The sequence below is a fragment of the Populus euphratica genome, unplaced genomic scaffold (assembly GCF_000495115.2).
Source record: "Populus euphratica unplaced genomic scaffold, PopEup_1.0 scaffold235.1, whole genome shotgun sequence".
In the NCBI taxonomy this organism is placed as follows: domain Eukaryota; kingdom Viridiplantae; phylum Streptophyta; class Magnoliopsida; order Malpighiales; family Salicaceae; genus Populus; species Populus euphratica.
Genome location: NW_011500117.1, coordinates 108,666 through 179,085, shown reverse-complemented (window position 1 = coordinate 179,085; position 70,420 = coordinate 108,666). Strand labels below are relative to the sequence as shown.

The window sequence follows — 70,420 nt, the reverse complement described above, 5'->3', positions numbered from 1 at the left end:
ATTACATGTAGCTATGTTTGTCTACCTTTATTTGAGTAAATTTCGAGTCCATAAAGATTTTGTGAATAAATCAATATCTGATTTGATGTTGTTTGAGTGTTTATGAATCTTGTTCAAAGAGTGTAAATCCTAAACCTATGCATATTAATAACAAAATTTTGTTTGTTTTAAGGAGTGTTTTGGTATTGTTGTTGGATGATGTTTTTAAAAACTTTTAATTTTTTTAATTTTCAATTATATTTTTATTGTTTAGATTTATTAATATATAAAATAAATTTTAATAAATAAAAAATATATTATTTTATTCCGTTTATAAATAAAAAATACTTTAGAAAGTAATCTTTTACTATATTTTTAAATAAATATTTAACTGTGAACTCATTTTACTACATGAACTTCACCAAAGCTTTTTTTTTTGTTTCCTTTATAAAATATCATTTCTTCCTTATTATAATTTTTTAAAAACACTTTTTTGGGTTATTCAAATAATACGTGTACTGTAGAAGTTAATTTTATGACATAGACATTTAATAATAAAAATTTTGAATGCTGGCTCTCATTATTAAATCTAAAGAAGCAAGAAATAAAATATACTTTTTGACCATTAGATCAGCCATTTAAGGTTATTACAACTATTTCTAAATTGTAATTGTCCGATGGAAAAAAAGAAAAAAACTATTCATAATTTTGTAGTCCATGATTTATTTGACCTTGTATTAAATAAATAAAAAAGTTGGTAATTAAAAATATGAGAATGGTTGTCTCCAAATTATGACAAAGTTAAAAGGAATTAAAATAATAATAAAAAATTGAGATGGCAACCTGCATTATTTGTCCAAGTTTTAATATAAAAGAGCAAATAAAGAAAAATTAATCAATATTTATGGTTATAATAAATAAAAATAATAATAAGTTATGGGAATTAACAAGGGTAACACCTTCCATTCTAAAAATAGTTGTGATTTTGCAAAGTTGTAATTATAAGGTATGTTTTTTTTATAGTTTAATTATATTTTTGATATTTTATATTTATTTTTTATTTAAAATTAATTTTTTAATTTTTTATACACTAATAATTAAAAATAAAAAATATTTTTTAAATAAAAATATTTTTAAAAACAATTATTATTACGTGCTGTAACTCCCTGAAAAAAAAAGGGGGGAAAAGCCAAAATCTACGTCCCTGCAAATAACAAATAGCTCTATGGACAAAACCGCACTTTCACGCCCTCAAACCCAAAAAACCCTAGTATCGGTACCATCCTCCTCAAATACCCCTCCCTCGTACGCGCCACCGGGCGAAACAATCTCTACCCGTTCTGCTTTGCATCTACAAGCGAAGATGCAGATCTTCGTGAAAACCTTGACGGGTAAGACAATAACCCTCGAGGTTGAGTCCTCAGACACGATCGACAATGTCAAAGCCAAGATTCAAGACAAGGAAGGTATCCCACCAGACCAACAGCGTCTCATTTTCGCTGGAAAACAGCTCGAGGATGGCCGCACGCTCGCTGACTACAACATCCAGAAGGAGTCCACTCTCCACTTGGTGCTTCGGTTGAGGGGTGGTGCCAAGAAGAGAAAGAAGAAGACCTACACCAAGCCCAAGAAGATCAAGCACAAGAAGAAGAAGGTCAAGCTTGCTGTCCTTCAGTTCTACAAGGTTGATGATAGCGGCAAAGTCCAGAGATTGAGGAAGGAGTGCCCTAATGCTGAGTGCGGTGCTGGAACTTTCATGGCTAATCATTTTGATAGGCACTACTGTGGTAAGTGTGGGCTTACCTATGTTTACCAGAAGGCTGGTGGTGATTAAGCTTACTCGAGTGGTTCTCTAGCATCTTTTTTCGTTTTAAAGCATCGAAGAAGGATTTTGGCCAATTTCTCTATTTAGAACATGTTTGATGTTGAACATAATAGTTATGTTTTCTTGGTATTGGTAACTTGGAGTTGAATTAATGGTTAACTATCAGTTTGTGTTTTTTGCTCTGTGGGTTTTGTCAGCTATGTTTTTGGTTGTGTTTGATCTGCTTATTTATGTGATTAGTTTGAAAGGAGGCAGAATCTCATGGGGGGTGCCGATTTGTTAGGTTAAATCGAATGGAAGTGCATGTTTTTGAGTTTTTCAAGAATTTAAGGTTTTTGAATGGTTATGCTGAGCCCTGTTTCACTCTGATAAGGTAGCCAAAATAAAAGGCGAAAGTATTTTGGACTTGATGACGAATCACCGAGCTTGCTTGGTGTTTCTGTTTTCTGATGGGTTAGTTCTATTATTTACACTTTGATTCATCTTCTTTTTCCCTGCTGTTCACGGGATGTGTTAGGTTAATAGAAGAAATAGAACAAGGAATAGTTGCCTAGTAGCAATGGCCTCCAGCTATGTGCCGAAAGCATAAATGTCAAAAGCTCTCTGAAGTATGCTTATTCCATGTAAGCATTTCAAGTTCCTGTAATGAAATCGAGTTGTATTTTTCTACCAACATTTTACACATTATACATGCAAAAATATGTGTTGCTTTATCTTAAAAACCCTCTTTGTGTTGGGTGATGTTTATTGCAAACAAGAGAGTGGTGTGTGTAAAGGTTCAGGACTGGTCATTACTGTTGTGAGAGTTGTGGGTTGAATAATAGAGATTATATGCACAGCAACCTATGTACCTGCATATCTGCAAATGGGTTTATGAACTTCTAGCAGATTTCCATATGGCTGTGATGTTAGTTTTCTCTACGAAATGAAGCTAATGCTATGGGAAGGGTATTGCAATGCTATATGATTGAGGATAATCAGTCTAGTTACTCCAGGGAGGGAATGAGGTTGAAGGCTAGGGATTAAAACCCAAGATAGAGATAGGTGGAGTGAGATTTAGGCAGCGTTTGGTTAGTTAATGTCTCGTGATAAAAGAAGAGATCGAGGCAATGAAGATAAGATAGAAAATGAGAGAAACTTAATTGTGTTTGAAATAATATTCAAGATAAAATGGATGTTTTTATATTTTGTTTGATTATTGTCTATTGGTAAAATATATAAAAAATATTTTATTTTTAATATGTATTGTTGTTAATTTATATATTTAAAAAATAATTAGTTTTTTTTTTTTAATTTTAGTTTATATACCTTATATATATAAGAATAAGATTGATTTGACAGATTGAAACAGGATTTAGATATAAGACTAAGATTGATTTGACAGGATTTGAATGGATGTTAGTTTAAGAAAAAATAAAAAAAATATTAAATTGATCTGAGTAGTCAAAAACTCAGGATTAATCACTTGTGAAAAATTTGTTGATTTTTCAAGAAAAGAATTGGTCAAAATAAAATTATTTTAATTATTTAAAAAAAAAGTTAGTTAAGTTGATGTTTTTAACTTGAGATTTAAACTTTATTTCATGTTAATTCTTGTTTATAAAATTATAATAATTTTTATTTTTATTTTATATTGAGCTGAGTTAGCATGAGCTAGGACTCAGACTTTAATTTTAGTCTATTTTTAAGTTAATTTTTAAAATTTTTAATTAAAATATATTTTAAATTTATATTAATAATTATTTTTATTTTTATATTGATTTAGGTTAATATTAGTTAACTCAAAGAATTGGTTTATAAATCCATATTAAATTCATTAAAAATTTATATCAAAAATAATTTTTTTTATTTTGTTATTTTAATAATTTTGACCATGTATTTTTATTATTATTACATGACAAAAAGCAAACGTGGAACATTTTGACTGTGGAGGCACGAGGCTTGAAGAATCATTCGTCTTTTATAAGATAAGCTGATAGAGATGGGTGAGATGAGAGCAAATGTAGAGAGGCATCTAAGATTTCGATTTCACGAGCCTTGATTTTGTCAATGTCGTACCATACCCACATGAAACCGCATTATCCTTGCTCTTCATATCTTTTTCAAGTCAAAGATAAGCAGTTGGTATTAATTTTTTATTTTTATTTTTTATTTTTTAATATTACTGATATTATAAATGACATTACTTTTTAAATATATACTTCAAAAAACCACTGCCCTTGGAATCACTTCTTTCTTGAATAAATCCTCCTGCTCGGAAGGTCAAGAATTTGAGCGTACGGCTCTCACGTGCGATGACGTCGTTTTTTATTAAAATGATTGTATTTTATTCTTTTAATAGAATAATAACCTGTCTAGGTTCAATGTCCACATCTAGAATTGTAGAAAAAGGAAACCAGTACGTTTGAGTAGTCGTCTAATGTCCTTTCAAAGACCCACACAAGTAACTTGCCCGTGCTATGCGGTGCGTGGGGCTCCATTTTCTTTGTATTTTTTTTTATAAATGCTAAAAACAATTTGGAGGTATTCGCAAAATGTTTTTAACTATTTATATATATATATATATGTTCATTAATAAATGTTAAGATTGTTTATAATACTAACCAAATATTAAGTTGTTAAATAAGACAAGGATGTATAATGGAGCTCTACAAATACTTTGTATTTAATTATGTAGTAATTAGATTATTTATTGTAAGAAAATCTTTTGAAAACAAATTTGAAAAAAAAAAGGGAACAATCTCATCCAAAAGTGATTGATATTTAATGAACCAATATCTCAAATATAATTTCATTTATTTAATTATAATTAACTTTAATTAATTTAAAAAAACAATCATGAAAAGTTGTTCAAAAAACATCTCCTAATATATATATATATAAAATAAAAATTTTATTATCTTATTTGAAAAAAATATATAGAAATGAAAGGTATCTAATGGAATAATATCTTGAAAAATAATTTTATTTATTTTACTGAAATGAATTTTCATAATTGTATTAAAAAAAAAAATTAAAAAGAAGCTTCGAAGCTAGGGCACGGTGGAGCCGTTTCTAACATGAAAAACGAGGATTGTCTTTGACAGTTCTAGAAAGTCATTCTCGGATTCAAATTGAATTATTATTTGCTTTGTATAATTTATAACATGATTATATTAATTTTATGTCAATATTGTTGATTTGCATGTGTGAATGATCATGTGCTCTATCATATTATAATGTATGGATGCGTTTAAATGTGGATTTTTTTTGGAACACTAAGGATTTTCAGTGAATTTTTTAAAGAAAGTGGTAGGAATATTTTACACACACACATATATATATAAAAGTTTATTTTTTGGTCAAATGGTTGACTAAATTGGTATTGTCAATTAGATGTCAACATTTTTTTTATTTTCTCATAATAAAATAAAAGGATGTTTTCAATTTTTTATGACCACAATACGGGTCCTATTCTTCAAATCTTGAAAAAAAAAAGATAAAAGGATGTTTTCAATTTTTTATGACCACTATACGGGTCCTATTCTTCATATCTTGAAAAAAAAAGATGTGTTTTAAAAGCTATATATATATATATATATATATATATATGAATATTGTTTTTTTCAAAATGTAAATTTAGTTGAAGTGCACTCCACACCCTTTTAATTCACTTTTTTATTATAACCAATATCATATCGTTAAAGTCACCTTCTAAATGACAACACTACTTTTCTTTTCTTTTCTTTTTTCTTTTTAAATGTAACATATGAATTTTTGTTTTGGCCTATGTTTGAAATTATTTTTTCCTAGTGCAAATATTTTTTTATCATTTTCCAAGTGTTAAGATATATTAAGTGACCCCACAAAATCCCATTGAAGTGTAAATGAAGGCGTTGTGACCCATTTTGAACATAATTTTAAAAAATGGGCTTATAGTCTAATTTATTATTCATCACTCTCTTGGATCTAATGCTCATGTTCCAGCAATGAGGATTGAGTTTTACTATCATACCCGGGTCCCAAATCAATGTTATGGGGTTTTGGTAGTTCTTCTTTTTAATTCAGACATGGATGACAAATTTTCACAAGAGCACATTAAAGCATTTTTATCATAAAAAATAAACACAATATAGCTTATCTCATGATGCTTTAAGATGATACTCACTTCTAATTACCATAAAATTAGGCAGCAATTTGTTGTCTATTTTTACCCTTAGTTCAATGAGATGTCATCTAAGACAGTTGATATTTTTCAAAGTATAGATTAAAAAATCCATGCAACCAAAATCAAGATATTTCGTAATATAAAATGATGCATGCATCTAATTGTATTTACTAAATTTATTTATTTAAATAAATAAAAGATAAATTCACACCCTAAAAAACTCATGACTTAAAAAATAAACATAAGTGAAATTGACTAAATAAACCCATGTCATAAAAAAATTATGCAATGCCAAACACATCAACAACATAATTTAAAGACTAATATTTTTTTATTTTAAAAAATAAACTTCATTTTTATAAAAGAATTATAGATAAATTATAATAATACCTTGAAAAATTAAATAGAAACCAAAAAACTAAAAAAACTTATATTAAAAAAAAAATGCAAAAAGCATGACCTATATTATGAAACTTGGATAAACTCATAAAAAAAAAACTTAAAGATAATCACAAAACTAATATATATAAACCAATGCAAAACAACAAGATTATATGAAGCTAAATTCCCAACAAATTAAATGTCAAAAGATGAAACTAAAAAAAAATATATATATAATTAAATAAACAGAACTAAAAAAATAAGGGTAAGAAAAAAAAATTAATTAGAGAGATAAAAATTTTCAGTCAGATGATTTAATTGAATTAAAAACAGCTTTAATAAAATAAAAAAAATCAAAAGAATGAGTGTCAAACTAAAAAAGTAAAACAACTAAAAATTTGATTGAATGATGAATTAAAAGCAAAAAAACTTTATTATAAGTGCCGATGACAAAATTAGAAATTTTAATAAATAAGGACTAAAATGAAAAAACCAAACATATGAAAAATTACAATTGAAGGACTAAATTAAAAGGAATAAAAACTTCTATAGATAAAAACGGAACAAAATAAGAAATTAATAAAATGAGAATTGAAATTAAAAAGTAAAAAACAAAGAGGGCAGCGTTGTATATTACCTATCAAAAAAGAGAAAAGAAGGAAAACGATCATAGATAATAATCCGACTATCATAAGCTGTCATGTGCCACTCTAAATAAAAAATGACACGACAATATATCTAATGAAATGACAAATAATCAATTACATTCATCGGGTGGTGTCACACACTTTATCTAAATGCATGAAAGTCTTTGACTTACTAGGGTATATTGAGTAGCCTCTAATAATTTTAAGCTTTAAAATTTTTAAAAAAATATAAAAATATCAAAATAATTCCATGACCCCGATTAAATGTCAAAAGATGAAACTAAAAAAAATATATAATTAAATAAACGGATCCGAACTAAAAAAATAAGGGTAAGAAAAAAAAATTAATTAGAGAGATAAAAATTTTCAGTCAGATGATTTAATTGAATTAAAAACAGCTTTAATAAAATAAAAAAAAATCAAAAGAATGAGTGTCAAACTAAAAAAGTAAAACAACTAAAAATTTGATTGAATAATGAATTAAAAGCAAAAAAAAACTTTATTATAAGTGCCGATGACAAAATTAGAAATTTTAATAAATAAGGACTAAAATGAAAAAATCAAACATATGAAAAATTACAATTGAAAGACTAAATTAAAAGGAATAAAAACTTCTACAGATAAAAACGGAACAAAATAAAAAATTAATAAAATGAGAATTGAAATTAAAAAGTAAAAAACAAAGAGGACAGTGTTGTATATTACCTGTCAAAAAAGAGAAAAAAAGAAAAAAAAATAAAACGATCATAGATAATAATCCGACTATTATAAGTTGTCATGTGCCACTCTAAATAAAAAATGACACGACAATATATCTAATGAAATGACAAATAATCAATTACATTCATCGGGTGGTGTCACACACTTCATCTAAATGCATGAAAACTTTTGACTTACTGAGACATATTGAGTAGCCTCTAACAATTTTAAGCTTTAAAATTTCTAAAAAAATATTAAAATATCAAAATAATTCCATGACCAATTACATCAAATATCCATGTGAAAGTACAAAAATATTCTCAAATTCTAAATTTATGTTTTGTCTTTTTCATAGATAAAAATATATTTACACTGTACAATAAAATCCCAAAACTCCAAAACACCTTTATTCAGCTGCAGTACAATAATTTTTTTGACTCGAGAAAATTTGTTTTTTTATTGTTAAGAGAGCTTATTCAAAGTCAAAAAAAATTTTAGTCAATAATTATATATTTTTGTTGATTTTGAGGTAAAATAATATTTTTAATATAAAAAAATTAAAAAAAATCAACACCCCCACCTCAAAAGTTTTTTATAGAAGAATAATTTTAGTATAGCTAAAAATATATTTTACTGTAAAGTGAAATTTTGTAAAACACTCGTGATATTTAGTTTTCTAGTTAATAAATAAAAGGAAAGGCAAACCTCCATCTATGCTTTAAGAAGTTACAGCGAACAAGATAGCCAATTAACCAGCTGTCATTAGCCAATCCATCTTCATCGTGCTAAAAACAACAATGGACCCCACACCCATTAAATGCTTACGTGGATCCCCATCCCAAGTCTAATCTATTACCTAATAACCATTCCACGCAACACTTAATTCTCAAAATCTAGAAGCTTACGTGCTCTTTTTTCCTACCACTTCTTATGAGGACTGCAAGTGGAAGAGTTCTTTTCAGAGCATCCACACCTTTACCCTATATATTTTTGTTGAATTTTAGCTAAAATAGCTAGCTAGTTAAAAAAAATATTATTATATTTATTTTTTAAAATAAAAAGTCATGAACACTTTTTAATGTTTTATTTGATTAATTACTATTATTTTCAATATTCAAATACTAGAATAACAATATTTTAATTATCATTTTTTTAATGGTTATATTTTCAATATCATATTTTTAACGGTTATATTTTCACTTATAAAAAACCATTTAAATCCTTATTTTCATTTATCATTTCTCTCACTTTCGGCATCCCAATATATATATTTCATTTTATTTTTATGGCTTTAAATAATTTCTTACTTGAGATATTTTTCATGATGATGACTTTGAAAATAATTTTGAATTATTGAAGAAGAGCAGCAAGCTAATGAGAAATGATTTTTTCCATTCCACATTTATTTCGAATGATGTTGCAAATGATTTAATGATAACACATTTATTTCGAATGATGTTGCAAATGACTTAATGATAACATCATCATCATCATATATATATATAGCATTTTCAACCAAAACCCACGAACCCTAAAAACGCCTAAAAATGAACCCTTGAATTCACATTTCCATGCATGAAAAATACAGCCAAAATCACGACCAATCCTTCAAAATTGAATTAATTAGAGAGGGCAATTCAAGAACACTGCCAATTCGCACTAAATATTTTATGGCCTTTTTTCGGTCTAGTATTTCGCTTGCCTTTGAGAGGAAGGGAATTGCAATAGTAATCTGTAAATACTCCGAAATAAATATATAATTAAAACATGAAGATATCTACACTCATTGATCTCGATTAGAGCTTTATTCTACGAGGAGCAATCTGCAATTCTTTGGTTTTTAAATTGATATATTATTTCTTGTTTGATTGATAAAAAAAGAGTTTCCGGTTTTTTATAATTAAATAAAGATTTTATTTTTGATTTCTTTGTGCCTTCATTGGCGATCGTTGGTTTTTTTGGGTGGGGTAGAAATGGTGAAAAGGGGGACCCGCTGGTATCATTTTGATGATGCTTGATGTCGTGTGCATGTTGGGGGGTGGGGTGTTTGATGTTTTTGTGGTTTGTATGCTTATTGAAATGGAGAGTGAAATGATTGATTTTATTGCTCTTTAATGGTTGGGATTTTTTTTGTCGGGGGGTGAGTGCATAAAGTGGTAAATTCGGTTTAGAATAATGGGATATCTTGTTTTCGTTTTAGGATTTGTTCATTAACATTAAAAATATTTAAAAAAAAACTAAAAAACTAAAAAGTTTCTTCATAACTTTCCTTGGTAAACTTATAAGGTAATTTGTAAAATTATATAATTTTATAAGTTAATATATATTTAATATAAAAAATTAAATTAAAAATTTAAAAACTAATAAAATTAAACTTAATTCATTTAAAATCAGTAAAATCGATAAATTTAGTAAAGTCGATTTGATTTCATGAGCTTACTAAATTTATAATATGAACAAAGTGAAGTTCAAATTTGACCTTAAAATATCTGCTGACTAATTTTACGAGATTTGATATATCTTTCAAATCGTATATTAGATAAACCTAAAATTATACAAGAAACTATTAGACACATGAAAATATATTATATTAATTTTTCACATTAAATGGAGTTCGGGAACATGATATTTCAAAGTTAAAATTAGTAGACGAATCTTGTCAAATATATCAAACTAGACTTTCATGTACTATTTGAGATATATCTAGATGTAGCATTGAAATTTTGTTGTGATTAAAGTTGAGCTGGAAACTAAACATCTAAAATTTTTTAATTATATATCCAGACAAGAGAGAATGACATGTTTGAAATCATAATTTAAATCTGCCAAGAATATAAAAAAATTAAAGATTTGAGCTTTATGGAAGAATTTTAACATGAAGGTTTTTTATTATTCTTTTTTATTTAATTTTGAACAATTATTTTGAATTTGAATTTTTTAGCACATTAGACATTGTTTAGGAGTTTATTTTATTTTTGAATTTATATTAGTTAATTATTAGTTTATGCTTAATAGATTGAAACGCAAAATGGATCCATTAGGACTTATTGTGATGGAAACAACCAAGTTGTCACTAAGTTCATTTGTACTTTCTACCATTTAGTGATTCCCCTGTATTGAGAAGTTCTCTTCTAAAACTTTTTATTTCTCCATGTCATTAATTTATTAATTTATACTATTTATATCTCTTTTAATTTATTTAGATCACTCATTGATTATCATATTGTTGACTTATTTTATCAAATTTTAATGTAATTTAATTTCTTGGTTGAAATTGTAAATATATAATAGTTAAAAAAAATTACTTATGATTTTACAATCCGAGTTTATATTGTATTTTTCATGTCATGTAAAAATAGTGTTTTTGATAACCTTTGTGAAAAAATTTATATACACATGTATTGTTCATTCTCTCATATTTTACTATGGATTTACTATTTCTTTTCAATTTCATCCATAATTTTTTTTTTTTACAATTGTATTTTTTTAGCCAAATTAAAAGACAATTGAATTGAATTTATTGAGTAAAGACTTAATAGAAAGATAGAGAACCAAAATAAAAAAGACACCATATATGAGTAATGATTTCAAAGTTTATATAAAAAACTTAATTTAGTCCTCAAAGTTTACCAATTATATCTGCTTGATCTCACAATATTTTTTCAAATTAATTTTGATATAAAATTTTATTTCTGTTATTTTTTATTCCCTAATTTAAAAGACAAAAAAGAAGGGTTGTCGGATTCTAATGTTAGAGAGAGAAAAATATTATTGACACTTATTTCAGTCACAGAAATAGTTGATCTTTATGTCAAGTGGTTTTGTTTAATAATGAAAGTTTAGTTTAGGTGCTTTTACCTTGATAGTGTCTAAAAACATATATGAACTCCAGAAGAGTTTTAGTTTTTTGTTAATTTCAGGTTTTGTGATGATTTTTTTTTTAAGACCATGTATAAGTTATTAAGAAGTATATGGTGTTTTCTAGATATTTTATATTAAAAATCGTTTGGAAAATAGATTTTTGTGTAAGAAAAACTTATTTTTTAACACTGGTTTTTTAGCCACTTTAGTGACCAAAATCTGGGCAAAAGCAGATAATAAGTCATCTATTTTTTTAAAAAATAATTGGGGTAGACTACATATCTTCCACTTCATTTGCAATAAAAAATATTAAAGACCAAAGTGTGTAAACCTTTATGGAATAGGCTAGATGGGCTGACTTGACTTAAGAGGGTTAACAACACTTGATCTATTTTTTTCTTTTTAAATTAGTGATTTTTATGTGTATCTTTTCAATTTTATTATTTTTAAATTAATAATCATTCTCTCTTTCATTTTGTTTATATAATCTCTTTTAAATGATGATTATTTTTTAGTTATTTTGCATGCATTTAATTTTTGAAAAGATTATTATAATTCATCTAAATTTTTTATGTTTTATATAAATAAAAAATATTTTTTTATTCAATCAATTTAAAATTTATTTATTTTTATTATCATTTAATTAAATAAAAATATTAATTTTGATAGATAAAGTTATTCAACACAGCTGGGTCAAAAGCTTATATTGTAATGTCAAATATTTTGATCTATACATGTTTATTAATTTTTTCATTTCCATTTTCATCTTCATCTATTGTTAATGACTTATATATATATATATATATATATATATATATATAGTTCTTGATTTATTTGATTATATATGTGCACAAACATTTCAATTTACACTTACAATTTTTTATATACAAATACACATCAGAAAAGCCTGTATATATAATTTTCTTATAGAAAAAAAATATATGACCTGCAACATAACATGAGTTAAATAGCTAGTTTAAACTAAAAGAAAAGGGGAGTTCTCTACATCCCTTATCACAAAATACTATTCATTATAATAGTTTTTTTACTCTTTTTTTTTCTTTCTAATCTATGCTTTTTTATTTTTTAATTTCAATTCCATCCTTCAGTATTATTTTTGTTAGGGATTCAACTTTGTAATTTTTCAATTTAATTTTTATAAAAATTTTCTAATCTCATGATTTAAATCATAATTTTAACGAGTTAACTCAAGTTTTTTTTTCTTATTTTTTTAATTTTATCCTTCAATATTGGGTTAATTAGAAATTAAGTTTTTTTTAAAAAAAATTTATCCTTCAACATTGAGTTTATTGAAAACCAAGCTATATAATTTGTTTTGATTTACTTTATACGTTATAATGGTCTTATGACCTGACATGTGGATTGATAAGTTAACTTGGGTTAATCTAAATTGATCAAATATATTATTATATCAATAATTATATATATAAAAATATCATCTTCAAATATTTATTTTGAGTCAAATTATATTTTTATTGGTCATTCGAGTCATCTTTGGATTTGTCAAGTTAACTAAGTCATATTAAATTAATCTTTAAATGGTTTACAAAAAAGTCCTACTAGAAAAAAATATTAGTAATGCCTAGATAATTTTTATGTTAAAATAAAATTTAATCTAATCTAAATTTGGGCTTGAACAAATGATTTAATGGATGTTAAATGAGTTAGGAAAATGATAAAGACATCATTTAGTTTCATGTAAATGGTTTGTGAAGATGCTCTAGGTATGCCAAATAACTTGAGTTTTGACTGTCTAGATAATGGATGATCATAAGTTCATACTAATCTTTTATTCTTCATAACTAAGGGTGTAGATAGTTGGCAACAAAGGTCTAGATTTTTGCAAAATAGTTTTTTAGTAGGATTTAAGGATCTTATAATGATAAGTCAAAGACTTTTTTATTAAGAGTTGTAGTAAATAAGCATTAAAGTCTAAGAACAAGAATTTTTGTTTTTAATTCAAGTATGATAAATGTTGAGAATATGTTTTAAGAAAGTGAAGATTATGAACCTTTTACCCGAGCTGTTCAAAGATTATTTATCACCTTTATAACTTAAACTTTCTTCCTTTTATTCGAGAGCTCATAAATCTTTTTTTTCTTCATATCCAATTAAGAAGGGATACTTTTTCATCAACATTAACGATGATATAAATGTCTCCTTACACAATATTTATTGGTGAGAATACCACGTGTCTATAGAAAGCAACCCTATATCATTATACATATGATATTAATATCATTAGGATCAACCTTTATAATTAGTACTTTTATTGATTGATGTATAAATGAATTTTATAAGACTTTAATGCTAAGGTGTATGATGATACTTCCCATATTGAGTGCATGGATCCAAAATAATTCTAGGCCTAAAAATGTTTGACCTAACATCTTGTAAGACCCATAGGCGTTTGGGTATAGCATGTAGCTGATTAATACTTAAAAGTGCATTTTTATCATGGTTTTATATCATCATTTTGCACTTGAAGTATCAATAACTCCTTAACTAAAATATGTTTTATAAGAATGTATCTAATAATATAAGATACCTATAATTTATGGTAAATATCTATTTTTAATGCAGGTCTATCACATAAATGAAAGGATTGATTGATGACTTGAAGAACTTAAATTGCAAGGATAAAGAGATGGCCAAACTTAGAAAAGAGATGTCGGTGCAATCCAAACCGGAACACTGTTCGGTAAATGGGTCATATCTGGAGCTATATATCTCAGATTTAGGTCAAATTTATATGGATGGAAAGGTAAGACATAGGCCTACAACTTTCATATGGAGCCCAAGATCTAAAAAGGCCATTATCAAGTCCAAATTGTAGCAACAACAAAGAAGCCTGAATCTGTCTTCCAGCCCGAGCACTGTTCGGTATTTTGGCCATATCTGGAGTTCTAGAAGTCCAAATGAGCTGAATTTTTTACACAAGAAAGCTGAGACAATTGCCTACAACTTTCATGTTTGCAACTGGCTCCAGTTTTGATGTTATCAATGACGTTTTGGGCAGACAAGAGAAGATAAGGATTGTCACCAAGTCAAAAGTTGGCCACCCACTTATCAATTAGTCATCAAATCAATAGTTCCCAATTTTGGCCTATAAAAGGAGGCATTTGCCATGCATTTAGGCATCTTGGTTTCCAGATCAAGATCATTCTCTTCCTTTCTCTCTTTGTATTTTTTATGCTTTGTTTTCATTAATATTAAGTTTATGCCTTTCATTTCCTTTCCTTTACTTAGTTAACTTTTATGTTCTTATTTTGTTTATCTATTTTGCTTTCTTTCATTATGTCTAGCTAAGTTAGTTATGTCAAGGTGAAAAGGTTACACTAATGGTGTAAGAATAAGTATAGTGTAAACTTAATATGGACTTTAATGTTTGATACTAACATGTTTTATATTTGTTATCTTGTTCACTCTTTAATACTTTGCTTGTTAAATGACTAATCTTGATTTATGTTGTATAACATTTGGTACAACAAATGCTTGGCACTTTCATAGCCCATAATGTATGGTATAACCGACACCTGAGCTATGAAAGGAACTTGATTTGTTGTTAACATAAGTTATAATCATGAATGTTTGACGAGATTTACAAGTATTAGCATTAATTGAATAAGATGACTAATGTAATCATGTTAACAATATATAATCTGATTGGAACCTCCTTTGTGTGTGGTTTCCAATTCAATAATAAGAGTTTATACTATACTTGTTTGATATACCATTAGTGGAACCTCTAACCTTGACATTTGTTATTATTATTGTTTAATCCTTACATTAATTTTCCATCTCTAAGTTCTCATCATCTTCTTCTTCTTCTCTTTCTTTATTATTATTATTATTATTATTATTACTACTACTAATAATATTATTATAGTTATTACAGTTATTATTGTTATTGTCATTGTTGTTATTATTGTTATTACTATTATTATTGTTGTTGTACTATTGTCGTTTATAATTTGTACAATTAACCTCCCTGTGGTTCGACCCCGGTCTTGCCGGGTTATTTATTACTTCGACACTCTTGCACTTGGGAGAAGATATCAATCTTTTAGTCGTGTCAGTAGCCAAACTTAGAAAATTGGATCCGACATCTTATCATACCCACAGATGCTTGGGCCCAGTGCGTATATCTTATCAGACCTATAAGTGTGTGGGCCTGCTACGTAGCTGAATTTAAAGGAGTTGGGTCTTGCATCTTGCCAAACTTTTTTTTTCATGGGTTTTGACTTATGTTAAGCCTTCATGTTGGGTCTTTTTTTTTTTAGTTCTTTTAGCCATGAGCCTTAAGAGAAATTGAATTTTAATATAAAATGAACTGATTCATCAGTTTGGAGTTAAGAAATACATAGGTGGGATAACCAATAATGTTAGTAACTAAACATATGTATAGGTAACCTTTTGACTTTAGAGAGTTAGTGAAGAATCACTTTGTTGATTTTGTACTCGTATTCTTATGTTATAGATTTTCAATGAATTCTTAGGTTGATTTATACTTTTTTTGCCTTTCAAAATAACATAGTTAAAGAAATAATTAGAAAAATATCATACTTTTATTGATTGTGTTACTAGGAGTAGCATAACTACTTTCAATATGATAATAAAGTCTTGTTGTTGAAAGTACCATGGTTTAATTGGTTGTGTTACTCTTAGGTTCACAATTTATAAAAAATTTAAAAAACTAATATTTAAAGGGTTATATTGCTAAAAGTAAGGCAATCTTAAAAAAAACATTATAGATTATATAAAAGTATAATAGATATATTTTTGGACCAAATAAATAAGTTAAAGTTCGAGAAGATATCTAATCATCCCCAACAATTTGTCTAACAAAAATATTTATAATTTCAGATCTAATTGTTAGATCAAAATTAATATTTGCCAAAACAAAATCTACAATACTTGTTTTATAAGGGTCAATTATTATAACTAATTGACGTAAAAAATGCCTTCAAATGAGGCTATTTTTGTTGATTTATTATTTTTTTATTTAATTTAGTATTTATTTGAAAATTGTTTTTATTATTATTGTTTTTAAAGGTTTCTGCTCCTTCAATTACTACATCCTTTTAATTATTCTTTCAAAATCCATAAAGCACAACCAACAGAATATGTTCAGTAATGTAATTAATAAAAGAGTATTATTTTCCTAATTTGTTTCTCAAATAGTTTGGTTAACAATTTTTTTTATTATGTTATTTTAAAAGAAAAAAAAAACCTCAAGAAGTGCTGTGTGATTTTGTTCTAGTAATAAGAATAATAAAACTAAAGGCAAAATTAATGTAATGACCATTTTATCCTTTCTAAACAAAATTGATTGTCTTTAAATCAAGAATATTTTGGTATTTTCATTCAATAAATTGGTCATTGTTAATTTTTTTAGGGTTATTTTTTCCTATTCACTATTTTAATAAATAATAAAACAACAAAAATACGCCGAAGAGTAAAAAATATAAACTAAAGAGTATTATGTAAGGGTGTTTACGTATTTTTGTTTTTTACTCATAGTAGAGTTACACATGTACTATTGGATATAAGAAATTTAATTCATCTGAGTTAGGAGTATTAAGATCTTTTAGTCTTAATTTAATTTGTTAATTGTTAGTTTAGTTAAGGATAATATTATAACTTAAAATTAAAATAATAATTTTTTTTTGGAAAAGATGTTTATATATATTGTATACACGTCAACATGTTTAAGTTGACACATACTTTGGATAGAGTGTGCAACAACTCCTAATGGTAAAAATAGGTTTCTACAATATTATATTATTTCTTGTCAATTCCTCTTCTATTATAAGTGGCGCATGTCTATTATACATGACTGGATTATTATTGATAACTTTTTTTTCTTTTTATTTCTCTCTCCTACCTTGATAATACATCATGTTTCTCATTTTTATTGGTATTTCAAATTCTGATCTTTTAGCTTTTATTTCTATATTTTTTTCATTTTTTTTTTGTTAAAGTTCTATTTTGTTATTCAATTTAAACCTTGGTTTGTAATTTGTTTCTATAATTTTTTTATTTCGTCTTCTACTTTTAATTTTAATTTTTTTTCTTTGTTTTTTTGTCAAAAAAAATTATGACTTTTAGTTTTATCTTTCGAATCAGATTTTTGTTTTTTCAATGATAATAATGATTTCAATTTGCTATCTCTTCTTTTGCTTTCTTATTATTTTTCTTATATATTTTGTTAAATTTTTTATTTTATAGTTTTCAATTCTATTATTCAAATAAAATTCATAGTTTTTATTTTTTCAATAATAGTAATAATAATGATAATAACAACATTGATAATAATAATAATAATAATAATAATAGTGGTGGTAGTAATAGTAATACTATTATTAATGAAAATAACAATAACAATAATAATAATTATAGCAATAATGGTCAATCAATTTAACTTAAAATTCAAATTTAATACTTTTAAACTCGATAAATCTTGAACCAGCTAAATACATATTCATGTTATGATTAATATAAAATATGTAAATTTTATTTTAATTTATACTAAGCACTAAACATAACTACTTAAAAACTGAAATCTTCACATATTTTTATTACACATTTATGATAACATGTGTTTTTATATTTTTTAAATTTTATTTTAATAAAAAAAATATTTTTTAAAAGAAAAAATAGTTTGTGCTACTGTGAAGCAGCCAATTGGCGGGATAGTTTTGGTTGCTTTTCAAATAACTTTTTATGTCAAAATACATGTCAATAATTTTTTATTTTTTAAAAATTATTTTTGATATCCGCATAGTAAAATAATTCACTAAAAATATATTAATTTAAAATAAATAAAAAAATAAAAAATTTAAATCTTTTTAAAATATTTTTAAAATATAAAAACAAATCATTGTTAAACTCTGAAATAAATCGAGTTCACATCCGGTTATGTAAAAATCATTACCTGTGCACGTGTCTAGCACTTGTACATCAATAATATCCTTACCTCCTGGTAATTTGGAATGTAGCATATATTTCACATGCTACCCATCCAGCGAAGCGCTCTCCCTGCATGGATTACTGTATTTTAGAAAGTAACCGCTCCTCCACCTTTAACCTTACATGTTCTTGGAAAGAAACAAAGAACGAAAAAATATCCCCTTGCTACCTCGCTGTTTGTATTTTTCTACTTTTCTTGCTAGCCATCTTGTGTGCTTGCTCAGTAGGTCCCACATGGATGTTTGGTCGCTCATGTGCTGGGTTTTTCTCCCGGAAAAAATAAAATAAAAACAGCTATTTTCTTGCATATAATTTGTCGCAAGGATATTAAATTAAGAATATATGAACTGGCCTGTTAGAAACAATCTTTGACCAAGTAATTTAGAATCAAGGAATTAAAAAGTAAAATATATTATTACAGAACAATGAGATTGTAAAAATGCTTTCTAGTGTTTCTTTCCTTGCGTCAGCATCGGATCGAAGAAGGAAGAGGATAACTTCGAAAAATAGACAGCCACCTCAACTTCCAAGAATAGAACATTATTATTAGAATTATTACTGAATATACAACAAAATTCGTCCGCTTCACCCTATCTACTTCTCTATAAAGCTGCATACAGCTCCAAAGCACTGATCATCCTCCTTCCGTTTCAAATCTGTATCCATGGCTGCCAGGAAGATATCAACTGTGCTCTCTCGCTCTTTCTCTTCCGCTGTTGCTCCTCCACGTTTCTTTTCGAGAGGTGATTTGATCGCGATCTAAAGACTCAGCCTTTTTTTTTTGGCCCTTTGAGTTATGACGCGTTGTTTTCGTTATCTACATGCTTTTTTTATTTTAACGATCACCCTTTTTTTCGTTCTATATTGTACCAAACCGCTAAATTATTTCAGGGAGGGGTGGTGCTGGTCAGAGCAGATTAATCTGTAGATATAATAGTAATTTGGCTGCTGTTGAGGACCCGATTACTCCCCCTGTCTCTGTCAAATACAATCAACTCTTAATTAATGGACAATTCGTGGATGCAGCATCAGGTATGAACTTTTTTTCTTCTCTCATTTTTTCCCTAGAATTTTTAATTAAAGATCAGTTGTTCTACATTCATTTCCGTACAGTCACAACTGTTCAATTATTGCTAGGAGTACTATGATTTCCGTTTTAAGAGCATTTGTTGTCGTTGTACGCCTTTTCTCCCTTCTTTTTTTTTTTCTTCGGGTGTGGACCACTGAGTTTCACTCTGAGGAAGATGCAGCTCTCATTTCAAGTGTGACCCTACTTTTGTTTCCTTCCAACGAAGTTATCTAGCACCGATTTTGTAGAGGGACGCATTGAGGTAGAAATCTCAGAGGGACACGTGGAATAGTTTTCTGAGAGCATGGTTTTTTGTTTTTTAAGGGGATCCAACGATTCTTGGATTTGACAATTGAGGAGGGGATTCAACGACTCTTGGATTTGACAGTTGAGGCAGTCCTCCCGGAAGTAGAACATTTGTGGCCTCCTAGTGGAAATTCCAAGTTTTAACTGTTGGGGTCTCCTTGAGGACTTCGTAGTTTATCTGTTCATAAATTTATTAAACCTTCTACACGGGATATCCTTTTTGTTTTGTTTTATTTGCCTTAAGAGCATTTATTAAACCTTCTACATGGGATATCCTTTGCCTACAGGGAAGACGTTTCCAACATTGGACCCGAGGACAGGGGAAGTGATTGCTCATGTTGCTGAAGGTGATGTTGAAGATGTAAACAGAGCGGTCTCTGCTGCCCGCAAGGCTTTTGATGAAGGACCATGGCCACGGATGACAGCTTATGTAACCACTGCTTCTTTTACTTGTTAACTTTCACTGGAGTAGTTGTTTTGCTGTTTATGTAAAATAGGGGGAAAAAGGATCTTTGGGTTCAGAATGTTCTTTGCTGTGTTTCAGGAAAGGTCAAGGATCATTTGGCGTTTTGCTGATTTGCTTGAAAAGCATACTGATGAAATTGCAGCACTCGAAACGTGGGATAATGGCAAGCCATTTGAGCAAGCTGCTAAAATTGAAATACCAATGACTGTGCGTATATTTAGATACTATGCTGGTGGGTGAAGTAGAAATGAAGAGATTCTATTTTAGTACTACAATATGCTTTAAACTTTTCTCACATTCTGCACACAGACATATTCTTTCTTTCCTTTTCTTTCGGAATTCCTAATCAAATATTTTTCTCTTCTCCAAATTTACCAGGTTGGGCAGATAAAATCCATGGCCTCACAGTTCCTGCTGATGGGCAATATCATGTACAAACCTTGCATGAACCAATTGGTGTAGCAGGTCAGATTATTCCATGGAATTTTCCAATGCTCATGTTTTCTTGGAAGGTTGGGCCAGCATTAGCATGTGGCAACACCGTTGTTATAAAGACAGCAGAGCAGACCCCATTGTCTGCTGTATATGCAGCCAAGCTGTTTCATGAGGTAGTTTTGAATATAATATTTGCCCACTTCTTGCATTACTAAATTTCTGCACAATTCTTGATAAATAGTTTTCTTAGTCTTGACATTATTCCAAATGATTGAGAGTTTTACTACAATCCATGCCGGCCATCTATGCTACATATGCGCTTTCTCACTTGTGCATTATGTAAAATTTGGGTGGCAATTTTTTAGGCCCATGTGATTTCTATCTGTGGTTCTGATCAGCTAATCCTTCTGATAGGCTGGACTTCCAGATGGTGTTCTGAATGTGGTTTCTGGTTTTGGTCCAACCGCTGGTGCTGCTCTTGCTAGCCATATGGATGTGGATAAGGTATATGCAGCCTTAAACATCTTTACCTTTTCCTTTACGGTGATAAGCATCCTCACTTTAGACATGTTTTGAACTTGCAGAATTTGAACCTTTAGGTTTAAAATTTGTTGTCTATTAGTTCTTTAAGCAGTCATGACTTGAGATCGAGTGGAGGCACCGATTATTTCAAATAGTATAAATATAATCCCATGTATCATCTCCATTATTGATCAATGATTTTAGAACTGTATGGTGAATGCACACTAATATTTGGTTCAGCAGGTCCTTGAACATAATGCTTGGGGATTTTTGGTTTCCCGAGGAACTTTTGAATTTTAGCTGTGGTAAATAGCTGTGAATCTGATTTTATTTTCCAGGGCTGCTTGCAAGGTAGTTGTAGAGCAGTTGTTTCTGCTTGGTAGTTATTTGTCATTAGTAGAAAAAATATTAATTATAGTAGTTAGTTGAATTGGTAGGCTAAGGTGGAAAATCACTTCAAGAGATATTTAGCTTAAAACATGCATGATGTTTAAAATTTGCTTTTAGAAATTTGAAATACAGTAGCTGTTATCATCGTTGATGGACATGCCTCTGAAGATAGAGGATGCAACTTTTTCAAAGTTTGTAAAAGGATGCTAGTGAACTGTCCTATTTGAAGTATGAGTAGTAGGAGGCACATATGTAGAAGCTTATATTTGAAACATGATTTCCATTTCTAATCTGCACTCTCTTTCCAGCTTGCGTTCACAGGATCAACTGATACTGGAAAAATTGTACTTGAGTTAGCATCAAAAAGCAATCTTAAACCAGTAACTTTGGAGCTTGGAGGGAAATCACCATTCGTTGTCTGTGAGGATGCTGATGTTGATCAGGCTGTAGAGCTTTCTCACTCTGCTGTATTCTTCAATCAGGTATGCCCAGGAATTTTTTTCTTAAAACAGCATGGCTTCTAAAATCAAATCAAATTGAATTGATTAAAATTATATTAAAGAGTATAAAAAAAAACCCAGGTGGTTTTCATGGTAGTTCAATTACTTCATTGATCACACTTTTGTGCACTTTGCAGGGCCAATGCTGCTGTGCTGGTTCTCGTACATTTGTGCATGAGCGTGTGTACAATGAGTTTGTGGAGAAAGCAAAGGCACGTGCCATCCAACGTACTGTTGGTGATCCATTCAGAGAGGGAATTGAGCAAGGCCCTCAGGTAAATTAGCAACTCATCATTTAAGAATCCACACACGAGGTGGTTTTCATACTGTGACTAATCCACTAACTTCACTGTTGAAACTTGTCGAATCCATTATATGCACTAGCATTCCCTGGTATAGTTTTGCAAGTATGGCCAGTCAATATAATTTCCTTAAAACTACAAGAAACAAATCAAAATGCATGAAAAAGAAATTTTGCCCTTCACCTTAACAGCTTTCTACTGGTTTTCTGTCAAGTGCTTCTGGTGCTACTACCTTCTATGGTTGTGCTGAAAGTGATCTACTTGAATGCTACAGGTTGATTCAGACCAATTTGAGAAGATTTTGAGGCTCATAAGATCTGGTGTCGAGAGTGGAGCAAACCTTAAAGCTGGAGGCGACAGATTTGGCACAACTGGATATTATATCCAGCCCACTGTTTTCTCAGATGTTCAGGTATATTTCTCGTCTGGCAACCATTTTATGTAGAATATTGGAAATTGAATCTGAAGAACACGATCGCTAAATATATCAGGATGACATGCTGATAGCAAAGGAGGAGATATTTGGGCCAGTTCAGTCCATCTTTAAATTCAAGTGAGCAACCATCCTCTTCTTTAGCTTTATATTAAGGGCGTTATCTTTTAGTAGCATTAATCTTTAAAACAATTTCAGGGACCTGGATGAAGTCATACAAAGGTCCAACAACAGTCGCTACGGACTTGCTGCGGGGATTTTCACACATAACTTAGACACTGCCAACACCCTTTCACGTGCATTGAAGGTTGGAACAGTATGGATAAATTGTTATGATGTCTTCGATGCTGGCATTCCTTTTGGTGGATACAAGATGAGTGGAAACGGTAGAGAAAAGGGCATTTACAGTCTTAGCAACTACTTGCAAGTGAAGGCTGTCGTTACCTCACTCAATAATCCAGCCTGGCTATAGGTCCTTTTAACCCTTTTCGAGTACTTCTTTTGCCGGGTTCTTTCTAAATAATAAATCACAGTCTGCGTAAAAAATCCGAGGTTGTAATAGTGCAATTGGGAGATTATCTTGATTATGGTGACAAATGATATGATGATGATGATAATGATAATGATAAACTGGTCTCTTGTTTGTGGAGAATTTAGAACGCAGTTCTCTCTCTTCCCGTTCCATTTGCTTCTTTAAGATGAAACCTTCATTTCACTTGATAATATTGCCGTTCCTTTTTTATTCATTTGTTCATGTTTCAAGTTAAAGGAACATTTTGCATTATTGATGGGGCGGTGTTTGAAAAATGCTGAGATTTAACTCTCAGCTATATCGAAAGTCGCTGGGCAAAAAAGACAGATGACAGTTGCAGATTAACTCATACAGCGCATATGCATCCTATTTTGCAAAGCTTTTGTTCAGTAGGCCAGCTAGTGCAGAGGCTACTTCGTAGTTGTCACTTGTCAGAACCTTGCCAATAGCTTCGCCCAGTTCTATGCTATTTCATGCCGCTACCATCCATGCTTCTATCGTCTCCTTCAATAATGTGTGCCACTCAAATTTGCTGCTCGTGTATTGAATGTTTAATTTTATTAATATTTAATAAACTGTTTCAATTTTAATAAAAATGAAAAGTTCAAATATTTACTGAATTAAATTAAATGTTTGATATTCAAAATTCAATTAACTTGAGGCTTGCTTGGTGTGGTTTTTATCTACCATGTTTGGCCGGAGAGAAACAACAGAGTTCATGGAGGCATTTGTCCTAGCAGTTCTGTTAATGTCAAGGACACCAATTCATCAATGTAATTTAGAGTTTCTAAAACTAAGTAGCTTACAGAGAAATGGGCCTCAATGGATACGCAACAGGGTACGAACTACTGTACGCAAACTCTCTTGCAATGGGTACTTATTAATTGGGTTTCTTTGTATTTATATCTTATATATTATATGTTGGGTAAAAAATTAGATATTCATATCCTATTCATACGTTTCAAGAATTCATATGAATATTCATTTTATAATTATTAGTTATTATTCAACAAAAATACAATAATATATATATATATATATATTATTTATATATATTATTTTATCTTTTAATCCAATATAATATATACATAAATTAATTTTGATATAAGACACACACATGCACATATATTGTGTGTAATAGTTTTAGATTCATAAATTAATTTTGATATAAGACACACACGGTGCACATATACTGTGTGTGTAATAGTTTTGGGTCGTATTTAACAATATTTATACTCTATATATTATTCATCATGGAAGGTATTATCCATAAAAAAACCTCACTCATTTGGATCGAGTTAGTATTTATCGAGTTATAATTAAATTGACATCTCTATTTAAAAAAAAATCTTGCATATAAAGTTTTAGATTTTTTTTAAAATATGATTATTACTAATAATGTAAATATTGATAATGTGAATTTTATGTGAAAATAAAATTTTATGATAGTGTATATTTATTAATATATTTGGTATATGCTAGGAAATTCATAAGGATTTTGAACAAATTCACTATTACAAAACTAAGGATTAAAGTGTTTGATTGGTCATATGATATCATGCTTTTTTTATAATAATTTTGCCCATAAGAGATGCATGTTATGTTAATTTTAGCTATAAAATAAAATAATTTATTTATTAGCAAATTACATAACAATTACTTTACAAAAACAAATAGCAGGTACATTATACCAAAGACTTTCATACCAAGACTAAAGCACTTTTGTTATTATTAAAAAAAATTAAGGATACATGGGTCAACAGGGAGCATTTTTGTTAAAAAATTAAAAGTCTTCTAATTTTTATGAATAAAAAGAAAAATTAAAAGTCTTCTAATTTTTATGAAATTTTTATGAATAAAAATTTTAAAAGACCAAATTTATCTTATTTAAAGGTTTAAATCAGATCATTTCGAGAGTTAGAAACTATTATAAAATTAGATCCTGATAAAACATATTTAAGAATATTATAACAGTAGTGTTTCAAAATAATTTTTACTTGAAAATATATTTAGGTAATTTTTAATATTAATAAATTAAAATAATTTAAAAATACTAAAAAATAATTTCAAAAAAATACATTTTCAAATTTTAAATAAATAATATTTTGGCCCAACTGTCAAACACCTTCCCAGCAAAAATAATAATAATAATAATATTGTGTTTTTCTTAGTGAACTTGCTAAAAATCATTTAAGTTAAAAATCACATTTTATTTTTGTTGGTTAAAAAAATATCATATTAAATAGAATTAATCTAATATCTTTAATTAATACAATAGATTTTTAAGATATCAACAAATGTCAACGAACACTTGCTGGGATTTATTTTTTATGTTTTAGTAAAAAAAATATTATTTCTTTGAATATATAAGTAGTGATGAGAGTGGAGAATATGCTTTTAATCCTCTGAAGTATCTAAATTCAGTCATATATATATATATATATGAGGTGTATTTTTCATCCAAGCTTTTATCTTGCATAACATTATCCAACATAGAAATTAGCATTGTTCTACAGCAGAATATTCAAATATCGAGAGATCATAATTTTTGTTTTTGAATATTAACTTAGATATGAATGATCTGCTTAAAAATCAATTAAATAATTATTAATATAACATTTTTTTTATTAAAAAACGATTGAAAATACTCTTACCACTACTAGAAAATACCACCTGAAAAGCTAGTATAAACAGTATCTAGTGTAAACAGAAAAAAAAAAAGGAAAATAAAGAGGAAAAAGAAAAGAAAGAAAGGAAAGAAGGTGAGTCTTAAATGAGTCAAGGGATAAAAATAAATTAAATAACTTCTAGCCATATTAATAATCTTGTAGCGAGTAGTTAGAGAGAGAAATAGTTGGTTGATACAATAACATATTTATTGAACCTGAAAAATAAAAGAAATAAGGGGAAGAAATTTTTAACAAACACAAGTTTTTTTTTTAAAAAAAAGAGTAAGCTATGAATTAGTAATTATAGTTTTACAAACTAAATTAAATAATTTCTCTAATTTTAAAAATAATTAATTAATCTCTATATTATTACAATTGTATGCAACTTGATTCTTTTTGTTTATTCCATTTTATTTTATTCTCTAATTTAATTTATTTTTATTTAAAAAATAACATGAAGATATTGATAAGAAAAAAGATATTTTATCAAATAAAAAAATAATAAATTGAGTAAAGTCAATACCAATCAATAAATCAATTAATTATTTTTTAAACTAAAGTAATTATTTAATTGAACAAAATATATAAAGCATAAGTGTTTCACATTAACATGTTAAGTGTTTCACTGTAACATTAGAGGCACAATGTATCATAGATTACTATAATAAAATTATCTTTTCTACCCCTGAATGGAAAAAATGTGAGCCTTACTTGTGATGGTAAAAATGTGAGCCTTACTTGTGAGGGTAATTTAGTTTTTTCCAATGATACATTGATGATTAAAATATTATTAGGTGTATACTAGTTTTTTTCAAAAAACATTATATAGATATATTTACACCAACATCAACAAAATTTTAAACTATTGACCATAAGTTTTTTGCGTTTTCAAAAACTTTAAAAAACAATAAAATTATTTATTTACACTCGTTTGTGCACGCATAAAGAGTTATTGGCAAGGATTTTCTAGTTTTTTCGCTTCTTAAAATATAATAAAAGCACATTTTTATTTTTAAAAAGATAAAAAAAAAGTAAATCTAATAGCTTTTTTGTCCTTTCACACAAGTTTTTTATTTTATGATTTACAAAGTCATGACGAATGGTATTTTTACATTATATTATTAATTTTTTATTTTAAAAAGTCGGTGGAACGTGCTATTACATGCTAACAAGTAACTGGTGTCCATGTTATTTGGACAACATATATAACGCTATCCAATGGTTTATCATGCACTTTTATCATGTTGTTAACACCGTGTCTATTTTCTCTTGGTGTAATGAATGATGGAAAATAATTGATGATTTTTTTATTGGTGATTGTTTTTTTTCTCTCATATCTGAAAACGTGCATGATTATTCTTTTATATATATATATTTCAGTCCTTATTCTTTTGATTTTTTTTTATTTTCATCCTTATTTATTTTATAAAAATTTTGTTTGTTTTCAATTTAATCCTTTAATTACAACTTATCATATGCTATTTATTTTATTTTGGTCTTTATTTTTTTATTTTATTTTTTTCTTGATCATTTTGTTAAAATTTTATTGTTTTTAATTTTATTTTTCAATCAAAGTTCATGTTATTTTGTTAAAATTTTATTGTTTTCAATTTTATTCTTCAATCAAAGTTCATGTTATTTTATGTTTTTCAATTTAATCCTTATTTTTTATATTTTTTTTCTTTTGCTAAAGTTATTTTTCATTTCAATTTAACCCCTCATTTGAAAAAGTTTGGTTGCCCTCTTATTTATTTTTTACTCTCATTTCTTTAATTAAATTATTTTAGATCTTTTTACGTGACTAAATTTTTTCATGATTCAACTTTTAATATTTTATTTATTGGATTTTGGGCTTTATGTTTTTTTATTAATTTATAATGCTTTTGTTATAATAACTTAGATGATGAATTTAAAAAGTTAATATAGTTTAATATTTATTTATTTATTTATTTTCTTTTACAATCTTATTGTTCTGCATTAATTTTTTTAAATTAATTTTATAATTATTTTTAATTATTTTTATAAATTTATACCAGTCTCGTAATTTAGATCATGAGTTTTGCTAAAAACATTTTAATAGAGATTTGTTTTTTGAAATTGTCTTCTTTGTATTTAATTTTTGGAGATATTATTCAAATTCATTTATAATTTCTTTTGTTTTATACAAATGAAATATATTTTTTAAATAAAAAATATTTATTAATTTTTTTTTAATATGTTTAATTTTGTGTAATATTTTTTTACTCAATTATTTTCATTCATGTTTCTATTTTTATTGTCTTTTATTGATTTAAATAAATAAATTTAATAAACACAAAGGGTAAATGCTTTATTTTATGGGATTAAATATTTTATTTACTTTTATCTCTTAATTTTTTTTAGTTATTACTAATAATTTATTTATTTATATAAATATGTATTAATTTATTTAATTAGATGTTTATATATAATTTTAATTTTACACTTCAATTTTTTTATATAATAAAACTTCAAAAATAGTCTACATTTCCGATATTGTTTTTGAAAAAATAATTTTATGATCCGCTGTGGAGAGGGTCAAATAACTAGTTTAGTATATAAGACTTGAGAGATTAATATTTAAATAAATATTTAATTTATATATATAAAATCCAAATTCTCTAAAAAGCGAAGTCTGAATTCAGAGGCGCGGCAGCAGCAACAATGGAGGAGAACCGCTGCAAGTTCTGGCTTCCCAAAAAGAACCGATTTTGTGCCAACTCCCCTCTAAACGATTCCCAGTAAGCTCACTCTCATCCTCCTCTCTCTTCTGTTTTTTTTTTTCCCCTCTTATGTCTGGCTTTTTAATGCGTTATATCTATTGAACTGGTCGTAAGGTTCTGCGGCAACCACAAACCGAGGTCCATTGAACAGTGGATTCCATGCCCCATCGACCCTTCTCAGTAATTTCCCATCTTTGATCTTTGCACTATCATTTCTTATTTATTTTGGGATTACATTTTTTTATGGCTTTTCTTGTTTTTGATAGTTCTGTTCTAAAAGAAAATCTTGAAAGCCATGTTAAGAGATGCCCTTTATTGAAACAAGCTCAATCCTTGTCTCTTCAACCATTTTATCAAAAGGGCATCAATGCTGGCAAAGAAGAAGAAGAAGAGGATTATGTTAGCTCTGAGATGAAGAAGAATGTTGTTTATAGCATGACTGTGACTCAATTTTGCAAACTTATTAACAAGATTGAATCTGTTCATGCTTCTACATGTAAGGATATCTGGGAATCATATAAAGTTCCAGAAGCTTGTAATATGTGGATTAAAAGAGAAGTAGACAGGTAAATATGTGATGTTAAGATGAAGATTGTTGTTTAATTTGATGATAATCGGTTGGTTTTGTAAAATCAGTTTCTTGTTGAGCAGGAAATTACCATTTCAAGAGAAACATGTAGCACAACAAGCGTCAATTCTTGGGAATTTGGAGGACTTTGGGGTGATAAAGAGTTCAGTAGGAAGTAAAGAGGCTGATAGTCAGGGGTTTTGTAGTGATGATAGCAATTTTGTTCACGCAGTCATTGAATTTGGAGCAGGGAGAGGGTACTTGACACAGATGCTGGCAGACTGTTATGGATTTGACAGAGTCTTTCTGGTTGAGCGCAAGTCGTACAAACTTAAGGTTAGTTGTGTTGAATTCTGCATTGCATTGTTTATGAGAAGGAATATCTACTGCAATAGAATGAAATTCAAGTTGGAGATGTTATGTACTCTTTCCGCCTTAATTAATCTGTAATTTATGTTTTGTTTGTGTTTATATGCTGTGGCTACTTCTAGGCTGATCGATCTTTGCGACAGAAGGAGAGCTTGATATTAGAGCGTTTGAGGATTGATAGTAAGGTTTTTCAGAATCCTGTTCTTTGGAATGGCATTTGCATTTGCATTTCCATATTTATATCTTTAGTTCTATCTCTCTCTCTTTCTCTAACTTAAGTCTGGAGCTGGTGCTAAACATAACCTCAAATACTCTCTCTTGCTGGAGCATTCAGTTAACCTCTTAAAAAGGACTTGGCATAGTTTTCATGCCTTTTTTTCCTCCCTCAGTCCTCCAAAGTTAAGATTAGATGCTGGCAGGTGGCTCAATTTTGGAGCTCTCTTGAGTGCATTGTTTTTCCTTGACTTTGCCTTCATAGTGTGCTTATGAGTGGTGATTTAAAGGGGCATAAACTAACAAATTATTGTTGCCTTTTATTGCTCTGTTTCTGTACTCTTCGAAGTTGCAGTTAAACAAGGTCTTGCAGTTTTCGGCATTATTTTATAGTGCATATTATATTAAGTCATAACTTCTAACATTCCATGCCACAGTATTAATTTTCTACAACTTTATAGTAAGCTTATTTCTCTCAACTAAGTGAATAAACAGGTTTGTCCCAGCTTCCAATACAGGGGTCAACTTAATAAATTTTACCATTTATTTCCTCTTAATTTTGGGTGATATCAACGGCAGTCTCAAGTAGTAACAACAGAATATTTATATTCATACATGATGTCTGTTCTTGTTTGCCCTTTGTTTTTCAGTTTGTAGGCATGCTTGCCCCCTGTAAGGTATAGGTGAAAAATTGGTATTAAGACTCCCTTCCATCTGATCTCTCTGCTAGAGAAAAAAGCTCTGCAAACTTTTGAGTTCTGACATTACCGAATTCCACCTTTTCAGTTGAGGACTTAAACTTGAATGCTGTTGAGTCTTTAAGGGGAATCCCTTATTTGGCTATTGGTAAACATCTCTGTGGGCCAGCAACTGGTGAGCAATATGTTTCAAAAGAACTTTTTCCCTGAACATTAGATAGGACCCTGAAGTAATTTTTTTGCATTTTATATCATTATTTCTCAGTTCTGGCAGATTGTTCCATTGAATATTTTCCTCCATTGTTTTGTTTTAATACCTGCGTTGCAGATTTGACACTGAGATGTTGCTTGTCTGAGCAATGTAATCAAGGCAGTGTGCAAGATTGCACGAGCAATGCTAACCTTAAAGGCCTTGCTATAGCAACATGCTGCCATCATCTTTGTCAGTGGAAACATTACACAAGTAATCAACACATCTTACCCTGCATATTCTTGAAGTGCAAGAACACGTATGCTCTTCTATTTACTAGTTTTCAATGTAACTTTTACTTCCTTGCAGACAGGAAGTTCATGTCCGATTTGGGGATCACCAAGGGACAATTTCATGCAATGACATGGTTTACCTCCTGGGCAGTAGATGCTGACCATGGTTCAGATCTTCCTGATATTACTGACTGCAGTTTGCAGTTACAATCCATGTAATCATTTGAACCTTTTTTTTTATGTTATATATATCCTTCTTTTTCCTATCTTCTGTTCACACAAATGGTTTTTTCATTCCTCTCTTCTGTTCACATATTTTAGTACTTTGGATCTTAATTTTTCTCAGTTATTACAGTGAGGAGAAACAATGCTTTGGGGACATACATGGGGTTGAAGATGTTGTGAGGAGTATGAAACCAGTTGAAAGGGCTGTGTTGGGTTTTAAGTGTAAGCAGATCATCGACGTAGGAAGGATGATGTGGGCAAAAGAACATGGATTAGACACACAGCTTGTGAAGTATGTCCCTTCAGGCATCTCTCCAGAAAACCATTTGTTGCTTGCCAGACATGCCAAGTGCTTGTAAGACTCACATCATTTACTTCAGATTTAGGCTGTAACCATTAAAATTTCTTGGCCATTATATGCATCACTATTTCCATCTAGATGGACGTGCTAAGGAATGTTATACAAATTTTTAACTGGTGCGACTAGAAGTTTACTTGGCTTTTATTGGCATCCGTGGTTCAAAGGGGCAGATAGCATTTGCCCATGTTATCTCCAGACTGAATCCATATTTGGCTGGGGATTGGAAATCTTCACGCGCATGATTTGCAGATCGTAAATTTAGATTCATATGAGGGGGATCTCTTTTCTTCTCTTCCATCATCTCCATTTTTCTTGCCTGATGCTTTAGTTTCGTATGCTCCTTGTTTGATTGGATGGACTGTGATTGCTGTTTGATATTAAGGTATGTGAGCTTGTTGGAATGTTTATGCGGGAGTATTTGCAAAGCACACTGTTTTTGAGCTGGCATATGCCGTTAAACATTATGAACCTTCGAGGCTCCACATCATTTGCTTGCTTGACCAGTACCAAATCCAGAGAGGATAGCCACTATGAAGAGTGAAAAACTCACCCTATCGTTTAGAAGTAGTGCAGAATATCTTCCGAAACCATCATTGTTGCATGAGAATTCCGAGAAAAGAAAACTACTTAGCAAAAGGAGAGGCAAGCATCGAATTCGCATCATCAGAAAATAATAAATAAGAGGGGTCGAGAGAATTGCCCGTGCTGATCTATGTTTCTATGGCGAGAGAAGCGTGACTATTTTCTAAATAAATAACTAATCTTCTCGCAAGCATGCAAAAGTGGAGATGCGGGGGATTGAACCCCCTGCCTCTGGCATGCAAAGCAAGCGCTCTACCATTTGAGCTACATAATGGGAGTTCTTCTAATTAAAACATAATAAATAATATAAACATTGCAGGTTACAAGTAGGGTCCCGTGAACACGCTTTTTGAAGAAGAACCGATTCCCAACTTTCTTCTCGGATGGTACTGATGTTTTTGGCAACCCGAATCTGTATATTTTTTAATATTATGGTAATTTTTATGGTTAAGTATAAAAATATATGTTTGATTAGTATAATTATGAAATGAATTTTTATATATAAAATAAATAAATAAAATAGGTTTTTATTAATAAAAAATAAGTTGTTTTATAAAATCAGGTTTCTATTTCATTTCTGCTCATGAAAAACCCGATCAGCCTTTCAAAAGCTGGTCCACTCTTTACTAAACCATTGTCGATCACATTCACTACCGTACTAGCAAATTTATACGTTTGACCCCTCACGGTGCTGTTTACTACAGTCCCGCAATTTCTCTCTCTGCCAATTTCATAGCTGTCGCATCTGATGGATCTCGCTCTTGGGGTGGTGAGTTCCATGACATGCACCCAGATATTGTTGTTTTTAAAGAATCCAACCCGAGTTCTCGGATTGTTGTGTCTGACCATGGTGGATGGCTCACTTGGTGTGGTGACTCCTCAATCTACTTTCACCGCCAAGCTGGTGATGGCTGGTGGAGCGTTTTCCAAGTTACTTTACCAGAAAATTTCGAAGATTCTGAGCTTCCAAAGGCTGCTCCTGTCCGGGTCACTCCACCAGGTGTCCACTGCTTCACTCCAGCTGCCTTTCAGGACGGCAAAAGAATAGCTGTCGCTACACTGCGGAAGGGTAATAGTTACAGGCACGTTGAGATTTTTGATGTTGAGTCAGACGTTTTATCCTGTCACTGCGTCGGTGAACCCGAGTTGGCATCCTTATAACCTGAGTTGTCTCTTCGGATTCTATGTTTCTTGGGCATCATCGGTTTAGAGGTGAGTCTACTCGGGGTAAGTCGGGAATTCCACATCTCGACCCCGTGTTGTCTCCGGTCAAGGATTTACGGTTGCTTAGATTAAACGGATCATTCCCCTTCATTGTCGAGAAGGCAACCTGGCTTATCAGGGGAAAAAAAGAGAGGATAAAATCAAGAAATTTACAAAAAAAAAAAAAAAAATCTTTTTTATTGAACTCTTTGCCTGTGTAAATTAAATTGTGTAAAAAAAAAATTAAAGTAATTTAGTTAATTTGGCGGATTATAAAGGAACTTGGTCAATCAAAAAAATTTAAGGAAAAAAGTGAGAAATAAAGCACGAAACTAACATAATAAAAAACTTTTGTTCAAGTCACTGTTCAGCTTGGAGTTAAAATTAAATAATAAGAGAGTTGGATTGATATGATTTTATTAATTTTATCAATTTAAAAATAACTTGAGTAATTGTTAAAAAAATATAAAAATTAAATTAAAAAATAAAAAAAAAATAAAGAAAAAAATAGGCCATATGCTTTATTGTGTATACTAGTTATGTGACTCGTACTCCACTGTAGATTAAATATTTTTATTTTTCATAAAAAATTATATATACAATTTTTTTCACTATATTATTGTAATTCAAAAAATTTAAGTGCAAATAAAAAAGTTTATATGTATATATAATCAAATAAACTGAAAACTATGAGCAGTGATAAATAAATAAAAAATTATTTAAAATTAGGATATTTTTTAGGGACAGATGTAGATCAAGATATTTAATATTGAAAGACGAGATATTTTCCCAATCATATTTCCTATTTTTTTATTAAAATATTTTTTTATTTAATCAAACAATAATAGAAATAGACAAACATTAAATTGATTGAATTAAAAAAAAATACACTAGGCTACACATATTATAAATATCATCTGAAAATAAATATTTTTTACTTTTAAAAATATATTTCATCTATACAAAAGAAAAAATAATAATAATCATAGATGAATAGGAAAACTTTCTTCAAAAATTAAACACAACCAAAAAATCTCTATCATTTAAAAGAGTCTTCTAAACAAAATAAAAGAAAGAAGGGGTATTAATATAAATATAATTAAGTTTTTTACAAAATAAAAAAAAAAGGGTAAGGCATTATTGGGCCTAGCAAGCCATTCCGGTCTGCTTGTCCCATTTCATCAAGGTCCACATAACCAAGCTCTTTTTTTAACTGCATCTAGGGTAGACAACATGTCGCCCACCTTATTTTTTTTAAAAGCAGACGACACATCATTTGTTTTACCAAGATTTAGGCCTTTACGGTGACCGAAAAATCAAGTATAAGTTTCTTTTTACTCAAAAACTTGTTTATAACAGAAAACACCTTAAAAATTATGATAAAATTATCAATGATCTCAAAAAACTCAAAAAACCACCCAAAAAACCAAACTTAACCCTAAACCAAAAATCAACTCGAGTTAAGATATGTTTTTTCACGAACTTTTAAGGAACAAAAACACCTAATATGAACTCCCCTCATCAAATGAAATAATTTGATACAAATATCGTTCACTTTGATGGTCTAAATCAATGTTAATGATATGTTTCTTTCTCCATTGCTGGAATTTGACAATCTGTCCCTCTCCTTGCTCAATCAAGGACCAACAAATAAAAAAAATAAAATTTTATACCAAAATAGAATTAAAGAAATATTGAGGGACTAAAATTATATAATTTACGTGATTATTTAAGTTGGAGTACCAAAGTGCATCTTTTTTTAAACTTATGGTACGCCGCTCATGTTTGCCATGTTTTTCATTTCGGCCCCCCCTTTTCCAATCACACCCTTTCATAATAATTAAAATTAATTGCTCTTTAATTAGGACTAAATCACCTAAAAAAAGTTTGAGAACCAAACTAAAAAAATATAAAATTTTACACACTCCATCCACAATAAAATATGAAAGGATGATTAGTGGAGGTAATGTACAATGACAACACCACACCATTTAGATTATAGGTAATGAGCAATACAAATAAGTGTCTTTATACCTAGTTGTTTTAGTATAAAAAAGGACCAATTAGTTGAGCTATAATAGAAATTTTTTTAGCAAAGTTATTAAACCTAAGCAATCTCATCGAATCAGTATGGTAATTTATTGACTGTGTTTTTATTTCGATCCCCTCTCTTCCAATCACACCCTTTCATAAAAATTCAAAATCAATTATTTTTTAATTAGGGCTAAATCATCCAAACAAAGTTTGAGGACCAAACTAAAAAATATAAAATTTTACACAATCCATTCACTATTAAATGTGAGATGATGAACAGTGGAGGCAATGTATAGTAAAAATATCATACCATTTAGATTATACGTAATGAGTAATACAAACAAGTACATTACTCCTAGTTGTTTTAATATAAAAAAGAACTAGCTAGTTAGCTATTATATAAATGTTTTTAACAATATTATTAAATTTAAGTAATTTCACCAAATCAGTATGGTAACCTATTTACTTAGTTTTTAAATTGGGTTTGATTTCAAAGTAAATTATGTGGGGGAATTGACCTAGTATGGCTAATCTGACTAAAGAGTGCACTAAGTTTTTGCTCTTTTATAAACAAAAAAAAATGAAAAAAAATAAAAAATAATGTTTGTTTAATGTTTTTTTTCTAAAAAAATATATTGAGATGATGATGTTTTGAATAAACTTGTATCAAACTAGATTAATATGTTTAATATATGATATAGATTATGATTTTTAACGGGTTTAATAACCTTATTTTTTGTAACTTATTATTTATTTAATTAAATAATAATAAAAAGAGATATTTACATAAAGAATAACAAATAAAATTATTAAAGACAGATACTTTTTTTTCAATCTAAACTTCATTTCCTTGTTAATTACAATTGAAATTGGATGTATTAACAAGAAAATAATATTGTACATTATATTATTTAAGAATTATGATGAAATTAAATTGTAATTTAAATATCATTCCAAGTATTTTTTTTAATAATATATCTTAATAAAAATAAAAAAAATATTAAAAAAATAGAAAAGAATCAAATACTCAGGCCAAGGAGATAGGGCGTGAGTGCTTGACTTCTTTTCTTTGTGCAAAGACAAATAAAAGTTGTCTGCACTTTTATTTTTCTTAAAAAGAATTAAAGCATATAATATGCCGTTTTCTTTTCAAGATTTTAGCTATTAGAGAGGTATCTGGAAAATCAAGTTGTTGTTTTTTTGAATCCAAACAACTATTTCTTAAATTTATTTTAATTTTAAAAAAACCTAATAAACATACTTAGAACCTCAACATATTAATTTTTCAGCTTCGAACATCATCTAAATCGGTTCATAAACATGAAACTAAACAAAAAATAAGCTCTCAATCTCGATTTACATTTTTTCAGCAATATAAAAGCTCAAAAATACTTTAACGAGTATACTCTCACCAAGAAAAATATATTACCATAAAATTTGATTTTTTTTGTTCATAAAATCGATAAGTTGTTTTATCTTTCTATCTTTTTTTTTTAATTTTATTTCTCTTGCCTTTTAAATTCAGGATTAAAATGTGAATAAAATAATTTTTTTTACCAAAATATATAATTGTTAAATAAAGAAACCACAATTGAAATTAAAAAAAAACCAGAGTTAAATGAATAATGTTTTTGTTTTTATTTTACTGTTAATTTTGATCCTTCTATTTTTTTAATAAATAATATATATATATATATATATATTTTTTTTTCTAAATCAAGAGCCAATCTAATATCATAATCTTTTTTACACCTTGACATTGCAACAATTTCATAAAAAATAATAAAAATAAACCATTAAATTTAATTTTTAATCAAAACAATTCGAGAGAATGAAATTGAATTGAATTTGTATTTTCAATAATTAAAACAGTATTAAAATCAACAGTATTTACTGATTTATAAATACACAGAAATTACAACCTCTTTTAGATTTTTATTTATTTAATTAAAAGGTCCAAACGTTAAACAATCACGGCATGAGGAAGTTTATACGTGTCCTCCAATTAATTCATGATAAAACTATGATTCTTTCTGCTTGTCAATCGAAGACACTTGGTTAAAATAAAGAAAAATACACGAACACAATTCCTCATAGCCACTTCACCTGCAAGATACAGATCACACAGCATCTATTAATCGTATCTGCTTTCTTCATTCGTGATGTCTATGAACACTTTCTGATATAAAAAAAAAGATGGCCAGGCGATGATGGACAACCCCAGCACCTCAATTACATTAACGGTATAAAAACCAACATCGAATAGCATTCATCACCTAAATGGTGAGCTAAGCTCAAAAGAGTTTCACGTTGCAAAACCGCAGCAATTCGATGGAATTTGCTGGAGTCTATTCCATCTCTATTGTTTAATAATTGGCCCCATTTCTTTACTATGATGATATACTGTTCATGGAAAGAGTTTCTGCCCACCACCTTTCCTCCAGACTCCAAGCCCAGGTAACCCTCCTACTGAGTTACTGCTATCGTCTATCCTGTTCTCCACTGTTTCGCGAGGATCAGGTTCAGAGTTTTGGAGATCCAACAGGGCCGCCATTGAGCCATCACCAAGCCTTGCTCTATGAAACTTGGAGGTTTTCTTCCGTTGCTTCTCGGTACCCCTGTCTTTTAGGTTTTTACTAGATCCATCACCGGCAGATAAAGAGCCATTTTGGATTCTTGGTTCCATTTGCCGCTCATCAAGCACGACATTCGTCTTACCTTTGGCAGCCCGATACCCATCCTTCGATGGCAGCTGCGCCTCATCCTTCACAGGCTTGTAATTTGACTGCAGTGCTCGAACAGTATTAATATAGCTATCTGTCAATCTATCCTTTGAACGGCTATCATTTTCAGCTATTCCCTTGCCTTCCTTGGATCCATTAGTGCCTTTTAACTGGGCACTACCACGGCCCCAGCCATTCTCTTTCTTCCCACTGCTTCTCAAACTCGCATTGTAGGTTTCAACAAGCTCTTTCTGTTTCTGAGCATCAGGACAAAGTCTAGCCAGCTCAGGAATGAAACGTGATAAGCCAAATTGCTGTACATAGTCCAGATACTCTCCTGTGTCAATTGAACCCTGACGATACTGTCCAGATATGTCTTTAAAAAGAGTATATCTATCTTCATCATTTTCAAGAGCAGCACGTATCTTTTCCACCAATGACTTGTTTGCAGTTTGAAATTCTTCCACATTCAGCACAACCTGGCTACTAGTAGGCATCTTGTGCATCGGCACTGCAGAAACTGGAGGAAAATCTGAAATAGAGGGCTTCAACGATCCAGAGTCAGCAAGATTTGAGGCTGATGCAGTACTGCTTATCCTACTTGTAGTGCCTGAGCTCCCCACCAAACCAGCTGAGGGATGCCCACGGACTGCTGCAGGTCGAGTCTGAGCATGGGACTGAATAGAACTTGCATAACTAGAGAGACCAGGTCCACTAGCAGAACTCCTTGAACTCAAAGGTGATGTATCTACTGTAGGCCTATATAGTGCTGGACTACTTGATACACACCTGCGGCTTGCTGCCGGCCACTGCTGGGGTGAGTTGATTACTGTTGCATTTCTGTTGTTCTGGCGCCGAAGATGCGTCACCATTGTATTATTAGGCAAACTTTCTTCATCTTTGGCCTTTTGTTGACCACTGCTTGCAGTCGTAAAGAGCGGAGGAAAGGAAGATTCTTGCAAAGGTGCATTCCTAGAATAAGGCCCCAAGGCTTGAAGATATCTCAATGTTGTTTCAGGATCAGTAGCAGTTAATGATTCAAATGGCTGAACTATTGGATCAATATCACTTAAATCTACATGATCAGAGATCGCTTGTGCACTGGATGATCGATCACGAGATGTGCTTTCTGAATGTGCTGTCTCCAGGCTAGCCAGAATGGCTATGGAGAGTTGGTTATCTGATTGATCACGACGGAATGTTCGTCCCCTTCCATGATGATTATCTTGTTCATTACTTCGACGATATCGAAAGCTAGTTGGTATCTGATTCATGGAAATCAGCAAACGAATAAGACAAAAATAGCCACAAAAAGGTGTACATAAATGAGAGAGCCAAAAAAGAAGTAAGAAGGTGATCAGATATCATCAAGAAAAAACCAAATCCATTAAGGAGCAGTTCTGTAAGTAGAAAATAATATGTACCTGGAGAGCAGCATTTCGCTGAGAACGAGACATATGACCAGCATGTTCAATTGTATTATGTCTCTGAAATTTAAAAACAAAATTAAATGAGTTGAACTGGCCAACAAGCAATAAGAAAGAAAACTAAACCAATAGAGATCCCCAACCCCAATTCTGCCCCCCTGTGCAGCTTGGGGGCGCACACAAAGAAATTGGAGCTTGAACAGTATTCATAAAGAAGGAGAGTCAATGGAGCTTTCTCAATCACCTTCAACTCTGCTTCAGTTTGAAAGACAATAAACTTCTTGGCAAGACAGCCCTCATCATCACATAGAAAATGGTCTCGACGGAAGTGAATCTGTGACAGACAACTTTCACTTGTTTAGAAAAATATTCTTAGTTAAAGAACACTCATAAAGAAGTGTCAGCACCATAACCTCATTAACAGAAAGAAAGACATGCAGATGAGCAGCCTCACCTCAAGGTCATCATAATTCTTGTAATATTCATATTGTCCTGGATGCTGCCTGCATTGTACATAGCAGAAAGTTATTTGAGATTATCTAAAAATGTACTTAACTTATGGTATCATGTGTACAAACTATAGTATGTATCACCTCTGGCATAGATGGCAGGTGTAGTGTTCGGTTGACATATGTGTATACAACTCATTATCTCCATAGAATGGTTTTTTACAGAATTCACACATGGGATGTCCCATGAAGCCACCTCTTTCACTTTCACTTCCATCAACCTCAGAATCACCCGTGCTTATATGCTGATTCAATTGTGCTCTAGTGTATAGCTTTTGCTCACAAATAAAAACCTGTCAAATTCAAAAGAATCCAAAAGTTGTTACAAAACCCCCCCAAAAAACAAAAAGGATAGATTTCTTTAAGATAACATTAGTAATCTATGTAAATCATGTAAATCACTTTGACAGTTGCCTTAAATAAGATGCCTGAAAAATAAAATAAAAGTTACAAAAAGAAAGATTTGTGCACAAATTCTAAATAATCTCAACTTGATTATACCTAAAAATGACTTTTATTATTCAATCATTTCAAACAAGAAAACATATTTCGTACGAGATCATAAGCATGAAGATCTTACCTTTCGACCTTCTAAGCATAGGCTACACATATGCAATTTATGTTGATGAAATAAATGACCCTTCAGCTGATTAATATTTCTAAACTTCCCCCGACGCTTGGATCCATCATTTGATTCCTCCTTGTCACATACACTACATGACAATCTGCACATGGCCTTTATCATTTTATAATGGTCAACATCGTCAAAAAATGCTTGTGTGTCCTCATGGTACCAGTAAGATCCCATTCGACCCTCCTTTGGTTCAGATGGCAAAAGCAAAAAGTCATTAATCATCCTTGTATAATCCCCTAAAGCCTGCAAGAACAGAAAAATATAAGGCTTTTCGTGTCATTAAATCCATGTGACGAACAGTAGAGATCACAAATATGAACAAAAGCCAAGAAGGAAGTTGAAAAACTAAGCATACAACTACATGTATATATTACTTACTTCCCATGAATACACCTTAAATGTATTAGATTTGCAACTACAATAAAAAGATAAGTTCAAAAGGAAACTAAAAAAAATATATCATTCATATTAAGCGCAAAATACAATAAGGGCTATCTTAACCATTTATTATAGTATCTAAGAAACCCTGCCCAAAAAATCCTGAGTGATGAGCCCTTTGTCTTGATTGTATTAGATTTTGATTCCACTGACTCTACATTCCTACAGTAAATACTCAAAACCAGAAACCAGTCAGACCTCTATTTTTGCCAACAGATGAAAATGAGCCCATAGAAGATTTCGTACTTGGTTATTGAAAAGCAGAAAAATTGCATTACCTAACTACAAATTTGATTTATCGATAAACAATCAAGCACATCAATCATCATAACTAGAAAAACATTAGTAATCAAAACCAAAAAGAAGAAGTTAAAATTTGAAAAAGGCAGGCCTAACCTTGGTGACAAAAACGACAGATGACTCGGTCTTGCAGATACAGCAGCGGCGATCGTCACATATGAAACGGAGCCGAGACACGCACGTGGAGCAAACATCACGATGACCACACGCGCCGTATGCAACCCATTCTAGAGCCTCCGCACACACCGCACAGCTATCGTCCATCTCTCTCTTTCAAACAATTGATCGGAATTCAGAGACTGAGAAACTGGAGGTCGATTGGCGACGATAGATCGAGGGATTTGGAATCAAAATTTACACAGGTTCGTCAGGAATTAGGCACCAGCCTTTCTGTGTATTTACGTCCGTATATATGTGCGTGTGTGTATAATTTTTTTTATTCCTGTTTAGAAGATGAAGCGGTTTATATTTGTTGCTGGGAAAGAATTCGGATTTTTTTAGAATCTTGTGAAATTCAGGGCACCGCACGAGCCCTTCTCATTTAATAAGGGTAATTTTGTAAATGGATTTTAAAAAAAAAAATATGGATTGCTAAGAAGATGGTGGAAGGGCAAACTTTATTTCCCCAGTATTTGATTGGACTGGGTCTCCAAGTATGGGCCCGTTGGCCACCTTTAGTTCTTGTTCGGCACGCGGTGGACCGGTTTCTTTTTGCTTTGCTTTGCTTTTCTTTTCTTTTTAAATATTCTTTTAAAAGAGACAATTTAAATCAGCATAATTTTTTTAATTTAATTTATTCCCATTATTATGAGAACATATACAGCGTGTGTAGATGTTGGTGCTGTACACCCTCTTATATTTCAATGTGAACTTAATAATACGATTTTTGAAAAAGTTCAATTTGGTTATTGATGTTTTATTTTGCACAATTAAATCTTTTTTAGTTCAAATTGGAACTTAATTATATGTTTTTGTTGCCATGAGAGTTTAATTAAAAGACAAGGGATTAAAGTGAAACACATATGTAGCATAGGTGATTCTTTAGAATTTTCTTAAAAAAATCATTATCATTCTCCATTTTTTTAAATTATTAGGTGACAAGTTCTTTTAATTTTAAAAAATAATATTTTGGTGCATAATTTTATTTTCCTCAAATTTAATCTCTTTTGGGTGGAGGATAGAGAGAGAATCATCAAATTCCAGCTTGGAAAGAGAAAGTTATCATTAAAAAAATTTAAAGCCATCAAAACAATTAATTTTTGTATTAAATGATTCCATATGATAAAAAAATTTATTAAGTATCCTTTTATTTTTAAAACACCTAAAAAAATCTAACTTCGAAAAGATTTATGGTTACAATGTGATTTCAAGTTTTGAACCTTTTTTGTTTTTGGTGTTTTAGAGATCATTAATTACTTTAATAAGATTTCTAAGTATTTTTAGTTAAAAATCAGTTGAAAATTAATTTTATAGTAAAAAAAGAATCCTGTTTTTCTAGCCAAACTAATGACAAGATTCTAGATTTAATAAACGACGCGTTGTTCACCCCATTAAACTTAAATAAACTAGACTAGGTGTTAGGCCTAGCATACTAGAGCTAGCAGCACATCATCTCATTTCTTTTCTTTTTTTTTCAATTTGTTTTTATAGTAATGGTTTTTTTTTTGTGTGCATGTTTTTTAAAATAATTTTAAAATTTATAATTTAATCAATACCCTTTCTTTATGATATTTAGGTTTTTTTATTCCCTATTAAATAGCAACTATTTTTTTATTATATTGAGTGTGTTTAATTTTTTTTCCAGAGTTAGTATGATTCATCTTTAATTTTTTTTATATATTTTATATATATTAAATATTTATTTTTTACAATATTTTTAATATGTGTAACATTGAATAATAGTTTTTTTCTTTTATTTTATATAATAAATTTTATATGTGTCAATTTCTGTTATAAATTAATTTTTATAAACAAATTTATCAAACATAATTTGATAAATGATATGTATTAAGATATTAGATATCTTGATTTACATTGATATCTTAATTTTTTCAATTATCTTTTTTATCATTATTTATTTTTTTCATTTATTTACACAATAATTTGTGATTTATTTGATTAAATGCATATATAAGATTTTTTTATCTAAAAAAATGCATTGAAAGATTCTACATGTTTAGGTGTTTTTCATCATATGTTGGTATTTTTATTTTGATTCTTATTCTTAGAATATCTTATTTATTTCCTTAACTTTTTTATAAAAGTTTTATTATTTTTAATTTTACTTTTTAATAATGTACTATTTTTTAAAATTTTAATTCTTATTTATTAGTTTTTTTATATATTTATATTTTCTATCATTGTCTCTATTTGTTTTTTTATGTAATTCAAATAAATTCAATTTATTTAGTTGATTGAAAATATAACCCGAATTACACACACACAAGACTTAAATATTTTACTGCGTAGCACAGTTATCAACCTGGGGCATAACACAACTTACCCACAGACTCTCATCCCTAATTTGTAAATTCCAACCCGAACTTTAAATCTAAACTCCCAAATATTCTCCTCCGGTTTGTCGCCTCAATCCTCCTTCCCCTCAAATTCTCCGACCACCTGACTATCGCATTTCGTTTCCCGAAAAGCCCATCAGTCCATAAAGATGCTCATATTTCTTTTACGACTGCTTTCTTCGTAAAATGTTCGCATGTTGATTTCGACATAAAGTCTTGAGGTTTCTTTAAACAATATGTTAGAAAGAAATTAAAATCAGGGTTGAGGTTTATCTCCCTTGTTCTCACGCAGTGTCCATCAGCCACAACATCAATCAAACTGAGTTTACTCCACAGCCTGCGAGTAATGTTGTTAACAAGTGACAATGGAAGCTTGCAATCAACAAAGTGATCTGCCAGTGAACATTTCCGTTGGGCTTGACCAGTGGCTGCCATTTCGCGCAATCAAAATTCATCCCCCTTGCTTTGCTGGTTTGAAAAACTCAAGTTGCATACTAGAAAGGCCCTTGTCCGATTTCACAATGTTTGCCCAAGAGGCTCACGGGACATTCTTCTTCGAGTCCAGATCTGCCATTGGTTTCTTGGAGCAACCAGTAGTGTCCATAGAAGGAGCAGAAACCAAACCCTTCTCTCAGCACTCTCTCCCATAAACCAAAACTCTACCTGCAACCTTCCATGCTGGGATCCAATGACAGGTAGCAGCAGACCCACATCGTCAGCCTTTCCCTTACACACTATCACTCCCAAATCCAATCATAAATCACCAAGACCTAACCACTGATCTCTTCCACACAGCAGCCGACAGTCCCTACCATTTTTGAATTGTTTCACAGCGATTAAAATATTTTTGATGAGATGAAGGTTGAATTTGGACATGGTTCCAGCTGCAATAGTAGTCACTCATGAAGGCCAATCTACACTTGGCTCATTAACATTCCATGAACAAGGGTGAAGAAATAGGATAGTTTCCCAGGTTCGCATGATGCAGTTTTTTTTTTTCCTTTGCCAGATAACAGATAACATTGATGTTTTGTGTTTTTTTTTATAGGATTTACAGATATCAGAGGAACAAGTTCATGTAGCAGTAAGGGGGGCTTTAAACACTGATCCACAATGGAGACAGTGACATTCAATTGTTAACTAATCGGAGCAGTATGACCAAAGGTTTTTTCACTGCTATAACACATGTATAGAAATCCATCTTCGTCCTTCAGGGATTCATAAACGGAGTCCATTAAAGCAGCTGCAGGAAGAAGTGACGGGTACCAGATATCAGCTATTTATCATGGAGAAAACATCATGCAACAGAATTTTAAAGAAGATGAATGGTAGCAGATTGTGAGTAGACCTGTTTGAGGTAAGGTATCCTTGACAAACACAAAGAGGGCTTTCCCAGGTGTCAAACAAAGCCTTCTGCTTAAAAAGTGAATGAATTGCCCAACAGACATATCTCGAGGAACCAGATATCTAAACGAAAGAATGAAAGAAATAAATGAGATATTGAGATGTATAAGCCAAGTTGTTCATTTATTACTTATGAGTGAGAAAGTACTATGTGCATGCAACATTTATCAGCATTCACAACACCTTCATCCCCGTGATAACAAGGAAAGCTTAGATTCAATGAGATCTGCAAAGCCTACAGTTGCCTGTATAGGATTGACTCCGACCTGATTTCATAGAGGATTGCTCCTCTGTAAAGATGCAATAATCGGTCGTAGCAGATTCTTTCAAATTGGATTTCTCCCTAGAAACGCTGCAATGTGCCCAAAGCCTGTTACAATAAGGAGGGATATCCTCTGATTTATCCATCTCCTCCTGCCTATTCCAAAAACCCATTTCCCCATCCGACGAGAAAAAAGGCATAAACTTAAAGCCTATCTCAGCAAGCGATCATTGCTTCTCATGGATGACAAAAGATAGCATTTCATACTAGTATTGGAGAGACCAGAGGACGAAAATATTGCAGAAACATGTCACCTAGTTTTAGTATGATTGACGTCGTTACTTCTAACAGTGTTTAAATTCTAGATATTCGTAGTATCCATCAATTAATGTCATACACCCAAGTCTCACATGTGGAGTGCACAGGGGAGGCCCTTGCCATCTAACTTTGTCCCACTGATTCTGAAAGCAACTCTAAATAGCACTTCTAATAGTTGGCCCATGGTATTTAAGCTAGGGTTTCTAATGTGTGGAAGCCTAAGAAAGAGGGCTTTCTTCTGCCTTTCCTTCCTTTCACCCCTTCAGATCTTCAGTCTGACGCTCTCCCAACTGAGCTATCTAATGTGTGGTATTTACACACTCTCCCAACTGTGTCGGTATTTACGACCGAGACAAACCTGTGGTCGAGCCTCAAAATCAAGAGATGTAACCCTCTGCTGATAGGCGCAGATCTACTCCCCCATTTTGTCCATCAATCCCAATCACGCCGGTAGGTTATTAAAAATAAGTTAACTCAAAAAACCGCTGACGAAGACGAGAATCTGTGCTATCAATTCAATACTTGAGAAAAGAAAAAGAGCATATCATCTCAACCAGGTCTGGTCAATAACACCCGGATTTAAGCTTGGACACTGACCCACAGAATAATAATAATAATAATAATAAATAGTTTGAATCATCAAACAGTAAGAAACATACATATAATAAAGATTAGCCAAAGCTGAAAACGAAATTAAGACTTACTTCTTCTTTTCCATCTCAGGAAGGTCAGTTTTGCAGTATCTTTCAACGACAACCTGCAGAATGATTAAAAATGAATTAAAACTCAAAACATTTAGATATAGTATGAAAAAATCTGCGCAGAAAAAGAAGAACAGTTCAAAGACTCCACAGAAGATTGTAGGAACTCACGGGAACTCGAAGGGGGTACTTGGCAATAATGTCTTGTGATTCTTCCAGCCTTTGCTCTGTAAATAATTAAGAGTATAGATATTAGCTAGAAAAAGAAAACAACAACATTGGAAAGATGGAATAGCAATATAGAAACAAACGAACCGAAAGTGAACTCATCCTTAAAAGACTTTCCCATCGTTGTTGTCTCGTTTCTCACTCGATTACACAGAGAGATAAAAAAAAAAAAAAAGAGGATGATGAGCACCAAGCAGCCGGATGATAACCATTATATGGTCCAAGAGAGGCCCCAGAAAGAACCAGTCAACGCCAATCTTTTGACCAACAACAGTTTCATATACTTATTTTATAATATGAAAAAATAGCCAACCAGCGGGGATAGCTCAGTTGGGAGAGCGTCAGACTGAAGATCTGAAGGTCGCGTGTTCGATCCACGCTCACCGCATTTTGCCTTATTTTTTAATTTATTTTGGACATAATTTTATGCTCTAGTTAAAGTTTGAGCCCGGCCCACAATAGTCTCCCTCTGTTTTCTCTTTAAAACAAGTCTTGTTTACGAGTTTCACACCTCTTCATCAAACACTACACAAGCTCAGCAGGCAGCAGCCATGGAAGAGCAGCAGCAGAAACAGAGCAAGTGGAAACTAGAGAGAGGGCAATACCTAGGAGAAATATCAGCTCTCTGCTTCCTCCACCCTCCTTCTAACCTCTCTTCTCTTCCTTTTTTCCTCGCTGGTACCTTTTTTTTTTTTTTTCTTTTTTCCTCGTTATTAACTCTCGTGCTCGCCTCATTACTTACAGTTTCAATTCAGTTTATATTTTCTGTGCTCTTAGCATTGTTTCTTCTTTGAATTTAAAACAGGCACAGGATCGCAGCTGCTGCTATATAATTTAGAATCAGGAAAAATAATAAAATCCTTTGAAGTTTTTGATGGAATTCGTGTTCATGGAATTACTTGCAGCTCCAGTGAAGAAGAGTCATCGAACTTTCCTTCGTTAACTGTTTCTTTCAAAATTGCTGTCTTCGGTGAAAAAAGACTCAAACTTTTCAACTTACACATTCAAACTCCTTCGCAAGTGAATGCAGATTTAGCTTTGATTCATTGCTTGCCCAAGTTCACCCATTGGGTCTTGGATGTTTCCTTCTTCAAGGTAACTCACTTCTCTTTTCTTCTGTTGTAGCGTTCAATTCATTACTTTTATCTTAAAATAGTGTTGTTCCATGTCTATTTTTCTCTCTTGAATTGGCGATAGAACTCTGCAGTCTCTTCAAGTCAGGAAGAGAGACAATGTCTTGCAATTGGATGTAGTGATAACTCTGTCCATCTCTGGGATATGTCGTTGTCCAGTGTAGTTCTTCAAGTTCAATCTCCAGGTTAGTTTTACCAAAATTTATTGCCTGTGTGGTTGCCCTTCTTATTTCACTTGCTCTTACGTATTTCGATATTTTGTGGACTTGTAGAGAGATGCCTTTTGTATTCCATGCGGTTATGGGGTGACAGTTTGGAAACTTTAAGAATTGCTTCCGGTACCATATTCAATGAGGTGCCTAACGTTTCCTCATGTCTGCTTTCATCTTTACTTGATTTTTTTTTTCTGTAATGACACTGGTTATCGATAGTTGAGATTGATATGGTTCCTTCTACTTCATTCATAGAGCTATAATTTTTCTTTGATTGCGTTAGGGTAGATCATTGTTTGGAAAGTGGTTCCTGTAGAACCTCAACCTGATGGGCTGCCTTCAACAAGTCTCTTGGAAGATGATATGTATTTGAGCTGTTCATTACCCGACTCTTTCCAGCTTCGTTTTCAGCAGCATAAATCAGCTCATATGTGCCGACTTATTGGACATGAAGGCTCAATTTTTCGCATAGCATGGTCCTCAGATGGATCCAAACTGGTTTCCGTCTCTGATGATCGCAGGTGAAGAATTTTTTTTTATTCTTACACTCCTTGTTTCTATTCTATGAAGTGGTTTCAATAATGCAATTTCCTTATCGTTACAGTGCTCGTATCTGGGCAGTTAGGGATGAGCCAAAAGATTCAGATAACAGAGAGGAGGAGGTTGTAGGCCCTGTTCTGTTTGGTCATAATGCTAGAGTTTGGGACTGCTGTATCTGTGATTCTGTAAGTCATATAAGATCATGGTTTACCTATTTTTTTTATACGATAAAGTTTCTGGTTAAAATAATATTTAAATGAAAGGAATGCACATTCTGACTTCAATTCAAATTCCCTAAGAATTTCATTATAAGTAGATTGCTGATTCTCGTCCCATTCTCTCTGTCAGAAAGCAATTCATGTGCACTGCATTTAAGTATTTATTTTCTTGAATCCATCTTGCTCTACTTTTCCAGTGTATCCATCAGTTAAAAGGATGCTGTCAGTTAGCATGTGCATAGAGTTGTATGCCATGCCCAAAGGGTGACTTTGAATGAATGAAGTTGATAAACTATTATGGCTGCAATCAATAATTAATTTCCTTCAATGGTCAAGCTCATGATTAGAGCAATTAAGCGTGAATGACAGGGGAATTAAGTATTTTTAATACATCCTTCATTAATTCCCGGTTGATAAATTCTTCCATCTTTGTTCATATGCATTGGTGAATGTATCAGGAGCATCATCTATCATTGTTTTGAAATTCAATCCTAGTTAGAAATGCAGTCCTTCAATTTTCAGAAAGTAGAATCCTACAAGTGGATTTACATAAATGTTTCTTTTTTGGCTGATTCATTTCCAATTAATTATAATGCGTCTTTCATTTGTGTCAATCTGCATCGAATGGAATCGCATAAAGGACTGATACTAGTCTACCACATCCTTTGTTTACTGATCATGTAAATCAATTTAATGTCTTTGTTTTCTTTTCTTCTTGCCTGGAACATGCTGACCCTTTCTTCCATTTATTCTCTTAGGTAATTGTCACTGCTGGTGAAGATTGTACATGTCGTGTATGGACATTGGATGGCAAACAGCTCAAGATGATTAAGGAACACATGTAAGTCACGATTTGTTTTTAATTCAGATTGAAGCCTATTTGTTGCATAGATTTGAAGTTACAAAATTGTAAGCGATAATATGGGGGCTCTACTTCCACAGAATTGTGAAGTAGGAGCCACCATGGTCATAATTCCATAACAAAAAAACAATTTTCATTCTTAACCTCTCAAAGAACAGGTTTTTTACTGGCCTTGTAGAAGTTCACTGCCTAATTGGTGAATTCTTGGTTTTTTTTATATACAGAGGAAGAGGTATATGGCGTTGTTTGTATGATCCAACCTCTTCACTCCTCATTACTGCTGGATTTGACTCTTCAATGAAAGTGCATCAAGTGTCTGCTTCTATTTCCCAGAGCTTGGAAGGACAAATTGAATCAAAACCATTCATTGACAGAATGGAGATATTTACCTGTCGCATTCCAAATTCATCTGAATATATTGGTCTCATGGACAGGTAATTTATCTTTAATATCAGAATTCTTCAACTCATTAATTTATAGGTGTGTGTGTGTGTGTGTGTGTGTAGAATACAATAACAATATTAGAACTGGAGGAGCCTGTTCACCATAGATCATTGTAGCTTAGCTAAGGTGGTTTTGGCACAGTATTAAGACTGTGTTGTCTCCATCTGTTTTGCTTATTATAGCTCTTTGTTAATCAGTTGTGGGACTGATTCGATATTTATTTGTCATTAGCTGGCCTGAGCTGCTGTTGATCTAAATTGCCAATGAGTGCTTTGGTTCTTTTACCAGTTTTCCCCTTGTTTTTCTTATTCATTACATGTTTAGGGAGCACAATTCTTAATGTCCTCTTCTTTTGTATGCAAACCAAGAGTGATATAGCTGGCTATGATATTTTGGTTTTGGTGCTGGTTTTGGGCTCCAATTTCTCTGGTTTCGCATTTGGAAAAAAACTTCCAACATCTTCATAAACTTTCCATATTCATTAATTTACCTAATTAATTTGTGTTTTCTTATTTTTTATTAAGGTACTTGCTCTCTTGTAAAAAAAACTCTTTATGGCTTTATGTTTTAAAACTCCAGCTCCTACTCAACATTGGGATTCCTCCTTTTCAGTTAGTCTTTTCAGAATATGTTGATATGAGATCGTGATTCAGCCAATAGCAGATACATTAATAAAGGGCCTTACAATTTTACAAGTATTTTGCTACAATTCATTATCTCACTACTATGGCTGTTCGTTGAGTAAAAATGTTATTACTTATGGTATTCTTCTAAATTTTAATTTTAATTTATCCTTGACCTTTGTTTCACTTTTCTCTTAGGATTTTTCTAAGCATGTTCTTGAAGTCATCTAATATTAACTATAAAGATAAGATTTAGATTTATCTGTTTAAATCTGACTTGTATTTTTTAATTATAATCATTTAAATTTAACTTAATTATAATAAATCCATATAGATAAGTATCACCAATTATATTTACAGTTAAATCACAATATACACCTGCAGCATCTTGTGGCAGGAGTACTATTTACCTGTAATTTACAACCTAATGATGGTATCGAGGCTTTTCCTGCACAATATTTTTACATGCAGGTTTTCCTCTTGAGTTGAGAGGCTGGGAATGGTTTTTACGCATTGGTATTCTGACATGAGACCTTCCATCTCATTTTGATGATCTTTTAGCCCTGAAAAAATTGATTGAATTGCATTGGGATGGGTAGATAGTGATGGAAATGCATTTGGGGTGTTGCTGGGACATCTCCAATGTCAAACCCATCAAATGTTGGCTCACATACCTTCATACTCCTTTGTGCAATAAACTTCATTATTGTCTACTAGTGTCTTCATTATTTGTTATTCTTTTCATCCTGTATAATGTTCATATGTGCTCTAAATGTTGGCTTTTTTTATTGCAGCAAAAGTGAATATGTACGTTGCTTGCATTTCACATGCGAAGATACTCTTTATGTTGCGACGAACAATGGTTATCTGTACCATGCTAGATTACATGGAACTGTGGATGTAAAATGGACAAAGCTTGCTCAGCTCAGTGAAGAGGTGCCGATTGTTTGTATGGATTTGCTGTCCAAAAAACTCCCCAAACATTCCAATGGAGTTGATGACTGGGTTGCTTTAGGAGATGGTAAAGGAAACATGACAATTGTGAGAATTATGGGTGATGTTTTCACTCCTGAAGTGGGTTTCACCTTCACCTGGTCAGCCGGGAAAGAGAGACAACTCTTAGGAACCTATTGGTGCAAGGCATTGGGATGTAGGTAATGGTGCCACTAGTGCTATTGTGCTAAAAATGTCTCATCTGTCTTTTTTGTATCCTTTCCCTGAGCAGTACATGGATAACATGCAAGAGGGACAGGATTTATTTCTATGTTACGATCACTAAAACATCAACCACAGACATTTTTTTTTTTATATTTTTTCTAATGGTTCAAAAGCTTTGTTATTACATAGTATCATTTTTCGATTGATTTGTCTCCCTCAAATATATAGGTCATATTTCTAGGGAAAAAAAAACAGGTGATTCTTAAATTATACCATGCCTCGAATCATATTAAATTATGCTTTGTGCCGTGCAATTCTGAAATGCTTGCCAGAATGCCTTTGCATTATCATCTGGAGATCACTCATCTTGCCTTGCTACTTTTGTTGTGGTTGCATCGTTCTTTATTATTCAGATCAAATCATCACCAATCTCTGCTATGCAGGTTCATTTTTACTGCTGATCCTAGAGGAATTTTAAAGCTATGGAGGTTAAGCGATCCTTTACCATCTGGTTCTCTCACTTATGGAAGAACTTTTGATGCATCCCTTATAGCAGAATTCACATCATGTTTTGGAATTCGGATTATGTGTCTAGATGCGTCATTTGAGGATGAGGTATCTGCTCTTCTCTCTCTCTAGTGTTTTCACCCATGAGTACATGCATGTTGCTGTATATGCTTTTATTCTCAAATGTTTGTGAAATAACCACAATTCTTCTGGAGCATGAGAAAATAAGAGATAACTATTTCCTTCTTACAAAGAGATAAAGTAAAGCCTTTTTTTCCCTTCTAATTTTATACTTGAGGGGATTTGCGGTTTATTAAATATGAAGTAAAAGGTATTACAAATCTGGAATCTTTATTGCTTGAAACCAATATGTAACTTCATTTGCTTTGTGAACTCGCAGTGGCTTCTAAACATTCATATGACATCTCATATGCTGCTTTGTTCATTATGGTTGAATGTAGGTGCTGGTATGTGGGGATTTGCGTGGAAATCTGGTTCTTTTCCCTTTGTCAAAGGGCTTGCTGCTGGACAAACCTACTCTACCAGAAATAAAAATTTCACCATTGTGTTATTTTAAAGGATCTCATGGAATATCAACTGTATCCAACATTTCTGTTGCTAAATTGAGTTCTAACACGATTGAAATCCGCTCGGTATGATACGAATCACTTTTTGAGTGTTTGCTGGTAATGATGGATTGCTATGATGCATTATACGGACTTCTCGTGTTCAGTGTGGAAGAAAGAAAAATGTTGAATCCTTTAGGAAACAAGTATGTGCATAATCAAATTGGAGGAATAGTTCATAATACACACCTGTTTACATTGCAACAAAAATAGCATTTCATGGCATGAAACATCCAATTTTTTTTTAAGCATGGCTATGGTTCTCTAGTGATGGAGGGAGAATTGTGCTTGCATGTTTTCTGTTTCTGTGCAAGTTTGCATGCAAGGACTTTCATGTATTAATTTTTCGTCATTACAATTCTTTTCAGACTGGAGGTGATGGTTGCATATGCTATTTAGAATATGACCCAGACCAGCGTGGTTTGGAATTTATTGGGATGAAACAAGTAAAAGAATTGAGTTTAGTTCAATCTGTCTCTGCCGATAAAAACTGCCTCAATGATTTGGCTAATTGTGGATATGCTATTGGTTTTGCATCAACAGATTTTATAATCTGGAACTTAATAAGTGAGGCAAAGGTAGTTTCTCTCTCTCAAGTATTCATCCCATCCTGTGTTCATGACTAAACATTTGTTTTATTTCTGCTGATGCTTGGAGCAGGTTGTGCAAATTCCATGTGGTGGATGGCGACGTCCTCATTCTTATTATCTTGGTGATGTACCAGAGGCAATGAGCTGTTTTGCATATGTCAAGGTACCTTTTGGTTTGTACTAGTTTAACAATACATTCCAAGCAAAACTTTAGGGAACAGGCTCCTGGTCTCATCAACAAGTAGTACTGCTATATTTTGGACTTGTATGTGATGAGACTGGGACTGCTATGTGGTTCGGTAATTATGCAAGTAGTTACCATAAGAACTGTTTTTGTGTGACAGTTAACTCTTTTTGATTATCAGTAAATATGCTGCAAACCATTATAGAATTAGGACTTTGATCACCAATGAGGTTGTGTACTTAGATCACCATTGAGGTTGCATAGGTGCTAGCATAGTTAACCAGATTTTCTATGACAGTGAAGGTTTAAGAATTAGGACTCTGAATATGATTCTTCGCCTGTAAGCCACTATCCAAAACCATATATTGATATACCACTTAAATGAGATTGAACAGAACCCTACTTCCTCATTTTGCTAGAGAAGGTAAATATATCTTAAACATTGATAAACAAATTTAGTAATTAGACTTTTCATTCACCTTTGTGAGTTATATCACCTTTGTTGAAGTCTGTGCTACAAAATGCTGTTATGCTATATCGACTATGGTTACCATCTCATTGTTTTTGCTTGTTTTCTTGATATCTTTCTTCTGACATTCTGTTTCCCATTGTTTTTCATTGACCACAATGCACTTTTCATCAACTATGCATATAAGTCTCTTCCAAAATCCTAGAGTCTCCTAATGTTGTCTTATCCTAGAGTTCCCTAATGTTGAGGGCTTAATTTTGGAAGCTACTGAGTGTCATTATAGTCCTCAAACATTTCTTTATGCTTATTGTTTCCTGGTCTCATATATTCATCCTTTTCCCTTTCAGGATGAGATAATCTATATTCATCGAAAATGGGTACCAGAAAGAGAGAGGAAGATATTTCCCCAGAATTTGCACATCCAGTTTCATGGGAGAGAGATGCACTCCTTATGCTTTGTTTCCAAAAATACCCTTGTTGAGGCAAATGGGAAGAATTTCCAGTATGATAGATCTAGTTGGATTGCTACTGGGTGTGAGGATGGAACTGTGAGGTTGACTCGGTAAGTATGTATGCAAGTAATTAGTTGCCACTTTAATTGAAATCAAGTGAGTTTTTAATGACATTGTTGTTGGTGGGTCCCGAGAACACTGACATGTCTCTCCTCTTATGCATATTTAGAGTGTTGGCCTCCACTATTTCTCACAGTACTTCATTTCTTCTCCTAACTCAACCCCCACATTTTTATTCATTTTTTTGTCCAAATGATTTGTCATTATTTCTTGGAACCAAACACGGGCAGCTAATTTTGTGATTGGTGCAGGTATACTCCTGGAGTTGAGGGTTGGCTTACATCAAAATTGCTCGGGGAACATGTTGGTGGATCTGCTGTGAGATCAATATGCTCAGTATCAAAGATGCACATAATTGCTTCTGAGTTGACCAACTTGTCAGATTGGACAAAGAGACAAAACACTTGTGCAGGGGACATGGATAATCCTTTCTTGTTAATCTCAGTTGGGTCAAAACGGGTGCTAACTTCTTGGCTACTGAGAGATAGGAATCTAGACAAGGAAAATGTATTTATTGAAAAAGAAAAAATAGAAAACGGAAATGGCTATAAAGCTTTGTCAGAAGTATCCTCATTGATGTCTTTCAAATGGCTGTCAACTGACATGCCTCCCAGAAATTCCAGTTCTCGTGGAAAAACAAAAGTAGCTGAGAAGATACAAGGAATAACCAAAGAACTTAATATGAATATTGATGTAACATCAGGACCACTTTTACTGGAAAAGGGAGAGGGATATCCAAAAATTTCTTATGATGATAAGTATGAGGATGACTGGAGATATCTGGCTGTCACTGCTTTTCTGGTGAAGTGTGCTGGTTCCAGGTGAGATGGGACAGCTTTAATTTTTGTGATGATTTTATCCTGGCACTGACTTATCCAAATACAATGAAATAATACCTCCATCTATTTCCTTCAGGTTGACTGTCTGTTTTGTTGTTGTTGCTTGCTCAGATGCAACACTTGCACTGCGAGCTCTTGTTTTACCACATCGGTTATGGTATTCATGACGACAACTGTAAACCATTAATTGGTGCTCCTAAATTGTTTTTAATTTAGTTTTTTCTTGTCCCTAGGGGAAATCACTTTTTATTCTTACTTCCTTGCAGGTTCGACGTGGCTTTGTTGGTTCCTCTATCATCACCAGTTTTAACATTGCAGCATGTCATCATTCCTAGCTGTTTGCCTTTTGAAGGTTTAATTATATGACTTGCTGATTACTGTTAGAACATGGCATAAAAAGTGCTATTAAACTCTCTGTCCATCAATTAATTATTTTTTGGTATTTTGTGGTATTTAATGCCAAATTCTTACTTGGAGTTATTAATTTCTCATGATTCACAGAGAACATTCGAATTGGAAATGTGTATATTGTGATCAGTGGAGCTACAGATGGAAGTATTGCCTTTTGGGATCTAACTGACAATATTGAGGCTTTTGTTCAGCGGTTATCAACACTGAACATAGAGAAGTCCATAAATTGTCAAACACGGCCACGCACTGGAAGAGGAAGTCAGGGTGGACGATGGTGGAGAACATTAAGCAGCGGTGTGCCTAAAAATAGACCAGGTGATGGTTTAGTTGCAATAAAAGCTGGAGAGAGGACCAACTGCAATTTGGCAAATCATCCTATGAATGAAGCATCAACAGCAGCAAGTGACGCGGAAAACTGCACAATAGTTTGTTCTCAAGCTGTAGACAACACACATCATGAACCAGAAGTGAATAGTGTCAATTCCTTGCCAGGAATATGTGAAATAAGGCCTTTCCATGTCTTCAATAATGTTCACCAATCAGGGGTCAACTCTCTTCATATTTCAGACATTCAAGATATTCAAAGTTCTGAAAATGGTTTTGCATTCAGTGTAATAAGTGGAGGCGATGATCAAGCACTCCACTGTCTTAAATTTGATTTGTCACCATTACCAACAGGGAAGGATTCTGACATCGTGACATCAAATCTCATCAATTTATTCACTAGTTCTGAAAGCATGAAGAATAATTGTTATAGACAAAGCCAGACAAACAAGTACAGGATCAGATTTTTATATCATGACCGCATCATCTCAGCTCATAGCTCTGCCATAAAAGGTAAAATAGAAATTACTCCTTCAAATGAGGGAAGTTTGTGTTGTTTTTTCATTAATGTCTTCGGTCTCATGTTCACGGCTGTCTAAATGTTGTTACTATAGATTTACCAAGTACTCATCCCCTCTTTAGTTGCCGGTTATTTATTGGAAACCATGGCTGATAAGTCTGTGTTTACATGGATATAGAAGGCTTCACAGTTTGTTTTTCCTTACTATAACCCTCTATACATCGTGCATCTTTTCAATCACGTTCTTTGTACTGTTGATTTTATATATTTTGGTAGTCTTTTTCTGGCATTTGCAGGACAAATGTGAACCCCATGGAAATTTTGAGCAAGATCTTCTCTAGATTTGATGTATTGGACGCATTTGTTGTGGCCATTGACTGATTGAAATTGGTTTTGTTTCATGAAGGTGTTTGGACAGATGGCGTATGGGTGTTTTCTACTGGTCTTGATCAGCGCATCAGATGCTGGCTTCTTCAGGATAACTGTAAATTAACTGAACAAGCTTATTTGATCATTAGTGTTCCAGAGCCAGAAGCACTGCATGCTAGAGCCTGTGGCAGGTGAGCATAGCCAGTTATCTGCATCACAGCTGTCAGCATAAGCATTTTAGAGTTATGATTCTGATTTTATGATATGACTGTTATTTGTATCCTTTTGTCTTAATTCAGGAACCACTACGAAATTGCAGTGGCTGGGAGAGGAATGCAAATGGTTGAGTTCTCCGCGTCTTAGGCTGTGGATGGGAGAGATGCAGGTGGTTTTGACAATTGGGTTCTCCCACGTTAAAACTTTTGACAATGGTGCTAATTGTCTTGGTATGACCATGTGCACCTTAAAGTCTCCTATGTTAACACTCAATGTTGACATAGCGACGTGCTGAACATGCCAGCTGACTCTCAACACCGAAAAGCACTAGTTGGGGAATCAATTTTTGAGAAAATGGTTCCTGGCAAAACGAGGCCTGTAGCCTGTTTTCCATTCCTTCTCATATTTCCAATTTGCTTTTCACCCCCATTAAGAGAAGGGTGGGCAAATTTCCGACAAATAAGCGACAAGATCCCATTGACGTGCATAATTTCAGAACCAAAAAGAGGACCGGGGATCTATCTGGGGCTTACATGTAAATCAAACCAGTTTGTTATTTAAGATTTGGTTTCATTTTATAAGTTTGAAATTTCGTTGTATGTGTGTTTTGAATCATTGAATTCAGTAAATTCTTGGCATAAATGCACTTAAAGCTTATGTTACAAACGACAAGTATCAGTTGCCTGACTGAAATGTCCAATGCATCACGGTTAAGTTCACTTCCCAGGTACAAGGTTGGTGGCACAAGCCCGAGCACCGTCGTTCACAGGGTCAGCAAGATGGTCGGCCAGGTTCTCTAGAGGTCCCTTCCCAGTCACAATGGCCTGCACAAAGAACCCACACATGGAGAACATGGCAAGTCTCCCATTCTTGATTTCTTCAACTTTAAGCTCTGCAAATGCCTCTGGATCATCAGCAAGCTCCAAGGGATCGAAGCTGCCACCTGGGTAAAAGGGGTCAGTGACCTCACCGAGGGGGCCTCCTGCAATGCGGTAACCCTCAACAGCGCTCATGAGGACTACCTGTGTTGCCCATATGGCTAAAATGCTTTGAGCATGGATTAGGCTGGGGTTTCCCAAATAGTCAAGACCACCTTTGCTGAAGATTTGAGCACCAGCTTTGAACCACACTGCCTCGCCGAACTTGACTCCGTTCCTGGCAAGAAGCTCAGGGAAGACACATCCCAAAGCTGCAAGCATTGCCCACCTAGAATGAATAACCTCAAGCTCCCGGTTTATGGCAAACGTTTCAGGATCTGCAGATAGCCCTGCGGTGTCCCAACCGTAGTCACCAGGAAATTCACCAGTCAAGTAAGATGGAGGCTCGCCAGAGAATGGTCCAAGGTACTTGACACCGTCAGGACCGTACCAAGGGCTCCCAGAAGCAGCTACCTTTCCTGCTGTCTTCCTCATTGAGACTCTGCCATTGCTACCGCAGGTGGCTGATGAAAACTCAGTGATTCCATTTAAAGGAACAGCTTTGCTTGTGAAAGTAGATGAATGTGTCATGCTTTATGTTTTAAGCAGAGGATGGAATGGCTGCTGCTGTTCCTTGTAAGTTGATGGATGAATGTGGGATACGAGAGTCACTCTTTTATAGGGTCTGGTGAGGTCCACAATCCTATCCATGTGGATCTTGTGAAAGTCATTGGTTGATGACTTTATTGTAGGTATGCAAAAATCTTATACACTCTCCTAGCCAGTCGACGAGGGCTAGGATGGATTTTGCTCAAATAATTGAGAGATATCCCCAGCCTAATCTAAATTTATTCATGTGGTCAAAATTTAAATTCTTAATGATTCTAATGACGTATTAAATTAAAAAAAAAAAACAGAGAACATAAAGGCTTAGAGCATCTGGATTTGAATGGGTTTTTTATTTTTATTTTTTACACTTTTAATTATTTTTAATTTCATTTTTTAAAGTTGTGTTGATGTGTGATTGTATTTTATAATTTGTTTTATATTTATTTTTTTCGAGTTTTTGTATATTTTGTTTTCAAAATATAAACATTGAGTTAATTCTTAATTTAATAAAAAAAGAATTCAGCTTAAATGTTTGCAAAAAATAAAAAACTAAGAGATCAAAATTGAAATGAAGGTGAAATGGAAGCTTTTTATAATTTTTTTATCCTTTATTTTTTTTTTACTTCGGTCATTATTATTTTTTAATTTTATTACTCCACATTATATTAATGGGTGATTTGACCTGATGATTTGTTTTTTATTGTTTTTTGTTGAGTTATTGTAATCACAAAAAAAATTCTGAAATTAGATTGGTTCTCAATTTTGCAGTAAAGGATTCAGTTTTTTGTGAAAAATTATATAAAAAAAATCAAAATTAGAAACTTAATAAAATAGTAGCTTTTTAAGAGAGAAAAAAAATAGTGTTAGTGCTTTTTTATTTTGTTGAAAACTTAGCTTTAAAATTATTTATTTTTTATCATTTTAATCTGGAAATTATATAATTTAGTTAAAAATTTTATTTTATTTATATTTTAGTTTCTATATTACGAGATAAGATGGTTGTTAGAAAAAAAAAAAATAAATAAAGATATCAGTTGGTTTCATTTTAGTTATAAAAATAGCGAAATTTGGTGTAAATATTTCTCTTAACAAGAATATTGTATTGAAGTGTTTTGAGGTAATGATACCACTTGAAAACATTGATTGGGGTTGTAAGGTTTCGTTTGTTTGATTTTTTTTTAATTAATTTGAATATTTATTTATTTTAGTTGGAGAATTAGTTTCCTTGAAGTTGAAAGAATGTTTTTAGATAAAAATACTTTAAAAATTGAGTTTTTGAATAATAAAGTTTTCATAGCTTTTTTTCTAGCCAACCTTATATTGGTCAAAATTTAGGCATGTAGATGATATGTTGTTAGTTGTAATTTTTTTTAAAAAATATTAGATGGACCATCCACTAAATTTGAAAAGAATTTTAATAAATTAAGGTACAATGTGTAGTTCCAAGTTTAATTTTAAGGGCTCAGGTGTGTTAGGACACCTGGACTTTGTAGGTTTGATTTTATTTTCAATAATTAATATTTAAATTATTTTAAATTAAATAATTTTAAATATAATGAATATAATTTCTTTTAAATTCTTAGATTTATGAAGAGTTTTTTTTTAGATATTATTTTATGAAACTATATTTAATTTTTACTTTTTTTTTGAACAATTGTATTATTTTTGTACAATCCCCCCACAATTTTTTTTATTTTACTTATTTGTTTTATTGTGATCATTGATTTTTATTATCATATAATTAAATAAAAATATTTTTATAAAACAATAAAAATAAAAAGCATGTTAATAAGACAAAAAGGTTTCATCTAGCAAGGTATTGTTTTTAAACTTTATTTTAAATCATCTTGATTTTTTAGATGTGTCTTCTAATGCTTTTGGTTTTTATTAAATAAATAACATTAAAAAAAACATTACATTTTATTAAGTTAACGATATGATAAGAAAATGAAGACTTCAACTAGTTAATTATTTTGTTTCAAGGGAATTTAAACTATTATTCTTTTTACTGTCAATTAAAATTAATGCTATAAACTATTATTGTTTCAAGAAAATGATTTAAACTAGTTTTTCCTCATCCAAAAAATGAACATTTATCAAATAAAAACATTTTCAACATAAAGGCAATCAAAGTCAGCATATCTTTATTTTTCGCAACCACAATTCAATGTTATTTGTCAATTTTTTACCCAAAAAGCCACATTGCCTGTGAATTCTATATTACTAGGAGGCTATTTTATTCCTCAGTAAACACTAAATGCCAATCCTACCATTGCTTTCAACAAATCCTCATGGATTCTGAACTCCGAAGCCTCTCTTCATGTAACATCCAATCTCCATAACCCAACTTCTAATCAACCTTATAAAGGACCAATTGACATTGTTATTAGTGACGATCCATGTTTGAATATTACACGTATTGATAATTCTATTCTTTCTTCCTTGTCTTATAACTTCTCTTTAACTAATGTCCTTCATGTTACATTTATACAACAAAACCTAGTTTTTGTTTCCCACTTCTGTAAAACCAATAAAACTTCTATTGAGTATTTTTCACCATCTTTTTATGCAAAAGATCTTACCACATGGTCACCTCTCTTTTAGAGATGAAGCAAGAATAATATTTATAATGTGGGGTTCTTTTTTCATTATTTTTACCACAAGGGCACCTATAGGTATATTCTCGAATAAATTCTCGATTATCGATTTTCATATCTTGTAGACTTGATCTGTCTGGAACAATGTCCATGTAGTATTTATATTGCTTGATGAAAATATTTATAAGGTCTTTCTATTTCTGGATTTTCATGTTGTCCAGCTCTATACACCAACCTAATGTTGCCCTACTTAAACTGTTATGAAAGAATCATATCATCAATTTTTCATCCTACACTACTTCTATCATCTTGTTACGATAAGACTTAAGGTGAGTGACAAGACACTAGTATACTTTATGAGCTCAGGCACACGAAACTTCTTTAGTACAATCATATTCAGGACTAGACACATCTCAATAGTTTAAACATGATCATACAAGTTCACTCTTGCAATAGCCCTTACCCTGGCATCTAACATTGTTATTTTATCATGATCAATGTCCTTAAAGGATTTTACTTGGTGGGGTTTATTGGTGAATACATCCATAACTACTAGGGTCGATGCAAGGATTGTTGATTGCATAAATGTTGTGTTATACTGGGTTTTCTCACTTTGTTCACCCATCCTTCTTTCAGGATGAATTGTTGTAAAAGTAATGGGCTGATTAGACAGGCCTTCACCAGATAGGTGTCTGAGTGTCTGTTCAAGTAAGCTTGTGATGTGAGCCATGTTAGCCTTCATGGAATCCAACTATTCTCAAAAGTAAGCATTACGAAGAGCACACTCTTCATCCTTATATTTTTTTCTTGTAATTGGATGCTGTAAACTTTACGTATTAGAGCTTTCTCGAGACCTATATTTCAACTTGCATATCTCCGCATGACATTTAAACATGAATGCATGTATGCTTGTGAATAAAAATGTATGTACATGTACATTGAATATATATTAACATGTGTTAAAAAAGCTAATCCATGACTTTTTTATTAAATACATGCAAAAATTCATAGTTTGATTAATCTGATTTTTTTTCCCAAGCCTCATCTTGGTTAAATCCCATACATATTAGAGAGAACAAAACAAAAAGGTGGGTCTAAAGTCTCTTTCATTCAAAAAAGACAAAATGATTTTTATATGTAATTTCTCGACCTTGATCTTTGGGTGATTCCCCCGAGCTAGTTACATTATTTTAGATTCTTTACTATATTCATAAAAAAGTTATGGTTTTAGCTCAGAAAATCCGATGGAGTTCATGATTATTGATCAAGTCTAGGTTGATGCAAAAATAAATTATTAGGGAGTCCATATCTTAAGAACAAGTTCTAGCTATTATATGAAAAGTAGGCTTACTACCTCGTCTAAAAAAGATATATGATCTACCTAGTGACCACCTTTCGTGAAGATAATACAGGGGTTTACAAAGAATAGTTAGGGCATAGTGTGACTGTCATTTCTGAGTAAACACTAAGCTCATTGTTAAATGTTTTATGAATCTGAGCCCTAACTGAAATTCATGGAGTAAACTGTTACTCCCCACCTAACCTAGAATTGGTTTATTCTAAAATTAAAATATATGGAAGCATTAATCTATACCAGATGTATTTATGCATGAGAAGTATGTAAAAAAAAATATATGAGCAATACATTAAAAAATGCATGCTAAAATTAAATTACATAGATAAAAATAATAATAATAAACATGACAACAAACATTCAAACAAACAAAACTCTGATCGACCTGACAAGTCCCTAATTGAGTCATCATCTTATTGTGACATGCACGATATCAAATGGTGGAGCTGCCTCTTGGAATTGAAAGGGTTTTGATTTTAATCATAAAACTATGATTATAGATTCTAAGAATCATCACTTAGTATTATGGTCATTAGAAAAGCTAATGATTTACGACAATCTGGATAAGGGGACTGGTTATGTAAGAAAAATACACATAACTCCCAGTGCATCTTACTTATGGTAATCTACATCATTGATTGATTGCTAATTTAAGATATATTTATATTTTTTGATCTCATCGAAGGTGTTGCGGGTGTTATGATGTCATCGCTAACGATGGAGGCTACTGTCATGCCTCCTGTATGAGGTATGGTGTGGTGGAAAGAATTTTGGATATAAACATAAAATTATAATTAATGTTCAAGAGCTGCCACCTTGTATTATGGTCACTGGGAACCTATAGTCTATGAGAGTCTAAGTAAGGGACTAGTTGTGAAGGGGAAGACGTGTTACCCTCAGTATACCCTACCTAAAATAAGCTATATTATTGTTTGATTATTTTTATAGGTCAAGTTTCTATCTGTTAGTCTCATTTATGGTTCAAGGTAGATCTCTAAGTAAGGGACTAGTTGTGAAGACGTGTTACCCTCAGCGTATCCAACCAAATATAAACTACACCGTTGTTTGATTATTTTTATAGGTCAAGTTTCTATCTGTTAGTCTCATTTATGGTTCAAGGTAGATCTCTAAGTAAGGGACTAGTTGTGAAGACGTGTTACCCTCAGTGTAGCCTACCTAAAATAAACTACATTGTTGTTTGATTATTTTTATAGGTCAAGTTTCTATCCGTTAGTCTCATTTATGGTTCAAGGTAGATCTCTCTCTATAAGAAAATCTCTAATTTATCAGGTTAAATCCTAACCATTTTAAAGTTAAAATTTAGCATCATGTTTATTTTATGTCTTGTATCTCTAATACCTCAGAGTATACTTTATTATGTAATTCTACACCTCAAAATATTAAAGTCTACAACTAGACCTTAAAAAAAGGTTGAAAAAAGGTTATTGATATTTTGGCTAAATCCTAATAGATGATCATAAATTGATTTTGATAGCTATATTTTTTTATTTTCAAAACATAAGAAAGATGCAATTTTTTGTCTTTTTAAGGAAATAAGCTTGGAAGGTTTTAGGATTTTGGTTGTATGCATAAAAACAAAATAATTTTTTTTTTTAATTTTGAAAAGAGAAATTAATTTAAAAGTTTTGAGATTTTGTTTTTAATTTTTTGAGAAAAGTTTCGGTGAAAACAAAGTATTTAAATACCTGATTTATATTTTACAATATAATTATACAAACCTAATATTATAAAAAATTGGTGGAAAAATATGCGAGAAAATCACAATTTTTTTCAAAGGATTTTTGAATTTTTGAATTTTTATATATTATATTATATCAATTAAATGTTATTAAAACATGTGGGCTGGGCCGACCCAAATAAATACTCAGAGCTTAGCCCAAGAAAAAGTAGGTTGATCTCGACCCAATATATTTTTCTTCTCTTTTTGGGGTGGGTCAATCCCAACCCATCTATATGAGCTGGGTTGAATCAAGTCTGACCCACATTTAAAGTTAATTATTTTGCAAAACGTGAATAATTATTGTTCACGTTCTACACGCAACCAAATGGTTGCGGAAGTTAAAGATGGGTGTAGGAGAAGACTATTAGGGGCAATGGTCATGATCTTGATCAAGAGGTTGAAAAGATTGTTCGGATGGCATCGCTACAAGGAACGGTGGGGGAGTTGGTAGTTGGTGGTAGCAGAAGGAAGAGAAGAAAAAAATATGCAGAGGAGATAGGGAAAACTTCGCGGTGGCTACCCTTATCGTCGATAAATGGGTTTGTAGAGAGGCTTCATCGTTGTTTTTTAGTGGAAGAGAAAAGCTTATGTGGGGTCTTCAACGACTAAAGACGTGGTGAAGAGAGAAAGAGAGAAGAAATATCCAAAAAACAGAAAACAATTTGTTTTTTGGTTGATTTTGGACCAAATTTTCTCCCCCCTCAGAATATGAAATCCACCCCTGTTTATAGGGGATCGAAGAGGGTAATCTTGTCTATATAAGAAAAAATTTTCAACACTTGATTTAGTTGGAAAGATCCCAATCATTGGCTTAAAATGTGCATTTTGAGTTGTCAAATTTGCAGTAACAGGCTACATGAATTGACATCTTTAGACCAATGTTGGGGTCATGTGTTGTCATTCAACTTGAAATGTTTCCAAAGGGTTGTAGAGAAATTATAGTTAATTATTTGAATATAAGTTTTGTTAGATTCGATGGAGAAATAAAGTATTAAATGCACCTAAAAAGTAGATACTTAAATAGTTTCTTTTAGGTAAAACAGGAAAGACAATGAATAGTAACTAGACGATACGTCGTCTAGTCCTCTGCCTCTATTTTTTTTACACAAAACAACATTGTTTTAGGTTTAGAATTAAGGATTGTATGCCATATGTCAATTTCATCTTTCAACTTTCAATGTTGTTTAATTGAACCTCTAATTAAACCTCACTTTCAATTTATCCAATTAAGCCCCTTTCAAAACTTCCATTGCCATCCTGTATTTATGCGTGTTTTTTAATATGATCCTTGGTTTTGAATTTATTCATTTTAACCCCTAATTGACCATTAAACTTTTAATTTTTTAATTTTACTCCTAGTTTTTGTCCAATTAAGTCCTGTAGTCTGCTGCCTTTTACAAAATGGTCATTATCTATGAATTTTTTCAATTTGATTCTTAATTAAACCTAGAACTTTAATTTTCTTGCAATTTCTTCTCTAATTTCAATCAATTAACTTGGTAAAAATTAAATTTGATCTCTTAAAATTTCAATATTCTCAATTAAACTCACATTGGGTTCCAAACTTAATTTTTCACCAATTAAGCCTCTAATACAATTAATTTGATCTATTTAAAATATAATTAAATCCCCGCACTTAATTAAATCCTTTAATTGGATTCAAATTAATTCTCAAACATAATTAAAATTTAATTTGGCCAATGATTAAATCAAATTAACTTATTAAAAATTTAATTATGTCCTTGAACTTAATTTTTATGCAAATTCATCCAATAATAACAATTAGGTCTTGAGTTTCCTAAAAAATTGGCAGCTTGATTTTTCTATATTTTTGTAATCCTCGTTGATCTACTTTTTTCACATTGCTAATCTTTATTTTATTTTTTTAAAAAAGTGAATTTTGAAGAATAACTTAAAATTGGGTTATGATAGAAGGTTCAAGGTAGATTTATTTTCGTAAGAAATTATTTATATTATCTGGTTAAATCATAACTGTTCTAAGCTCAAATTTTAGAATCACATTTATTTTCTATTATTATATTTTTAATACATTATGGTATACTTTACAATGCAATTTTATACCCTAAAATATTAAAGTTTACAACTAAATCCTAACACTCTGAATAATAAATCAATTCTTGTGGAATTTTTTATATTTTGATCAAACCCTAATGGATAATCATAAATTTATTACGATATTCATTTAAAATATAATAAAAATATAATTATGTTTCTTCATAAAATATGCATGAAAAACTTTTAGGATTTGACCATATGTATAAAAAAAAAATATTTTTTTTATGTTATTTGAAATAAGGTAATTCTTGATTTTTTTTTTGGTTTTTTGAAATTTCATAGAAAAATTAGGTATTTTAATATCGAGTTTGTATATTAAAGTGTATGTCTATAATCCAATATTAAATGAAATTCTTAAGAAAAAACATAATTTTATTTTCTAAAATAATAGGAATTGCTTTTGGATTTTGTTTTAAATTTTTTCAAAATCATTGAAAAAAATAATGTATTTTTAATACCGAGTCCATATCTTATGGTATAAGTCTACGACCTAAAATTAAAAAAAATATATTAAAAAAACATGCAAGAAACCCACAAATAATCTCAAAATGGTCATTGCAATTCTTTTTAGAATTTTTTAGCCTTTTATTAGGTTTGTTTGACTAAACATTAAAATAAAAACAAATTCAATGCTAAAGGAAAGACTGTAAGTTATGTTTAGAAAACAAACAAAATGGGTTGGGCTCGAGACACAAGCCTAGGGGCTGGGTTGGTTAGGCCCGAGGCGTAAGCCTATTCATATGGGTTGGGCTGACTGATGGCCCAACACTTTTCTTTTTTATATATAAAGATGGGTTAAACCCAGTCGAACTGTATGGGCTATAGGTCTAGCCCCCCTTAGCATTTATTAGCAAAAGTATAGTTACTACTCAGAGATAAGGTGTTGGAAGCTTAATTAAAAGATGCTAGGGTGGGAAAAATAGTGAATAAGATAAGATTAGGAATTGAAACTCCAATTCTAGAGAATGAAATTGTGGTAATGAAAAAACAAGAGTACTTGCTTGATGATAAGATCTTGAAGAATAATGTTTTGAGTGAGGCTTATGAATCCAAACTTGCAGTGCATCTTAATGGTACTAAAATGTATTATGATTTGAAAGAGTTTTATTGGTGACCTAATATTAAAAGAGAAATTGTATAATATATGGTTAAGTGCATGATATGTCAACCAGTGAAAATAGAACATTATTAACTTGTTGGGCAATTACAACTACTTCTAATACTTAAGTGGAAATATGAGGATATCACCATAGACTTTGTATTTGAATTACTTAAAAGAAAGAGGGGTAATAATGTAATATAGGTTATTGTAGATTGATTAAATAATTTTGCCTTATTCTTTCATATAAAGATGACAAATTCAGTTGATAAACTACCTAAATTATATGTGAATGTAGTAGTAAGGTTACATGGGGTGCCAATATCAATAGTGTTTGATTAAGATCTCAAGTTTATATCTTGCTTATGGTTAAGTTTCTAGCGTGCACTATGAACAAAGTTAAAATTAAGTATTGTTTTTCACCCTCGGATATATAAACAGTAAAAAAAACAATCCAAAATTTGAAGGATATGTTAATAACTTTTATATTGAAACTTAGGGGTAACTAGAAGAACCATTTACCACTTGTTGAATTTATTTATAATAATAGTTTTCAAGCTACAATAAAAATGACTCCATATGAGGCCTTATATGAAAGGAAAGGAAATGTTGAACCCCAGTTTGTTGGATGGAAATTGGTGGTACAAAAATAATTAGATGAAAGTTCTTATAAATTATCTTGGAAAAAGTGAAAATCATAAAAACTAGAATGAAGATGGTTTAAGACAAATAAAAAAGTTATGCAGATGTTAGAAAAAAGCCTATTGAATTTAATGTAAGAGATAAAATGTATTTGATAGTTACTATTTGGAAACATATGTTATGGTTTAATATGAAAAGGAGGTTGATACCAAGACAAGCCCTTTAAAATGATAAAGAGAATTGGATTGGTAGTATATAAGCGACCTTACCATTATATATGGCCATAATCCATAATGTAATTTATATTTTATTGCTACAAAAGGCTAAGATAAACCCTTCTCAAGTATTACCATAAGTTCTTTTATAGATTAAGAAAGATTTGATCATGAAAATAAATTCAATGAAAATACTCAATCGAAGTGAAAAAGAAACGAGGAATAAATGAATTCTTATGATAAAAATATTATAGAGGAGTTCTCAAGTTGAAGATAAAGCTTGGGAAGGAGAATTAAAGATAAGGACAAAATATCTTAAATTGTTTTTTAAAATAGGTTTAAAAATTTAAATTTAAATTTTAAGGATGAAATTTTTATAAAGATGGAGAGAATGTGAACCCGATATATTTTTTTAAGAGAATTTACTTTTTAAGAAACTTTTGAATAAATAAACGGGAAATTTTAAGGGAATTGAAATGATTGTTTATGATATAAAGTAGTAAGGATGTTTGATACCAGAAGTAAATTCTAAATATAAAATATGTTAATGAAAGAATTAACAATGAAAGATAAATATGTGAAATAAATAAATAAATATTTTTTTTTTGAAAGGGGAAAATCATTTATAATAGTCAGATGGAATTTTATGAATTAAATTATACCGGAAATTAGGGTTATTTTCACTTTGATTAGTAATTCAGAAAATTTTGTGATATATACACACACAAAGTGATTTATCCGTCTTTGATCAATACATGGTCGATAAAAAATCTGAAATTTTGAGATTTCTTGCTAGTCATTGACCAGGATACCACTTTAGAGATATAATCAACTAGTTAATATATCACGCTGAAAATATAATTCAATTTGCTTGGGGTATTATATTAATATATATAAACCATATAAAGGAGTAGGTATCCACTTTGTCCAACATATGGGTATATAATGGGTCCATCAATTAAAGGTTTAAAATAATATTAATTGATTGTGACATAAAACCGGTTTATGCTAAGGACCACTTCAGTAACAATACAAGACCATCACTTAATAAAAAACTTCAAAAATAAATTATATTTGTTAATTGTATTTTATAAAATAAAATTATCCTCACTCAATGAAAAATCTTAAATACAAAATGAAAATATTTCATTACTCCACTTATGAGACATACATAAAAAATAAAAATAAAATATTTTACAATTTTTTTAAAAGATTTTATTTATAATTTTGTTCAATACTCTCCTTCACTTTTAAGTCCAC

General features: G+C 31.2%; 8 protein-coding genes and 1 non-coding gene across 13 annotated transcripts; 6 read left to right on the top strand and 3 right to left on the bottom strand.

The window, feature by feature from the left end:
• The first annotated feature begins 1,189 nt into the window (after positions 1-1,189).
• Positions 1,190-2,058, top strand: LOC105109977 (ubiquitin-40S ribosomal protein S27a-like). The gene is made up of 2 exons (XM_011004860.1): positions 1,190-1,910; positions 1,965-2,058. The coding sequence occupies exon 1, from the start codon at positions 1,205-1,207 to the stop codon at positions 1,811-1,813; it is 609 nt and encodes a 202-aa protein (XP_011003162.1). The 5' UTR covers positions 1,190-1,204; the 3' UTR covers positions 1,814-1,910; positions 1,965-2,058.
• A 16,946-nt stretch (positions 2,059-19,004) lies between these two features.
• Positions 19,005-23,699, top strand: LOC105109973 (aldehyde dehydrogenase family 2 member B7, mitochondrial-like). The gene is made up of 11 exons (XM_011004856.1): positions 19,005-19,275; positions 19,424-19,564; positions 20,195-20,337; positions 20,452-20,605; positions 20,752-20,981; positions 21,223-21,312; positions 22,029-22,202; positions 22,358-22,495; positions 22,797-22,934; positions 23,014-23,075; positions 23,154-23,699. Exons 1-11 carry the CDS (start codon positions 19,197-19,199, stop codon positions 23,425-23,427), a joined length of 1,623 nt encoding a protein of 540 aa, XP_011003158.1. The 5' UTR covers positions 19,005-19,196; the 3' UTR covers positions 23,428-23,699.
• Positions 23,700-28,769: 5,070 nt separating this feature from the next.
• Positions 28,770-32,114, top strand: LOC105109972 (methyltransferase). 2 transcript variants are annotated; one of them, XM_011004854.1, is made up of 9 exons: positions 28,770-28,915; positions 29,012-29,077; positions 29,164-29,463; positions 29,549-29,801; positions 29,957-30,014; positions 30,834-30,920; positions 31,074-31,208; positions 31,305-31,443; positions 31,575-32,114. In XM_011004854.1, exons 1-9 carry the CDS (start codon positions 28,839-28,841, stop codon positions 31,810-31,812), a joined length of 1,353 nt encoding a protein of 450 aa, XP_011003156.1. In that variant the 5' UTR covers positions 28,770-28,838; the 3' UTR covers positions 31,813-32,114. The 2 variants fall into 2 exon arrangements, with proteins under 2 accessions (XP_011003156.1, XP_011003157.1); XM_011004855.1 differs by having other exon boundaries at positions 28,771-28,915; positions 31,584-32,114.
• A 488-nt stretch (positions 32,115-32,602) lies between these two features.
• LOC105109992 (uncharacterized) lies at positions 32,603-34,970 on the top strand. The gene is given in 5 exon segments (XM_011004880.1): positions 32,603-32,639; positions 32,959-33,505; positions 33,507-33,561; positions 33,563-33,721; positions 34,959-34,970. Coding segments are annotated over 5 exon segments (810 nt in total).
• A 2,759-nt stretch (positions 34,971-37,729) lies between these two features.
• LOC105109971 (zinc finger protein 598-like) lies at positions 37,730-42,173 on the bottom strand. Of its 2 annotated transcripts, XM_011004853.1 has the most exons (8): positions 41,761-42,173; positions 40,873-41,169; positions 40,377-40,585; positions 40,238-40,286; positions 40,028-40,117; positions 39,781-39,843; positions 38,034-39,621; positions 37,730-37,979 (listed from the first exon to the last, which is right to left on the bottom strand). In XM_011004853.1, exons 1-7 carry the CDS (start codon positions 41,926-41,928, stop codon positions 38,041-38,043), a joined length of 2,457 nt encoding a protein of 818 aa, XP_011003155.1. In that variant the 5' UTR covers positions 41,929-42,173; the 3' UTR covers positions 37,730-37,979; positions 38,034-38,040. The 2 variants fall into 2 exon arrangements, with proteins under 2 accessions (XP_011003155.1, XP_011003154.1); XM_011004852.1 differs by having other exon boundaries at positions 37,730-39,621.
• A 2,907-nt stretch (positions 42,174-45,080) lies between these two features.
• On the bottom strand, positions 45,081-47,294 carry LOC105109970 (autophagy-related protein 8i-like). The gene is made up of 5 exons (XM_011004851.1): positions 47,181-47,294; positions 47,037-47,092; positions 46,869-46,921; positions 45,529-45,647; positions 45,081-45,423 (listed from the first exon to the last, which is right to left on the bottom strand). The coding sequence occupies exons 1-5, from the start codon at positions 47,212-47,214 to the stop codon at positions 45,317-45,319; spliced, it is 369 nt and encodes a 122-aa protein (XP_011003153.1). The 5' UTR covers positions 47,215-47,294; the 3' UTR covers positions 45,081-45,316.
• Positions 47,295-47,408: 114 nt separating this feature from the next.
• On the top strand, positions 47,409-47,481 carry TRNAF-GAA (transfer RNA phenylalanine (anticodon GAA)). Its single transcript has one exon. It is a non-coding gene; the product is annotated as a tRNA-Phe (tRNA).
• Positions 47,482-47,594: 113 nt separating this feature from the next.
• Positions 47,595-58,548, top strand: LOC105109968 (Transducin family protein / WD-40 repeat family protein). 3 transcript variants are annotated; one of them, XM_011004846.1, is made up of 20 exons: positions 47,595-47,771; positions 47,899-48,188; positions 48,291-48,411; positions 48,499-48,581; positions 48,727-48,959; positions 49,043-49,163; positions 49,955-50,037; positions 50,283-50,492; positions 51,920-52,279; positions 52,727-52,898; positions 53,252-53,443; positions 53,785-53,994; positions 54,077-54,169; positions 55,007-55,221; positions 55,483-56,052; positions 56,147-56,227; positions 56,337-56,422; positions 56,572-57,318; positions 57,732-57,885; positions 57,994-58,548. In XM_011004846.1, the coding sequence occupies exons 1-20, from the start codon at positions 47,645-47,647 to the stop codon at positions 58,055-58,057; spliced, it is 4,212 nt and encodes a 1,403-aa protein (XP_011003148.1). In that variant the 5' UTR covers positions 47,595-47,644; the 3' UTR covers positions 58,058-58,548. The 3 variants fall into 3 exon arrangements, with proteins under 3 accessions (XP_011003148.1, XP_011003150.1, XP_011003149.1); XM_011004848.1 differs by lacking the exons at positions 47,595-47,771; positions 47,899-48,188; positions 48,499-48,581 and having other exon boundaries at positions 48,343-48,411; positions 48,722-48,959; XM_011004847.1 differs by lacking the exons at positions 47,595-47,771; positions 47,899-48,188; positions 48,291-48,411 and having other exon boundaries at positions 48,722-48,959.
• On the bottom strand, positions 58,531-59,672 carry LOC105109969 (chlorophyll a-b binding protein of LHCII type 1-like). The gene has a single exon (XM_011004850.1). The coding sequence runs from the start codon at positions 59,416-59,418 to the stop codon at positions 58,627-58,629; it is 792 nt and encodes a 263-aa protein (XP_011003152.1). The 5' UTR covers positions 59,419-59,672; the 3' UTR covers positions 58,531-58,626.
• Positions 59,673-70,420: the final 10,748 nt, after the last annotated feature.

Excerpts from the sequence above, each read along its gene's own strand:
- LOC105109970 (XM_011004851.1), bottom strand. The coding sequence starts at position 47,214 with ATGGGAAAGTCTTTTAAGGATGAGTTCACTTTCG. Across the intron at positions 46,922-47,036 it reads AGTACCCCCTTCGAGTTCCC|GTTGTCGTTGAAAGATACTG; the intron begins GTGAGTTCCTAC and ends ATCATTCTGCAG. Across the intron at positions 45,648-46,868 it reads CCTGAGATGGAAAAGAAGAA|ATATCTGGTTCCTCGAGATA; the intron begins GTAAGTCTTAAT and ends TCTTTCGTTTAG.
- LOC105109969 (XM_011004850.1), bottom strand. The coding sequence starts at position 59,418 with ATGACACATTCATCTACTTTCACAAGCAAAGCTGTTCCTTTAAATGGA.
- LOC105109971 (XM_011004852.1), bottom strand. The coding sequence starts at position 41,928 with ATGGACGATAGCTGTGCGGTGTGTGCGGAGGCTCTAGAATGGGTTGCA. Across the intron at positions 41,170-41,760 it reads CTGTCGTTTTTGTCACCAAG|GCTTTAGGGGATTATACAAG; the intron begins GTTAGGCCTGCC and ends CTGTTCTTGCAG. Across the intron at positions 39,622-39,780 it reads AGCGAAATGCTGCTCTCCAG|ATACCAACTAGCTTTCGATA; the intron begins GTACATATTATT and ends TCCATGAATCAG.
- LOC105109973 (XM_011004856.1), top strand. The coding sequence starts at position 19,197 with ATGGCTGCCAGGAAGATATCAACTGTGCTCTCTCGCTCTTTCTCTTCC. Across the intron at positions 21,313-22,028 it reads GCCATATGGATGTGGATAAG|CTTGCGTTCACAGGATCAAC; the intron begins GTATATGCAGCC and ends CTCTCTTTCCAG. Across the intron at positions 22,496-22,796 it reads GAATTGAGCAAGGCCCTCAG|GTTGATTCAGACCAATTTGA; the intron begins GTAAATTAGCAA and ends TGAATGCTACAG.
- LOC105109977 (XM_011004860.1), top strand. The coding sequence starts at position 1,205 with ATGGACAAAACCGCACTTTCACGCCCTCAAACCCAAAAAACCCTAGTA.
- LOC105109972 (XM_011004854.1), top strand. The coding sequence starts at position 28,839 with ATGGAGGAGAACCGCTGCAAGTTCTGGCTTCCCAAAAAGAACCGATTT. Across the intron at positions 29,802-29,956 it reads GCAAGTCGTACAAACTTAAG|GCTGATCGATCTTTGCGACA; the intron begins GTTAGTTGTGTT and ends GGCTACTTCTAG. Across the intron at positions 31,209-31,304 it reads TCAGTGGAAACATTACACAA|ACAGGAAGTTCATGTCCGAT; the intron begins GTAATCAACACA and ends ACTTCCTTGCAG.
- LOC105109968 (XM_011004846.1), top strand. The coding sequence starts at position 47,645 with ATGGAAGAGCAGCAGCAGAAACAGAGCAAGTGGAAACTAGAGAGAGGG. Across the intron at positions 48,582-48,726 it reads CCGGTACCATATTCAATGAG|ATCATTGTTTGGAAAGTGGT; the intron begins GTGCCTAACGTT and ends GCGTTAGGGTAG. Across the intron at positions 56,423-56,571 it reads TAGCTGTTTGCCTTTTGAAG|AGAACATTCGAATTGGAAAT; the intron begins GTTTAATTATAT and ends CATGATTCACAG.